The sequence below is a fragment of the Musa acuminata genome, chromosome BXJ2-10, assembly GCF_036884655.1.
Source record: "Musa acuminata AAA Group cultivar baxijiao chromosome BXJ2-10, Cavendish_Baxijiao_AAA, whole genome shotgun sequence".
NCBI classification, from domain to species: Eukaryota; Viridiplantae; Streptophyta; class Magnoliopsida; order Zingiberales; family Musaceae; genus Musa; species Musa acuminata.
In genome coordinates this window covers 3,973,353-4,033,073 of record NC_088347.1, presented here as the reverse complement: position 1 = coordinate 4,033,073, position 59,721 = coordinate 3,973,353, and the positions used below count along the sequence as shown (strand labels likewise).

General features: G+C 37.9%; 2 protein-coding genes across 6 annotated transcripts; one reads left to right on the top strand and one right to left on the bottom strand.

Moving 5' to 3' along the window:
* The first annotated feature begins 14,207 nt into the window (after positions 1 to 14,207).
* LOC135624296 (putative pentatricopeptide repeat-containing protein At5g52630) lies at positions 14,208 to 16,522 on the top strand. The gene has a single exon (XM_065127754.1). It carries the CDS (start codon positions 14,363 to 14,365, stop codon positions 16,481 to 16,483), a length of 2,121 nt encoding a protein of 706 aa, XP_064983826.1. The 5' UTR covers positions 14,208 to 14,362; the 3' UTR covers positions 16,484 to 16,522.
* Positions 16,523 to 16,700: 178 nt separating this feature from the next.
* LOC135624297 (chromatin structure-remodeling complex protein BSH-like) lies at positions 16,701 to 44,084 on the bottom strand. 5 transcript variants are annotated; one of them, XM_065127758.1, is made up of 11 exons: positions 43,933 to 44,084; positions 43,578 to 43,666; positions 36,546 to 36,640; positions 20,204 to 20,275; positions 20,076 to 20,123; positions 19,899 to 19,982; positions 19,458 to 19,496; positions 18,201 to 18,283; positions 17,941 to 18,015; positions 17,681 to 17,776; positions 16,701 to 17,031 (listed from the first exon to the last, which is right to left on the bottom strand). In XM_065127758.1, the coding sequence occupies exons 1-11, from the start codon at positions 43,980 to 43,982 to the stop codon at positions 16,971 to 16,973; spliced, it is 792 nt and encodes a 263-aa protein (XP_064983830.1). In that variant the 5' UTR covers positions 43,983 to 44,084; the 3' UTR covers positions 16,701 to 16,970. The 5 variants fall into 5 exon arrangements, with proteins under 5 accessions (XP_064983830.1, XP_064983827.1, XP_064983831.1 ...); XM_065127755.1 differs by having other exon boundaries at positions 16,701 to 17,024; XM_065127759.1 differs by having other exon boundaries at positions 17,941 to 18,000.
* Between the last annotated feature and the right edge of the window lie 15,637 nt (positions 44,085 to 59,721).

The window sequence follows — 59,721 nt, the reverse complement described above, 5'->3', positions numbered from 1 at the left end:
GACATCCGTGAAACGGGTAAACATGTCGCCAATGGTTTCACTCGGTTTCATTCGAAAAAGTTCAAAAGAATGTAGCAACAAATTGATTTTTGACTCTTTCACTCTACTTGTGCCCTCGTGGGTCACTTCAAGTGTGTGCCAAATATCAAAAGCAGTTTCGCAAGTTGAAACACGATTAAATTCGTTTTTATCTAGTGCGCAAAATAAGGCATTCATAGCCTTTGCATTAAGAGCGAAAGCCTTCTTCTCCAAATCGTTCCAATCGATCATTGGAAGAGAAGATTTTGAAAATCCATTTTCAACAAGGTTCCATAGTTCAAAATCCATAGAAATAAGAAAGATCCTCATTCGGGTCTTCCAGTAAGTGTAGTCCGTTCCACTGAACATGGGTGGACGTGTAATCGAATGCCCCTCTTGGTTTCCGGCGTATGCCATCTCTCTTGGGTTTTAATCCTTTAGAGAGTTAACCTTGCTCTGATACCAATTGTTAGGATCGAGAGCACTAAGAGGGGGGGGTGAATTAGTGCAGCGGAAATCTTATAATAATTTAAAAACCAAAAGCTGCGTTCGTTCAAAAACTATTGTGATGCAAAAGCAAATTCTCAGTTTGTATCTAAGTGCAGTTTGCGTCTAAGTGCAGATTGCGTTTAAGCGCAGTTTTGCGTCTAAGCGCAGTTTTGCGTTTAAACTCAGATTTACGTCTAAATGCAGATTTACGTCTAAACGCAGATTTACGTTTAAACGCAGTTTTACGTCTAAATGCAGTTTTACGTCTAAACGCAGTTTTACGTCTAAACGAAGTTTTACGTCTAAACGTAGATTTACGTCCAAACGCAGTTTTACGTCTAAACGCAGATTTACGTCTAAACGCAGTTTTACGTCTAGACGCAGATTTACGTCTAAACTTTGAAACTCGTTTGTATACTCACAGAAGGCAGTATGCAGTTGAAATCAAGACGTAAACGTGAACTGAAATCTGATGATTGAGCGAGGAAAGCCGATTTACGTCTGAATGCAGTTTTACGTCTAAATGTTGAAACTCGTTCTTAAAATCGTAGAGGACAGATTGCAGTTATTAATAGGATTAAAATGTAAGCGTAAACTGCAAGGAAGCTCGTTCGTAAAAGCGCGGAAAACAGTTCTGCAGAATCAAACGTAAACGTAAGCTGTAATGTATGAAAATATGAAGTTACGTCTGAATGCAGATTTGGAAGAACAGCTCTTAGAACTTGTTCGTGAAAGCGCAGAGAGCAGTAGTGATGAGGGAGGTTTGCAGTAATGATAAAGTACTCGAAATTAAACGCAAACCAGAGATTTAGAGTGGTTCGGTCAGCCTTGACCTACTCCACTTTTGGCTTCCTCCACCGATGAGGTTGCCGACGTCAACTAGGTGCCTTCCTTCAATGGGCGAAGGCCAAACTTCCCTCTTACAATTTCTCTCCTTTTGACAGGCTTAGGAGACAACCTTTACAGACCTTTCTCTCCTCACTTTACAATTGAAAACTTGAAGAACAGAAGGAGGAGACTTAAAGGCTTTACAACACTTTTGAGCTCTTTAGAATCACAGAAAAGATCACGATTTTGGTATGGGTCTGTTATCTTTTCAGTGCTGAATGGGTGGGGTATTTATAGGCCCCAACCCAATTCAAAATTCGAGCTCAAAACGATCAAATCGATCAAATCCCAGAATTCTGGGATCAGGCGGTTGCACCTCTCGACTGGAGAGGTGGCACCGCCTGGCAGAGCTCGAAGACTGAGCTCTGCCGATTGCTTCTCTCTGCCAGAGCTCGAAGACTGAGCTCGATGGTTGCATCACCTGGCAGAGCTCGAAGACTGAGCTTGGTGGTTGCATCACCTGGCAGAGCTCGAAATCTGAGCTTGGTGGTTGCATCACTTGGCAGAGCTCCAAACTGAGCTCAAGCTGATGCACCATTCTGCCAGAGCTCGAAGACTGAGCTTGGTGAATGCATCACCTGGCAAAGCTCGAGACTGAGCTCAGGCTGATGCACCACTCTGCCAGAGCTCGAAGACTGAGCTCGGTGGTTGCATCGCCTGGCAGAGCTCGGAACTTGAGCTCTGGCGGTGCAACCTCTTGGCTGGAGCGGTTGCACCTCCCAGCCTTGCAACCCTGGCGGTTGCACCTCCTGGCTGGGGCGGTTGCACCTCCCAGCCTTGCAACCCTGGCGGTTGCACCTCCTGGCTGGGGCGGTTGCACCTCTCAACCCCACAGCCCAGGCGGTTGCACCTCCTGGCTGGGGCGGTTGCACCTCCTGGTGCAATCAGGGTCCGAATGGTTCACTCCATTCGACCCACTTTGAATCTTTTCAGGGGCCCAATTGCCCCAAGATTAAGCTAATGGGATCACCTCCCATTTTCATGCTTAATCATCGTGCTAACTACGAATATCTCTAAGACAACTTCTGCAGCTTTGCTCCGATGCGTCAATCGCTTCTTCCGGCGAGTTTCCGGCCAACTTCCGTCGATCAACCGATAACCTTCGGTGATCCTTCTGCGGACATCCGGCATACTCCTGGACTTTGCGACGATCCACTTGGCGAGTTCCGACGAGCTTCGCTTGGCAAGCTTCTGGACTTCTCGGATCTGTTCTCTCTGAACCTCCGACGACCGTCCGAACTTCCGTCGAACTCTCGAACTCCCAACGTGATCATGATCTTGACTCCTGCGCAACTCCTGCTGCTTGTCTTACTCTCATCGTAGTTAATCCTGCACACTTATCTCAACACATAGATTAGATAGCAAATGACAATTGACTTCATCATCAAAATCCGAGATTCAACACCGTCGACATCTCGACGCATCTCCATGCATCGCGATCGTTTGTCTCGTGGGTCCCGCTATCGCTTCCACGCTCCTGCTATGCCTCCTTGTATGATTACAACTTAATCATAGGCATACAAGCCCAACAATAAATGAGAAATATAATGGAGGTCCGCATGTCCCAATAATAATAATCACAAGTACACATATCACACGGTCTATGATCATCCATCCACACATCATACATCACATGTATAAATCATCATCATGTAGGACTACTAGGTAATAATAAAAATAATAATCAATTAATCTTTTAATTAATTAATTTTTTTGAAATCAGGGACATGTTAGGAAGTTTTTAAATTTTGAGGGGTATTTTCATAATTTGGATAAAAGGACAAATCTAAAATTTTTAAAATTCATAGGGGTAAAATTATCTTTTGCCCAAAAACCTTAATACCCTTCTCTTTCTCCCCTGTTGCTGTTGCCGTTGCTGCCACCCTATCGACGACAACCTATGCGGTGTGGGGCGAGGACGCTACCCCTACCTACGGGGGACTCACCCATGGGCTACACTGCCCCTATAGGTGGGCACCACCACCTTGGCGGGCGGTTCACTCGACTCATCGATTACGGACATACTAGGCCACTATGCTGCAGTCCCCAGACGATACAGGGCTTAGAGGGTCACACACATATGGTAGGTGTTGCGATGAGTAGAGGTTCGGATGTGAGATATCCATCGGAGCCCCTATCTTATTGGATATCCAATAAGCCCCTTAATTATTGGATCCTATGAGTGAGATCTAATAAAAGCCCATGACAGATTCTTGGATAGAGATCCATTAATCTAAGAGGTTTAGGTAGTTGGATGTAGATCTAATACCCAATAGGGAAGGATCCATTAGGGTTTGATAGGGGACCTCTATAAATAGGAGGGATTCAGTGGTTCATAGGCTAGAGTCTTTGCTTTCCTCTCCTATTCTCCTTCCCCTCTCCACCTCAGAGCAGGCCTAGAGTTTTGAGGAGCGTCGTCGTAGCCCTGCTGTGTGGATCACTGCTAGAGAGGAGGGCGCTTGACCTCCTTCACCCTCTCCTAGAGATCTGCAGGGAAACAGAGATATACGATCTCCCTAGGTAACACAATCTATTCTATATGCAGTTTTAAGTTTCGTGGATTTTTTTGCACCAATCTTCGCACGACGACGAACATCTCTTTAGGAATAGGATATTTTGTTTTCTGTTCTTCCGTTGCACATGTGATGTCACCCCCCAAAGATTTCCCAACAGCTTAGTGTAGGACTTTGTGCTAAGTTTCAATCTAATCCTAAGATATCTTATCTTAAAGCAGTTAAAAGAATTCTTAGATGTCTTAAAGGAACCACTAATCTAGGATTATGATATTCAAAATTCGAAAATTTTAAATTAATTGCTTATGTTGATGTGAATTTTGCTGGATGTAGATTAGATAGAAAAAACACATCCAGAATGTGTCAATTTTTAGGACACGCACTAGTCCCTTGGTCTTCTAAGAAACAGAACTCGATTGCATTATCCATAACCAAAGCCGAATACATTGTAGCTAGTGCATGTTGTGCACAAGTCGTATGGATGAAAAATATATTAGATGATTATAAAATTTATTTTAAGAATATTTCTATAAAATGTAACAATATAAGTATAATATATTTAACAAAAAATCCTATTCAACACTCTAGAACTAAACACATTGATATTAGGCATCACTTTATATGAGACCTTGTTAATAATCATGATGTAATCCTAGAGTTTATTGATATGAAACATCAATTGGCCGATATCTTTATAAAACCCTTAAATGAAGAACAATTTGATTTCATTAGAAGGGAATTAGGGATGTTAAATTGTTCGAATACATAAGTTTGTTATATTTCTTTTTCGGACTTGGTGCCTTCTCTTAATGTATTTCATGAATGGGGCTTTCATGAATCTATTTTGTTTTTATCTTCCTTGGTATCATTGCTCCATCACTTAATGATTTTTGATACACTTAATTACTTCATGAATTTCATTGACAAATACATCTCTCACGGGTTTATCTCTAGTGAATTTTTAATGAGAAATGGATTTGACTTATGAATTTCTCTTTTATATGATGCTTCTTTCATAGAAATTCTTACTCTTCTTATGAAGGAAGAATTTTTTATGAATTTTTAAGTATGAGATGATCACTTGCAAGTATAAAGTTTTGATTTCACATGAATATTTTGATCCTCTTTGATGAATCCCTTCTTTTTATCAAAATTGAAGCATGATTTAATGAAACTTATTTACTGTTTTTGACTTAGTTCAAATCATTTTACAAATTTGGTTCTTAATGGATTCCCTCCTTACCTTCCTTCCTCTTCTTCATGCAAAGTTTTTTTTTTTATGACAAAGGGGGAGAAGTTGATAAAATCTATCACTTTAATGTTGATAAATTTTGATTTTGAGAATTTGTGAATGTTACCATGCAATGATGCAATATCGATTGGATAAATTAGTATGAAACTTGCATGAATTTTTACCACACTTGCATTGTTGAATTGTTCTCCTTTTTTGTTGATGACAAAGGGGGAGAAATAATACCAAAAAGTGATAAATTGATAACAAATTGGCAATGTAAATGTATGCAATATATCTTATCGTAAATGCTTATAATAAACACTGGTATACTTTGTGAATGCTTGATAAATGTCTTTCATTATGATAAGATATCTTAAGCTTAGCTTGCTATTTTACAATTAATATCTTGTCGTGAAATGATGAATTGCTATCTTTGTCATCTTGCTATATTTCATATTTAAAATTCGTATCATACTTACAAATGATGAATGTCTATGATTGAACTTGAAAATGGATGTCATACCTTGACATCATTTTCATTGATAAATATGTGGCATCGTATTGTGAGAATGTTAAATCATGATAGGAATCATGATGTTTATGTTGATAAGTTTAAATGAACTTAACTTATCGGTTTGATACTTGAATTCAAAGACCTTGGATTCAAGAATGTCTTTTCTCATGTATGACATAGAGATAGGGGGAGTTAAGGTTAACTCTGTTATCAATTGATTGTCATTATCAAAAAAGGGGGAGATTGTTGAATTTTAGATTTTGATGATGCAATCAATTGTAGATTGTTTAATCTAATCTATATATTGATAAAAGCATATAGGATTAACTACGATAGCAGTAAGACATAAGGCAGGTGTTGTGTCGAAGTCAAGATCGAGAACTCGTTGGGAGTTCAAGAGTTCGTCCGAAGTCCGGACGTTCGTCGGAAGTTCTATCGGAACCAACCGAGAGGTCCAAGAACTTGCCAAAGAAGCTCGTTTAAACTCACTAAGAAGATCATCATAAAGTCTAGGAGCTTACAGGGAGTCCGTCAGAACTTTGCCGGGAGTTCGTCGGAAGTTTGTCGAAAGCTCGCTGGAAGAGCAATTGACATATCGGAACAAGAATGCTTTGTTAATTATCTTAATTATTATAGTTAGTCCATAAATTGAGTTAGGATTAGGAGGTAATCTCACTAACTTAACTAGGGGCCAATTGGGCCCTTAATAGGGCTGAATTGGGCCAGATTAAACAGCCCATTCAACCCCTAAAACATGGCCGGCGATGGCACCGCTTGGGAGACCTAGTCTCCCAGGTGGTCTGGGTGGTGGTACCACCTAGATTGGGTAGTGGTATCACTAGCAATCAATGCTGCTAGCGGTGGTACCACCTCTGTTAGGCGGTGGTACCACCAAAGCTCGATCTCCGAGCTCTATCAGGGGGTGGCACCGCTAGCATCCTGAAATCCAAGGATTTGAATTTTTTGGCTCCAACTTATAAAGTCATTAGGGCCTATAAATACCCCACCCTTTTCTGCATGAAAGGGTAACAAAGTGCTATTATATATGTGAAAAATTCTAAGTGTTTAGGGTGTGAAAAGCTTTGCAAAAGTGAGAAGAGTTCTCCTCCCTCTCTTAGCCTTGTAACCATCCAAGAAAAAAGAGTGAGACCTGTAAGGGTTGTCTCCTAAACCCAACAAAAGGAGAAAGAGCTGTATAAGATAGTTGGTTTTTGCCTATCAAAGGAAGGCCTTTAGTGCACGCCGGTGACCTCGACGGAGGAGGAATCTGAAGTGGACGTAGGTCTCATTGACTGAACCACTCTAAATTCTGGTTTGCTTTTCCTTTTGTACAATTTACTTAACTGCAAACCTCCTTAAGCGAAACGATTTGAATCGAGACAAACGTTATACAAAATCGGAGAATTTTCCGCTGCACTAATTCATCCCCCCCCCTCTCTTACTATCGCTCTTGATCCTAACAATTGTTGAATCTCATATTTTGATGATGAACTCAATTGATAAGTTTGTGATCTAATATGTGTTTTGAGTAATGCAGGACTAGCTTCGATCATGAAGAGACAATTTGATTAAAATAGGAAGAATCAATATTGGGTCGAAGTGGAACATGTCAGAAGATTATATGTCGAGCCAAATGATCAGTCGATATGTCGGTAGAAGGCTTTGTGCCATGAGTTCGGGCATCAAACCAAGAAGATTGGATATTGCACTAAGGAGATCGAATATTGAAGGAAGACAATATGTTGATTGGGCAATATGCCAAAGGAGATGACGATGCACCGAAAGGGTCGGACGAAGCGCCGAATGAACTAGTGACATATCAAAAAATATATGATTAATGCTTTATAATAATTGTCTAGATCGAAGTAGTTTTAGTTCTAATTTAGTTGGTTTAGAATATATATAATTAGGCCAACTCAATTAGGGGCCAACTAAGCCTGAATTGGAGTTGTTTTGGGCCAAGTGGAAGGCTCATTCAATGACCCAAAAGTTGGGTCAAGCGATGGCACAATCGGTCCAAGTGGTGAAATCTCTAGTAGCTCAATCTCTAAGATACAATCTCTGATACTATGTCAGGCAGTGGTACCGCCAGACTAGGCAATGGTACCGCTAGACTAGACAGTGGTACCACCTAGTGTCAAAGAGCACTGGTAGTGGCACCACCAGTACCTTGAAATCCCAGGGATTTAAATTTTTAGCTCTAAATTTAAATCCATTTGGGGTCTATAAAAACCCCACTCATCTCTGCTCGGTTTATACAAGAACTAAGCACAAAAAACAAAGAAAGAAATATTATAAGAACTTCTCTCAAACTCTAAGTGTTGGGTGAAGTTTAAGAAAGAAGTGAGTGGTTGTAAAGGTTATCTCCTAAACCTATGAAAAGGAGAAAAAGGGTGTAAAAGGGTAGTTGATTTTTACCCATTAAAAGAAGATCGGTAGTGGAAGCCGGTGGCCTCAAGTGAAGAGGAATCGAGAGTGGATGTAGGTTACGACGATCGAACCACTATAAAACTCGGTTTGTGTTTTTATTTTTTATCTTTATTACAAACTTCTTTACTTACTACTTTCACTACGCTTACGAACATGCATTCTAGATCAAGCTCATTTCCTATATCGACTTTTATTAAACGAAAATTTCAAATCGATGTAAAGTTTTACGATAGCACTAATTCATCACCCCAACCCCACTTCTCCCCCCCCCCCCCTCCTCTCAGTGTTGACTTGGTCCTAACAACAGCAAGAAAAAGAGTAGAAAGGGGAAAAGAATTCTTAAGAAAAAAGTTGTAATCTCTTTTAAAGTTTAAAGTCTCTTCCTCCTAGAGATAGATGCCTTTTTAACGGAGGAGTGAGGTCTAGTCTAAAAGAGAAGTTATAAAGGTTGTTTCCTAAGCCTGTCAAATGGAGAAAGAGTTGTAAGGGTAGTTGATCTACGCCCTTTAGAAAGAAGATCAGTAGTGAAAGCCAGTGCCTAGAGTGAAGAGAAATCGAGAGTGGACATAGGTCACGACGACCGAACCACTATAAATCCAGTATGCTCTTTTTCTTTGTTATTTATCTTTTTTTAAATTACTTTACTTGCTCGTTACATTCTTACGAATGTTTTCAAGTTAAACATTTTTTTAATATGGGCTTTATCGAACTAAAATTTTGAATCGACATAATTTTTTGAAAGCACTAATTCACCCCCCCATATACCACCCCCCCCCCCCTCTCTTAGTGTTGATTTTGGTCCTAACAGTTGTTATCAGATCCAAGTTTTTTATTGGCAATATAGAGTGTCATTCTTTCATTCGTCCTTATATGTTCAATGGGACGGACTACACATATTAAAAAACTCAAATGAGAGTTTTCTTGCTTTTTATGGATTTTGATTTATGGAATCTTGTTGAAAGTAGTTTTCAAAAGTCTTCCAAACCAATGAATGAATGGAATGATTTGGAGAAGAAAACTTTTTTTTTAAATGCTAGAGTTATGAACACTCTATTTTGTACTTTAGACAAAAATAAATTTAATCATATTTTGATTTATGAAACTGCATACGACATTTGGCATACTCTTGAAATTACACATGAAGGCACAAGTAGAGTTAAAGAATCTAAGATAAATCTTTTGATGCATAATTTTGAATTATTTCAAATAAAACCAAGTAAAACTATTATTGAAATGTATACTCATTTTACGGATGCCATCAATAGTTTAAAAGCACTTGGCAAATATTTTTCTAAAATTGAACTTATAAACAAGATTTTAGGATCTCTTCGAAAGAGTTAGATCGAAAAGTAACGGCAATACAAGAAGCAAAGGACCTGAACAACTTTCCATTTGAAGAATTTATCGAGTCTTTAATGACCTATGAAATGACATATTTAAATATGACGAACATAAGAATAACCTTTCAAAGAACAAGAAGGATTTGACACTTAGAACAAAAGAAGACTACTCGAACGAAAGCTCAAGTGATAATGACCTTGAACTTCTCACAAAAAAATTCAAAAATTCATAAAATAAAAAACTAAGAATAAAAATGAACTTAAAAAAAAGTGGTTGCCAAAGAAAATGAAAGTATTCAAGGCGATATGGGATGAATCAACTGCACCCGAAGACGAGGAGCAAACCGGTGAAGACAAAGTGACAAACTATGCCTTGATGGCTCTCAATGATGAGGTAAATGACTTAACCAAAGCTCCTTTACCTTCTAATGAATTGCTTGATGCTTTCCATGATTTATTTGATGAATTTAAATTATTTAATAAAAAATATAAATTGTTAAAAAAAATCATACTTCTCTTTCTAGTGAATTTAAAAAAAATAAAAAATGAGCATGATAATTATATGTTAACATTTTTTACTTAATGTGAAAAATTAGATTCATATAAAAAGGAAATTTTATTACTAAATAAACATTAAAAAATTTTAAAATTGGTAGTAAATCTTTAAACATAATTCTTGCTAATAAGAGTCATATTTGTAGAAAAGAAAAAATCGGTTTTGTGAGTAGTAATACTCAATAAAAGCCAACCACATTTGTTAAAAGACCCACGTTAGATGTTTTTGTTGAAAATAAATATAACTTTTGTGATAGGTGTGGATATTTTACATATAAATATCCATTCAAAAAGTATGACTTGCATAAATTAGTTTATGTTTCTAAAGAAACCATACATGACCATGCCAAAAGACAAGATAAGTAGATTTAAACATAAGAAACTCAAAGTCAAATTGGTACCTATAGTAAACCCGTCTTTCTTGTAGAAATATTTACAATCAAATGCTAAGAACAAAAATAATATTTTGATAGTGGATGCTCAAAGCATATGACCAAAGATCCAACACACTTCACAAAGTTTATTAGCCAAAACAAAATGATTTTGATTGAATATGATTTATGTTTAATAAAACCATGCTTGATGATTTAATGATGTAATAATGTAATGATGATTTGAAGTAATGATGATTTGAAAACATACTTAATGAGTTTATATTTTAAAATTATACATGATAATTTTTGTGATTTATGGCTTATTGATCTTAATGTTTTTTTTATGATGATTTTTTGTTTTTTAGTTTTAATCAACGATGCATGGATTTTACATAGAAAACAAAGATATGCTTGTATGAAATCAATCACTTAAATTAAAATTAAAAAAATGAGAATGTATTATTCTTAAAAATATTTCTATCGCTAAAAGTTTATCGAATCTTTCATAAAGAGATTAATGAATCTATTTATATTATTTTTTATAAATCTATGAAAGTGATTTTGATGATTTAAATTTAAATGAGTGTTATCCAAACCTCTCATTTGATACTTGAGATTTTTTTTAATCAAGATCTCTTATTTGATCTCCTATGTTTCTTTACTAAAGAAAAGTTTTATCTATATCTTGATCTTGAATTCTCATAATTATAACTTAATTTTTTTTTAATCATGATCTTGACAACTTCAGATTTTTTATACATGAATTGAGATATTTTATTATTTGTTCTCCTATGATTCTTTTTGCTTTTTACAAAAGATGAGTCTTATCCAAATCATAATCTTGATTCCTTGATAATTATAACTTGATATTTTTATGAATCGAGATTGTTTACTATGATTCTTTTTTTCGCTATTTGATTTATCCAAATGAATCATAATTTTTTTTCCTCTTGATTTTTTAATATTTGATTCACAACTTGAAAGTTGTCTTATTACTCCCTTATATTCATAAAGTATATATCTTATCACCAAATTAATTTTTCTTGTTATATTTTATGTGATGATTTAAAAATTAATATAAAGGAAAATGAATTGTACCATTGTATTATTCCCCTCTTTTTGACAATGACAAAGGGAGAGAAAGAATTGCTAGCTAAAAAAAAGCAAAAATTGCTAGTTTGCTCATCTTAAAAGTGAAGCAAAGATTGCTAGTTTGCATATTGCAAAAGGAAGAAAAAATTGCTAGCTTCCAATCTCAAGCAAAAGTACTATCTTGCCCATCTCAAGAAGCAAAACTTGTAAACTTGCACATCGCAAAGAAAAACAAAAATGCTAGCTTACACTTTTCAATGAGAGAAAACTTGCCAACTTGCATATCTCGAAAAAGAGGCAAAGTTTGCTAGCTTGCACATCTTAAGAGAAGCAAAATTACTAAACTTGCATATCTCTAAAAATTGCTAGCTTGTATGTTCTATGTAGTGATGTAAAACTTGCATGTTTTGAAAAACTTGTTAGTTACACTTTTATCCTTTTTGTTGATGACAAAGGGGGAGAAGTTATAATGATTTAAAATTTGAATCATGCATGGATTATGATAATGATCATGCATAGTGTACTTTGATATTTTGAAATTATGATTATGCATGAAATACTCATGATTTTAAGATGCATGAAATGATGTGATTAATTAGTTCTTTCAATATTCATGATATAGTCACGATTTTTTTGATTCAAAGTTTTTATCAATATGGCATATTGATAGGGAGAGTTAAGTTTAAACTCTGTCATCAATTGATTATCATCATAAAAAAGGGGGAGATTGTTGAATCTCAAATTTTGATGATGAAATCAATTGATGAGTTAAAGATCTAATATGTGTTTTGAGTGACGTAGGACTAGCTTCAATCAGGGAAAGACAAATCAATTAAAGAAATGAAATCATATATTGGGTCACAGTAGAATATGTCAAGAGATTGGATGCCGAGTCGAAGGATCGGTCGACATACAAGCAAGACTTTGTGCCATAAGTTTGGGCATTGGGCCAGAAAGATTAGACATTGCACCAAGGAGATTGGATATTGTGGATGTCAACATGTTGATTATGCAATACGCTGCAAGAGAGGACAAAACGTCGAAAGGATTGGATGAAGTGTCGAATGAACCAATGACATGCCGAACAATATAGTATTCTGTTTATAATCGATTGTGTCTAGGTTGAAGTAGTCATGATTGTAATTGAGTTAGTTTTGGGAAAAACTTTGCTAACTCAATTAGGGGCATATTGGGCTTGAGTTTGGCTATTTTGGGTCAAGTGAAATGCTAATTCGATCACCTATAAAAGAGCCAAGTAGTGACACCGTCAGACTAGGCAATGGTACCGCCTAGACATAGTCTCTTAAACTGTTTCAAGCGGTGATACCATCAGATTAGGCGATGACACCGTCCAGTGTCAAACTGGCAAGCAGTGCTACAACCCAACACTAGCGATGGTACAACTAGTACCCTTGAAACTAGGGATGTGATACTTTTTTGTTCTATTTTTTAAGCCATTTAGAACATATAAATACCTTACTCTTTTTTGCTAGAGATAGCAAGAAAAAGAGTAGAAAAGGGAAAAGAATTCTTGAGAAAAAAATTGTAATCTCTTTTAAAGTTTAGAGTTTCTTCCTCCTAAAGTTAAAGGTCTTTCTAAGGGAGGAGTGAGGTCTAGTCTAAAAGAGAAGTTGTAAATGTTCTCTCGTAAACTTGTCAAAATGAGAAAAAGCTATAAGGGTATTTTACCTATTGGAATGAAAATCTATAGTAGAAGCCGGTGGCCTCGAGTGAAGAAGAATCGGAAGTGGACGTAGGTCACGATAACCAAACCATTATAATCTGGTGTGCTCTTTTCTTTTATAGTTTACCTTTATTACAAATTACTTTACTTGCTAATTACATCCTTACAAATGTTTTTAAGTTAAACATTTTTTGAGCTTTGTCGAATGAATTTTTTAATCACTATAATTTTTTAAAAGTACTAATTTTTTAATCGCTATAATTTCGATCCTAACAGCATGCTACTACTATAGTATTTTTTTTTTATTATTAGGTTAGCACCCTTTTTAGTTCTTAATCGATGGTGGAATATCCTTAGATTGTTGAAGTAATATTATTAAAATATCATTAGATTAAATAAAAAATAGGTTCAAGATGCGTTGAGAATGAAATAGGGAGTAAAAAAAAAGGAACTCATCCAAGATACAACCGAGATACCATAAAAAAAAAAAGAAGATTTTTGATATTAGCAACGAAAGAGAAATAGGAAAAAAACTAAAAGGAATCAATTAAAAGTCTGAAAAACTTTTTTTTTCTCTCACTTTTTTTTTTTCAGAATTTCTGCTAATTTTTCTGGGTTTTCCCGAAGTAAATATTGGACAGGAAAGAGATCTATTTATAGACAAACTCGAAAAATGAAATAGTACCATGTGGCATTGTATGTAAAAAAAGAAGAAGATAATTTTAATTAAAATATATTATAAAAACTAAAAAGGCAAATATTGTGCACAGTGAAGGGGAAGAATTTTTCCCTTCACTTGCAGCCAAACTCGAGGAAGACCCCAAGAGAGGGGGAAAAAAAGGATTACGGTCATTACTATGTGTATCTATATGTAAAAGCTAGATTGAAAGAAGATGTTCTCTTCTTCTATTTCAGAGTCGAGATGAAAGCTTAGCCATCAGTCAGTCAGTCAGTAACGAGCGCTGCTGATAGAGAAGAAAGAACGACACGTGCGGTAGATGATGATGCTGATGGGCAACAACAATATACCCTTTGATATCATTGTTGGCATTTTCTTTCTTTTTTGGGGGCCGGGATCCTCTCCCGCACTTCAAGTGTTCGACTCCGGGGCTATACTTCGTGCTAGCATTTCATCATCAACGGATACAATTGGCATACGCCACTCACTACTGTGTACGCACAACCCTTTGCCCTCATCCCCTGCATCATCAATATACTCGTCCAAGGCTCGATGAGAACCCCGAAAACCCCTTCACTGTATTCCATCTACTCATTCCATCGTCTTCATTGCACAACCTACTTCCCTCTCTCTTTCACCCTTCTCACCACCCTCCTCACCGATTCCACCGTAACACAAACATCCAACCCGAGGCATGCCACGCAGATCCACTCCCACCTCATCACCACCAACTCCCTCCCCATCCCCTTCCTCCATACCCAGCTCATCAACCTCTATGCCAAGTGTGGCCAACTCGAACAAGCCGTGCTCACCTTCCGAACCACCCAGCACTGCAGCAACGTCGTCACCTGGACCTCCCTCATCACCCACCTCTCCCACTCCCACCACCCCCTCGAGGCCCTATCCTTGTTCGCGCAGATGAAGAGGTCAGGCCCCGGCCCCAACCCCCACACCTTCTCCGCCGTCCTGCCGGCCTGTGCCGCGGCTGGCTCCCATGCCACTGGCCGACAGGTGCACGCTCTCGCTCACAAGCACGGCGTCGTGTCCGACGTCTACGTGGCGAGCGCACTGGCCGATATGTACGCCAAATGCGGCGACATGGGGGATTCTCAAAGAATGTTCGACGAAATGACCCTGAGAAATCTCGTTTCTTGGAACGCGCTGATCGTGGGGTTCGTGCGCAACAAGATGTACCACAGGGCGACGGAGGCTTTCCGGGAGCTGCTTGCGGATCAGTCCTTGAGCCCGGACCAAGTCAGCTTTTCTAGCGTTCTGAGTGCGTGCGCCAACGGTGGCGGCATAGACTTCGGTAGAGGGGTGCACGGCCACACTGTCAAGCTTGGGATGGCGTCCACGTTGGAGTACGTCAGGAACTCGCTCATCGACATGTACAGCAAATGCGGGTGCTTGGAAGACGCCATGAAGTTGTTCGACAGCTGCAGCGAAAGAGATGTCGTGACCTGGAACGTTATGATGATGGGTTGGATCCAAAGTGATCGGATGGAGAATGCTTGCAACTGTTTCCGAGCTATGATAAGGGAGGGGATTTCCCCGGACGAGGCCTCGTTTTCCACCGTCCTCCATGCCTTGGCCAGACTAGCTTCATGGGGCCAGGGCGCAGCAATTCATACCTTGATAGTGAAAACCGGGTTCGCTAGCAACAGATGCGTCGGGAGCTCGCTGATCTCCATGTACGCCAAATGCGGTGGCTTGGAAGACGCATACCGATCCTTCGAGGAGGCAGAGGACCGCACGAACGTGGTCGCTTGGACAGCCATGATCACAGCATTCCAGCAACACGGGCATGGAGACGACGTCATCCAACTATTCGAGCAAATGCTTGGTGAGGGTGTCGAACCGGATTACATCACATTTGTTAGCGTCCTTTCGGCGTGCAGTCACAACGGGCTTGTCGATCAGGGATTCAAGTACTTCGATTCCATGTCTCACAAAGTGACACCGGGGAGCGAGCACTACGCTTGCATGGTCGACATGCTGGGCCGAGCCGGCCGCTTGGATGAGGCGAAACGGTTCATCGAGACGATGCCCATCAGGCCTGATTCATCGGTGTGGGGCGCTCTGCTTGGAGCCTGTAGGAACTGCAGGAACCTGGAACTCGGCGACGAAGTTGCTCGAAGGCTGTTCGAGATCGAACCGGACAACGCCGGTAACTACGTGTTGCTTTCGAACATGTATGCGTACCATGGACGGTTGGAAGAAGCCAAGGAGGTGAGGAGAAGGATGGAGTCGGCTGGGCTGAGGAAGGAGACGGGATGCAGCTGGATCGATGTGTGGAACCAGACGTACGTGTTCACGGTGCATGACCGATCGCACGACGAGACGGAGCAGATTTATGAGATGTTGGGGAGGCTGAAGGAGCTGGCGAAGGCGAAGGGTTACGTGCCTGATACACAATTCGCCATTAATGACGCAGAAGAGAACAAGGAGGAGAGCATGTGGTATCACAGCGAGAGGCTTGCGCTCTCGTTCGGGCTGATAAGCTTGCCTGTGAATGCACCCATTCGGATCAAGAAGAACCTGAGGACCTGTGGGGACTGTCACACGGTTATGAAGCTTGTTTCGGAGATCTTCCAACGAAAGATCATCCTAAGGGATGCAAATCGATTTCATCAGTTTGCTGATGGTTTGTGCTCTTGCAAGGATTATTGGTGAAGCTTCTAAAATCAGAACCATGACAGAGTCACTTGAGCAGCGACAAAGAACTACACGATGCGATGCTTGTAGATACTCGAGCAAAAAGTTACGCTGGGGTCAATAGGGATCATCAAAATGTAGCTGGTGGTTGGTTCCCTTCTTGCAGTCCAGACATTCGATGATAATTATCGCCGCTACTGAAGACCATCTTCCTACGCATTTCAAGCAGAATGCATTGCATCAATTATCAGCCGAGAGTATTATTAATATGAACGGGCATCAACATGATACTTGAAAGGTAAGTGTCATGTAATATTTACATCCAAGTATGCAATTGACACAGCAAGCACACTCTTGATTACATCAAAGAAAATGATCGAGACAGCAGAAACTTGTTTATGATTCAATGGCTAATGAACTATGTTTCTAGCAGATACAAGGATGCTACACAAGCCTCCGTCAAGCAGTCAGCAGTCCCCTTCGGTCGACCATGGGTAGACACAATTCAGCCATGAGAATAGCGTGTCTGGAAGCTCTCTTCTTTTTCATCCAGCTTTCTCTTTAAACTTGCATGCAAAAGGTCAAAAAAACTAGTAATCAATATTTGGTTATTAATTATCAACCTTTGTGGTCGGTATTCCCACATTTCTAATTAAAACAGGCAAGAGAAGCTCTGGAAGGAAAAAAAACAGGAGAAACAAGTTTCGAAAGATGGATGTCAATCATTAACGAATAGAACAGGAACCTAGAATTCATGAAAATCATAGAGGACTAGGGTCCTTCTCAGATAGACAAATGAATTTGCAAGTGGTAGTGCCACACGCTGGTGTGCCTTTGCATTGTGCAAGATATAGACATGTAAAGAATAAAATAATAACTGTGAGCGAAACAAAAGACTAATAACATGAGATCATATTTTCTGTCCATGATGTGCCCTGCTTGATAAAAGCTTGGAGCTTCTTCAAGTGGCATCCTAAACAACGATGTTGCCTTCGATGCAAATGAAAAACCTTAGTTCGAGGCCCATGTCTTCGAGAAAACAACAATTAAAACTACGTGGAACTCCTTGGGTTTCTCAACAAAGCTTCTCTTATGATGGGTAGCTTTTGAAGAAATAAAATGTAATTATTGTGTGTATACACAAATGATGCTCCTATACTGTAAGCCCATACTATGCTTCTTTGGATCACTGCTACATAGGAACAAGATACATACCGAGCATTTAGTTCTTCCCTTGCATCAAGAGCCCCAACTTCCTCATTTGACAAAATATCAACAATGGGCTCATACAGATACCATTCTTTCCTTTTCCTTCACAAGATAGATATCATTATAGAATCAAAAGACAATCTTGGTAATTTCTTACAAGGAAAGAGAAATGCAATACTGACAAAATCCGGACATGTAGAAAGTCCAAACGACTTTCTCTTTGTCTAAAAATAGAGCAATTTGATAGCATTGAAGAATCATCTTACCGGATGACACTTCCTTTACTGCCAAATAACTTTCCTAAGTCCACTGTATTGCCTGCTTTACTGCAAAAAACAAAACTATAAAAGAATCATTTCATAGTGCTAACAACAACAAAAAGAAAAACAAAGAATTGATACTTCCCACGTCTTTTTTTATCCCAACAATACATCTCAAGTAATACATGACAGGTAACAGGTAGACCTACTTCGCACAAACCATAGAATCCTAGAGGAAACTATGACAAAAGAACATCGGAGAAAACCTGTTTGCAACAATATCTGCTCCTCGTCGACCCTTCTTCCCAACCCTGGTTTCTCTGGCTGAAGAAATAGATTGAGTTGCAATCTGAACGACAATATATTTAGGAGTATAATCAGTTTGTCAAACAATAATTCACTAAAAATGTTATAATAATATATGCAAAATATTTTTCTAGTAACAGATTATCGCAGGAAAAGAAATCTTGATTGATTATATGCAAATTGATGCCTAAGTGAACGTGCTTACACTAATACAAACTTGGAGTGGTAGACTAAAATGCATGTTTGTAACAAATATATCATTACAGAAAGCAATTACATTTTGGCATAAGAATCATATATGCATTTCATGCTAAGAACCTGTGTTTGTACAGCACTTGGAGCAACATAGAGAAAACTCCATGTGCTAGTTATATTTAAATGTACAAACTTCTCATGATAAAAGACATCTTCAAGGTAATTTAATGCAGGCATGGCACAGGATCTGCTAAACTCAACGTCCACCTTCAAGACAGAAGGCGAGTATTAGTGAGAATGCAGTATAAATGAAGTAGAATTTCCAATAAGACAAGGCTCCAACCTAACGTGATCACGTGAACCCTTCAGCTATGTATAAGGAGATAAACCACTTGCATATTTTTTTAGCCATGCAAACCAGTGTCAACTAGACTTTCCAAGACCAAGAGCAATGCAAAAAACAGACTCTACAAAGAACATCATTCCAAGCTTCCCTTGACTCCAGAATATATATATATATATATATATAATTTCAAGGAGTAATAAAATGTTGTTCATGCTGCTGCATACGAGGTGGCAAAGCGACCACATCATGTCATAAGAAACCCCACCATGATTTTTAAAAAGCCTAGGCTAGACCTTTCAATGGTTGTAGATGCCAAAGAAATAGCCCAAGAAATGACTTCAAGAAAAGTCACTTTGGCTAGTTCCACATAGATCTAGGCTAGATCAGCATGAATCTCCTAAATCCGCTGATCTAGGCTAGCTTTTATGAGTAATATTTCAAAGAGAAATTTGCATCTACAAAAATTTAATGTCTAGAAATAAGGGAAATGTCGACATATACAAATTAAGTAAAAATGCACAGCAAAGCTACACTAGCAACAGGTAACATAGAACTAATAGGTAGATTATCTTGGCAAATAAGAAATCCAGATAGCATAAAACAACACAACTCATAAAAATAACAGTAATTATACATTAATTGGTATAAAAAAAGACAGCAAAGACATATATCTAACCTCATAAAGCTGCTCTCTTATGGAAACTGCAATTGCTGGCTGTAAACATTGATCCACAAACTAGTCAACATTTACTAGGTTGTACCAGTCAAAAATCCTTAAATTACACAGCAGAAATGTGAACTGCATTTTAAGAAACAGAAATATATAAACATATAGAAGCATACAGTCTGTTCCTTGATGAACTGCACTTATATATATACATGTGTTCCAACATTTACAAATTCAAGAATCTAATTTAAATTATGCAAACATTTCTAATTTACCTAGTCCATGGCATCAATTCACAGCTTTAAAATGGAAACTCTTTAGCAATAGGACACAAAAAGCTCCAAATTTACTGGTCTTTTAGAAGCTTGTATGACATTGTGTCTTGAATAATTAGGATAGATCCCAAATACATATTACATTAATTAGATGTCAAAGAGATAGTATACTTACTCCAACTTCAGGATCTCCAATATCCAAGTCCTTGCAAAAAGTTCGTGCAAATTCTTCAGGATCACTTTCCAAATTGCTTATGTCCTAAAACCAGAAGAAATGCATCAAGAACAATATTGAAAAAATACCAACATATCAACCTTCTAAAAGCACAAAAATTTCATAAGTCAAACTTACCCACAAGAATTGATCTCTTATTACAGTGTTATTAACACGAAGGTCAATCTGTGAAATCATTGCGGTTGAGATACCCAAATAGCCTATCTTCAGAGTTAAAATCTATGAACATTTATCAGTAAGCATACCTTCAGCGGCACAATTTTCTCCTTGATATGCATTTCTTGCCCTTCATATGAATGAAACTCTGCTAATTGTGTCTGTTGCCAACAAGTTCAAAAAAAATATTAGCACATCTGATAAATGGTGAGGATTATGAGATGCTGCATCATTAACATTATCCTTGGCAATAAAATCAGGACATGATCTAGGAAATTAGCTAGTTGTAAGATCTAATATTCTCAAAATTTGCTACCATAAAAATACGATCATTATGCAGAAAAAAAAACAAGCTCTTCCCAAAATCAAGTAGATTATGCAACCTAGGAAGATATTAGGCATGGAAAAAGAAGGATTAACTTAAATCCCTTTGGATCGGTAATGAAATCAGTTTCAGGTTCAATTAAAATGTTTTAATTTCAAACTAGCTTTTTTTATTTTTAGTATTTAGAGGGGTCTTTTGTAAAACTTATAAGTTGCCACATGGCAACATCTCTTATGTTTCCCCAATTGTTTTCTAGATTGATCAAGGAAAAGAAAAAGAAAATAAATAAAGAGAAAGATGAAATGAATCAAAATCTGTTTTAATAAAATATTTCATCTCTACAAGAAAGTTTCACCTAGCCGCAAAGATGGAAGACTATCAATCAAGGGTTTAAATAGGTGCTCAGGTGCTCATGTAGTTGCTCCAGTGAGGCGAGGTAAGGCCCAAGCACCTTAGGCCTCGACCAAGCGACGCGTTTCAGTGAAGCGCCGCCTGGGCGCTCTCCTGAACCTAGGCGCCAAGCGCCTCAAGCGAGCGCCCGGTTCAAACGAAGCAACCGAACTAGACTATTAAGTCTGGTTCAATTGAACAATAGCTAGTTTGGTTCAATTAAACCAACTAAGCTACATACTATTGCTATACCTACAACAGTGATTTAAAAAGCGCTAGGCGCTAAAAGGCACCAAGGTCCAAAACCGTCCGAGGCGCTAGGCGCTCGCCCGAGCGAAACGAGATGCTGAAATATAAAAATATATAATATAATTAATAAATATAATTATTTAAAATTTTAAATTAAAATATGCTATTAAATTAAGAAAATCTATTAACAGTATTGAAAATTAATAATTTCAAATAAACCTAACAATATTAACAGTATATAGTATACTGTTAATAATATACTGTATATTGTTAACAGAAGGAGAAGAAGGAAGTGTAAGGGGGTGTTGAGCCTGCTGACTGAGAAAAGAGGAAGCGACAGCGGCAGCGGAGTGTAAGGAGGCAGCGGTGACAGCAGCGAGCAACGGGAGCGGGAGAAGGAGCGGCGAGCAGCGGGAGGCGCGAGCGGCGACAGAGGCAGCGTTTGTGAGCAGCGACAGCGACGAGCAGCGGGAGCGGGAGCAGGAGCGGCGAGCAGCGGGAGGCGCGAGCGGCGATAGAGGCAGCGTTTGTGAGCAGCGATAGCGGCGAGCAACGGCAGCAGGAGTAGGAGCGGCGAGAAACGGGAGGCGCGAGCGGCGACAGAGGCAGCGTTTGCGAGCAACAACAGCGGCGAGCAGCGAGATCGGGATCGGGAGCGGCAGCGGCGAGGGTTAGGGTTGGGTTCTCACTTATATCGATTTTAGTTGGTTCTATTGAACCAACTAACCATCAGAGACCGAACCAGGACCGACCTGTCACGACCCGAGTATGATGAGCCAACTGGCCAATAACTCCATTTTGGTCCTTCAACCACGGAACAAAATGCTTAAGCGGGAGTTAACGTAGTACACTCATCAGGCCCATATAAGCCAATCATACACATTGCCCACTTCCGATGTGGGACTAATGGGATGTTACAATATCCCCAACTCAATTAGCTTGACATCCTCGTCAAGGCCCGACATAACCCAGATCGAACCCTAGCATAGTGCATGTGAGGTTTAACTCAGTGGTGGCTCCACGCCATGATGAGTTCTCGACTCCATCCACGAGTAGCCCTTTCTTACTCGAGCCCTCTCACCCTGCCCAAATGCTAGGTCGGCTCTGATACCAAATGTCACGACCCGAGTCTGATGAGCCAACTGGCCAATAACTCCATTTTGGTCCTTCAACCACGGAACAAAATGCTTAAGCGGGAGTTAACGTAGTATACTCATCAGGCCCATATAAGACAATCATACACATTGCCCACTTCCGTTGTGGGACTAATGGGATGTTACAGAACCAGACCTAAAATCCTGGTTCGGTCGCCTTGGTTAACCCAGGCGCTCGCCCGAAGTGCCCAGCACTTGGGCTCGGGCGAGCGCCCAAGCGCCTTTTTAAATCACTAACCTACAAAAGCAGCTATTGCCTCCACCGTCGACGCTTCCTTTGCCATTGCTTCCACCGTCGATGCACAAGACTGATGTTTCCTCTATCGTCGATGAACGAGTCCGACGGCCTAGCTTTTGTGCGCAATTCCGTCCGCCACCGTTGCTTCCATGTGCAACTCCTTCCATCATTGAGGGAGAGGACCATAGCTTCCTCCGCCACAAACGAACACCTTTGAAGCTTCCTCCGCCCACAACATCACCGTCCGCAGCTTTCGCCGTCGTCGCTACTATCGTCCGTAGCCTCCTCCACTGCTACTGTTGTTGTCCGCAACTTCCTCCGCCACCACCATCATCGTCCAAAAGTTCCTCCGTCACCCTTGCCCTCTCCTTTCTCACTTTCCACTATCAGCGATTCTTTTCTCCCACTCTAACTATTGTTAACTATAGATAACCTACTGTTAACAGTAGATTGTTAACTACTGTTATCATATAATAGTCCCTATTTAGATTTTAACACTACTAATCTCTATTTGTTTAGAACTGTTATTAGGGTTTCAGGATTAATGGCAACTGTACAAAAAATTTCAAAAGACTCATCAAAAAATTCAAGAAACGATCCTGCTTGGAAATATAATTATCTAAAGGATCCTAAAGATCACAAAGCAATTACTTGCATTTTTTGTGATAAGATTACTAGAGGTGGTATTTTTCCGTATAAAATAGCATCAAGTAGAGAACTTCAAGAATGCATCAACATGCAAGAAGTGTCCACCTAATGTAAAAAAAAGTTGCTATCATAAATATATGAAAAAAAGATGCAAAGGAATGAATCTTACGGGATTTTACTCAAGGATAATGAACAAATTAAAGATGATGATAGAGAAGATTATTCAAAAAGTGTCTACTCAAGTGGGAAAAGAGTATATAACAGAAAAGAAAAAGAAACCATGGTTGTTAAAAATGGTAAAACGAGACCGATGGACTAATATATATATCAAGGATCACAGAAGCAACAAGGGCAAGCAGGAGCAAAATTAAGAAACAAATATAAGTGATGCTTATGATAAGAAAATAAGGGGAAGAACGATTTAGCACATTGCTCGCTTCTTCTATCAGGCTAGCCTTCCCCTTAGTGCTTGCTGTTTAGATTATACAAATGAGTTTCATTATAAAAAAAAGACTTATTAAAGGATCACAAAGAATCATGGGCAGAGCTTGGTTACTCTATTTTGTCAAATACTTAGATCGATAGGAGAAATAGGAGTATAAGTCATTATGATTGCAAGTTTCATTAAAAAAAAAAGAGTTGGATTATATAAATGACTTATTAAAGGATTACAAAGAATCATCGGTAGAGCATGGTTACTCTATTTTGTCAAATACTTGGATCGATAGGAGACATAGGAGTATAATTCATTTTCTTTAGGAATCATATTTGTGAAGTCAATAAATGCATCATCTTTTATACAATTTAGAGAAAAGATATATGAGTTTCTTGATAAGTTTATGAAAGAATTTGATGAATAAAATGTCATCAAAGTTATAATCGACAATAAAAGCAAATATATGTTAGTCGGTAAGATTTATCTTTTGAATTTTTTAATCTTTTAATTACTTTATGTCTCCAATTTGAATAGAAGACTATATGACTCCTAATGATACCGAGATAATGAGGAATGAAATTTGAAAGGCTGATAGATGTATTTGTTGGAAACACTTTTGGAGAGGAGAGAAATTGATTCACTAAATTTAAAATCATAAAGGGATACAGAAACTCACCACCCTAAAGATACTTAAACAAGGATACAAAACTTAAAAAAAGACTCACCACTCAAGGAAATATCCAAGAGATATAGAGATGAAACCCACCACTCTATGGTAAACCAAAGAGATATAGAGTTAAAAGAGAGAACTCAAAGAGTTTTTGCAAATACAATCAGATTCTGAAATGTTTATAACTCTAAAAAACCAAAATAAATACTAGTGCATAAAACAACTCTCCATGCATAAGGAACTACAAAATTTATTACTTTGCAGTTGATAACTAAGCATTTTTAATGCATTCCTTAGTCATGAAGAAAAGTTGAATCAACTCTCCCTTTGAATCTACCCACCAGTTGGAAAGTTAAGAGTATGAGCTTTTTCAACTTATAAAGGCATGCCCCTTAACTCTTTAGTAATCAATTTGGGCTATTCAATCAAGTTGGGCCATCAACAGTTTTGGAAAATAGGCTTGCAACTTATTTGGCTTATGGGCTATCACACTTATGAGGTCTGAATTAAAGGTTATGGGACAAGCATTGTAGGTTGTAGAGAATACCATAGGATCAGCAAGATTTACACGAGCTGATTGTAGCAAATTAGGTGCTCCCGTGTTAATCTCCCCTAATTGAAAAAGACTTGTCCTCAAGTCTTCATTTGTTCCATCAACATGATAAGGACTTAAATCAATAACATTGAATGTTGGGGACACTCCATAATCTCCAAGTAGCTCGATCTCATAAGCATTCTTGTCATGTCTCTTAAGCACTTTGAATGGACATCAGCCTTTGGTTTTAATTTCCCAAATTTGCCTGGTGGAAATCTCTCCTTCCTCAGATGAATCCAGACCAAATCACACTCATTAAACTTCACATGCTTCATGTGTTTGTTGGCAGCTCACATGTACCTCTCATTTTGCTTCTCAATAGTTGCTTAATACTCTCATACAGCTTCTTTATCTGTTTAGCTCTCTCATCAGCATCTTCACTAAATTGTTTAGTTGTTGAATGAGGAACTAAGTCCAAAGGACCAATAGGATTAGCACCATAAACAACCTCAAAAGGAATCTTATCAATGCTATGATGCATTGACGATTATAGGCAAACTCAATTTATAAAAGAATGAATCTCATTGATCGAGGTTCTTGCCAACGTAGCTTCTAAGTTTCTCAAGCTTTTGTTTGTTACCTACATTTGCCCATCGATTTGTGGATGATGAAAGCTACTAAAATTCAAAGATGTACCCAGCTTCCTCCATAGAGTTCTCCAAAAATGGCTAAGAAATTTTGAATCTCGATCATACACCATAGTTCTTGGAATGCCATGCAATCTCACAATCTCCTTGAAGTACAAATCAACAATATAAGATACATCATTTGATTTGAGAAGAGAACAAAGTGAGAAATCTTTGAGAATCTGTCAACAACCATGATAGATTCTTTGTTCTTTTGAGTTCTTGGCGGTCCTAAAACGAAGTCAAGACTCATATCCTCCCATGAAGCACTAGGCACTGACAATCAAGTGTACAAACCAGAATTTTGACTTCTTGTTTTTGCCAAATTACATACTCGGCATTGCTTCACAAGTCTCTTCACATCTCTGAACATCTTAGGCCAATAGAAATTTAATTGAACAAGAGTTACAGTCTTATCCCTACTAAAATATCCTCCCAAAACACCACCATGAACTTCAGTTAGAATTACTTGTCTCAAAGAACAAGATGGAATACAAAAAGCATTAGCTCGAAAAAAAAAATTATCAAAGATTGAAAATTGTTGAAAAGAACCCGATTTACAATTCTGCCAAATTTAGTTTAAATCCATATCAGTCTTGTAGAGATCTTTGAATGTTTCAAATCCAACCACTTTGACTTCCATAGCTAATAATAAAGAATGTTGTCTACTCAATACATCAGCAACTACATTTTGAACACCAGATTTATGCTTGATAGTAAAGTTATAAGATTGCAAGAACTCTACCCAAACTGCATGCCTCTTGTTTAGCTTGTGCTAGAGATTAATGAACCTCAATGCCTTATGATCAGAATATAGGACAAATGGCTTGGCAAAAAGATATTGACTCTAATGAGATAAGGCTTTATAAATAGTATAAAACTCCTTATCATAGGTAGAATATCTCCTTCTTGTATCATTCAGCTTCTCACTAAAAAAGGCAATGAGCTTTCTTTCTTGACTCAAAACAACACTAATACCCACATCAAAGGCATCACATTCAACCTCAAACATTTTATCAAAATTAGGTAGAACTAAGATAGGAGCTTCGATCACCTTTCTTTTTAATAGCTCAAAAATATCATCGGCCTCACTAGTCCACTTGAATTTATCACATTTCAGGCATTCGGTGATTAGAACAACAATAGAGCTGAAACCCTTAATGAATCTTATGTAAAAGAAAGTTAAGCCATGGAATCTCCTCACATCATGCAATGAAGCTGGTGTTGGCCAATTAAGAATAACCTCTACCTTACTTTGATCCATCATGATTTCATCTTTTGAAATTTCATACCATAAAAACACAATACTAGGAAAAATCACACTTCATATTAGCATTAGTGATTTAAAAAGCACTAGGCGCTAAAAGGCGCCAAGGTCCCAAAACGTCCGAGGACTAGGCGCTCGCCGGAGTGAAGCGATGTGTTAAAATATAAAAATATATAATATAATTAATAAATATAATTATTTAAATAAAAATATGCTATTAAATTAAGATAATCTAAAGTACAAAATCACAATATCACATTAACAAAAAGTCTCAAAATTCAAAAAAATAAAGTTTTACATCAAAATCATTCATCATAATCAATATTATCGTCATTTTCAAACAAAACATCTTCATTGAATTCATCCTCTTCCTCTTCATCAAAATATGTTTCATTCTCTTTGTCTTCAATAATAACAGAAGCCGAGCTTGATGCTTTTGCACTCATTTTTCTTTTATCATCTATCTTGTATATGTTTGTAATTTTTCAACACTTGAAACTCTTGCCACATCTCCCCATGTCAATCTATCATCTTCAAACACAAGCTCGTCTTCAGTATCTTGCAAGTTGGCACATATTTCTCCTACCAACCACTCATTTAAATCATCAATATCTTGTAATGAAATTAGATCAATTCTATTTTGCAAATCATGATGAGCCTTCAAAGCTTGATTATACTTTATGTAAACAAGATCGTGTAATCGTTGATGTCCCAACCGATTTCTTCTCTTCGAGTGAATCTGTCATATCATATAATTTAAAAATATATTAATATATATATCTAAATAAATAAATTAATTGAAACAAAAATATTTAGTGATCCTTACATACTCAAAGACACTCCAGTTTCGCACACAACCCGAAGCACTACATGTCAAACTAAGTACTTTGATAGCAAATTGCTGTAAGTTCAGGGTGGAATTTTCAAATAGACTCCACCATTCAACTGTAAAATTTATGTTATTATTAGCAATAACATAGTAACATACTATAGATGAAATTAATTATATCAAATTATTAATACCTGGAGACGTAGTTGTCTTGGATCGAACTGTTATTGGAATTCCAAAAAGACCTTCGATATTTTTATATAAAGATAATTAATAAATAACCTTATCTTGCACCTTAAGGCTTGGAACTAATCTTGCAACACACTAATGTAACATATCCAAATTTCTGCATCAAACCCAACAGATTTAATCTTGTAAAAAAATTCATGATTCAAATAATATCCTGCTACATGTAAAGGACAATGAAGTTGATAATTCCATCTTTCGTCAATAATTGTAAAATTTTTCTCATATTTTTTTATTCATTTTTATTAAAAGACATTTTAATTGTCTCCTTTACTCTATCGAAAGGCTCATAAATATATCTCATTGCAGGTTTATTTTTATTATCCAACAACTGAAATACTCGAACAAGAGGGTTCATTACCTTTAATATATAAACTACATGATTCCAAAAGGATGACATTAAGATGATATCAGTAGCCCTCTTGTCTTTTGCTTATTTTGCTCATTTGCTTATCACACATTTCTCAAAAGTAAACATGTTTCTCAGATTATGTTTTTGTTGATACACGCTCTATAAAATCAAGAATGGAGTAGCAAATCGGGTGACACCATATCTCATTAATTCTTTATTGTTTGTGAATTCTCTTATTATATTCAAAGCCCAAATATGATTATAAAAAAATCCAATAACAAAAATTACTTTTTCTAAGGTTATTTTGATGTTTGAGATCTTTTCAATATCCTCTAACATTAAATCAATATAATGTGTTGCACATTGAGTCCAATATAAGTGTTGTCTTTTTGTTTTAAGTAATTTACCTGAGACAAAGGATAACAAAAATGAAGACTTAAGAGTTTAACACATTTAATTAAAGATAAAATAATTAAAAATTTTAAAAAATTCAAAAGATGAATATTACCAGCTAATACATAGTTGCTTCCATTGTCGGTTATGATTTGAACGACATTTTGTTCTCCAATTTCTTCCACGAACTTGTCAAGTAAATCATATATATCTTGTCTCTAGATTTTACAAAAGATTAAGCATCTATTGACTTCACAAACATATTCCCTAAAGAACAGTTAATCATAAAATTAATTATACTCTTGCGTCTCCTATTAGTCTAAGCATCTGACATAATAGAGCAACCATGTGTTGCCAATGATTCCTTATGATCCTTTAGTAAGTCATTTGTATAATTCAACTCTTTTTGCAACAATGGAACTCGCATCTCATAACAACTTGGAGGTTTTAATCTCGCACCATATCTTTCAATAGCTTCAATCATTTCCTTAAAACTATCTAAACAAGTTGTATTAAGGGGAAGACCAGCCTGATAGAAGAAGCGAGCAATGTGTTGAATTGTTCTTCCTCTTATTTCTTTATCACAAGCATCACTTATATTTGTTTGTATAAATTTTAAGCCTCCTGCTTGCCCTTGTTGCTTCTATGGTCCTTGAAATATATATAGATCCATCAGTCCTTTTTTACCCTTCTTAGTACTCATAACTTCTTTTCCTTTTTTGTCATATACTTTTTTCCCACTTGGGTTAATACTCATAGAATAATCTTCTTCTTCATCCCTGAGATGTTCAACATTATCTTCTGGTAAATTCCCATAAGATTCATTCTTTTGCGATCATTCATATAACTCAACAACTCTTCTTTTACCTCAGGTTGACACTTTTTGTAAGCTACTGTATTCTTAAAATATTCTACTAGATGTTATTTTGCATGAAAAATACCACCTCTAGTAGTCTTATCGCGGAACATGCAAGTCACTGCATTAGGATCTTTCAAATCCTTTAAATAATTATACTTCCATGCAGGATCATTTTTTTATGCCATTGGAGAATCTATTGAGTTGCTCTGTACATTTGCTATTTATCCTGAAACCTAACAATTCAAATAAATAAAAATTAACAGTATTAAAATCAAAATAATATATTATTAATCTAATAAATAAAAATTTTGTTACTAGTATACAGTTAGCAGTATACTGTTAATAGTATACTATCGAAAGAGAAGAGTGTGAGTAGGGGAAGACCGAGGTTTATGATTGAGAAAAGCGGTAGCAGTAGCGGTAGCGATAGCAACGAGCAATGGCAACGGGAGAGGTGAGCGGCGATAGTGGCAGCAACAGCGGGAGAGGCGAGCGGCGATAGTGGTAGCGGCGAACGGCGATAGTGGCATCGACAACAACGAGCAGCGATAGCGGGAGCGGCGAGCGGAGACAGTGGCAGCGGTAGTAACGAGCAGCGACAACGACAGCAGGAACGGTGAGCGACAACAGTGGCAGTAGCAACGACAGTGGGAGTGGCGAGCGGCGAGCAGCGATAGTGGCAGCGGCAACGATAGCAGCGAGTAACGACAGCGGGAGCAAGAGCGGGAGCGACGAGCAGGGTTAGGGTTGGGGAAGTCGCAAGAGGAAGGCTGATATCGGTGCTTTAGTTGATTCGATTGAACCAACTAAAGCACTGGAGACCGAACTAGGCCTAAAACGTTGGTTTGATCGCCTTGTTTAACTTAGGCGCTTGCCTGAAGCACCCAGCGCTTGGGCTCGAGCAAGCGCCCGGCACCTGGGCTCGAGCGAGCGCCCAGGCGGCACTCTTTGAAGTGCGCCGCTTGGAAATAAAGCAAGGCGCTCGGGCATCGCCTCGCTTCGCCCGAGTGCCTATTGAAATCACTAATTAGCATACAGATTTTGCTGCCTCAAAATAAAAAAGATCTCTTTGAGATGATTTATATGCTCCTCCTCACTCTTATTGTACACCAATATGTCATCAAAGTAAACCACAACAAAAGAACCAATGCATGACTTAAGTATGTGATTCATAAATCTCATGAAAGTGCTAAGAGCATTAGATAGCCCAAATGGCATAACCAACCTTTCATATAAGTCATCCCTAGTTTTAAATATTGTTTTCTACTCATCTCTAAGCCTCATTCTAATTTCATAATAGTCACTCAAATCAATTTTAGAGAAAATAGAAATACCACACAATTAATCAAGTAAATCATCTAACCTTAAAATGGAAAAACGATAATCAATTATGATTTTGTGCGATTGTCCACACACATTCTCTAAGAACCATCCTTCTTAGGCACAAGGCTGGAATCGCACAATGACTCATGCTCTCCTGAATCAGCCCCTTTTCCACTAACTCATTCGCTTGCCTTTGAAGTTCTTCATGCTCTTTGGGGCTCATTCTATAGGCTACTTTATTAGGTAGCACAACCCTTAGAATAAGATGCATGTGATGTTGGATATCTCTCAAAGGTGGATAACCATGTCGAATCTCCTCCGGTATAATATCTTGAAACTCCTCCAGAATTGGTTTCATGATTGCTGGTGACTCCTTATGTTGTTCATTCTCCTCTACTACTACTAGAGCCAAAACATCACCACCCCTTTCTAGTACACCCTTGCATTCACCATAGGTCAGAGCACTAACTTCCTTCTTTGGTGGACTGGTTTCAAAAGGTTGTAATGGAGCTAAAACAATCTTTATTTCATTCACCTTAAAAGGATAAGTATGTTTATAGCCATCATACAACACCCTCTTATCTTAATACTAAGATCTACCCAACAATAAATGACAAGCATCCATAGAAGCAACATCACACCATACTTCATCTTTATAATGCTTGCTAATAGAAAACTAAACTAAACTAAACATCTTTTAGTTACCTTAATGTTATTCCCCTTTTGCAGCCAGCATAATTGGTGAGGATGTGGATGAGAGATTGTCTAACTTTAGCTTCCGCACTATCTCTAAAGACACCACATTCTCAAAGCTGCCACTATCAATGATCACCAAGCACACCTTGCCATGAGAAGTGCATTTGGTGTAAAACACGTTCTTTCTCACCCAACTTTTATCCTCAGCCACATAAGACATTTAAGCTATGTTGTACCACAATAGACAAACCATGACCAGTATAAGTAACCTCTTCCTCATCATCATCAAATTCTGGTTCATCGTTGGCTTCTTCTTCTTCACCGCTATGATTTTCAACCAAAGTAATAATCCTTCAATTTAGACAATCTAAAGTAATATACCTAAAACCATGACATTTGAAATATTTTTAGCTACTTGGTGTAGAAGAAGTAGGTGTTTGTTTGCTGCCAGCAAATCCTTCACCCTTGTCTTGCACCTTTGACACCATCTTGCTTTGGAGAATAGGCTTGGAATTTCCTCCTCTCATATAACATTCTTTTGACCCATACCGAGAACTCTTTTCAAACTTCTATTGCTTCTCAACTTTTAAAGATAACTTGCTCACATCATTTAAAAACCAATATGACTAGAGTCGAACCACTTTAACAATCTCATACTTCAGACCTCCTAAGTATCTTACAATGGTTTGCTCCTCTAGTTCCACAAGCTCTCCTTTTAACATGAGATTATCGAACTCTGCTGTGTACTCCTCTACTCTAAGATCTTTTTGCTTGAAATCATAAATTTTGAGAAAGATCTCTTGCTTATAGTTGTCAGGCAAGTATTTCCTCTTCAACTCCCTTTTCATTTTTTCCCATGTCACGATCTTACTCTTCCCCTCATATTCCCTTTACTTTTTTAGATTTTCCCATCAAAAAGATGCATTCCTTCTGAGTTTGAGTGCCACAAGCTTTACATTCTTTTATTCTAGTGGTTCATGAAACTCAAACATTCTTTCCACCGTATTAAGCCAATCAATAAAGTCGTCAATATTGATTTTACCTTCAAACTTCGAAATATCCAAATTTAGGTTGTATTTGTTCTACTACTCGTCTTGGTCTCTATACCTTGCTCGATATCTTCCCAACTCCCTTGGGTGAGGAGGTGTATCATCATCAGAGCCAAACTCTTGGGCATCATTTTCATGTTGGTTGCTTCTTCTCCAAAGTTCTTTAATAATTTCATTCTTTTCTTGTATACTACATAGTAATCTCTGTAACTGCAACCTTAAGGACTTAACGTCATCTTTATGGCCACTACCTTCACCAATTACATATTTTCCATTCCGTCTTGCCATGATCTCTAGCCTTTAGCTCTGATACCAAACTAATACCGTGATAAGGAGGAATGGAATTTGAAAGACTAATAGATGTATTTGCTAAAAACACTTTTGGAGAGGAGAGAAATTGATTCACCAAGTTTAAAATCTTAAGGGATATAAAAACTCACCACCCTAAGGATAATTCAACAAGGATACAAAACTTAAAAAGAAGACTCACCACTCAAGAAAATATCCAAGAGATATAGAGACAAAACCCACCACTCTATGGTAAACCAAAGAGATGCAGAGTAATAAGAGAGAACTCAAAAACTTTCTACAAATACAATCAGATTCTGAACTGTTTCTAGCTTGAAAGCACCAAAATAAATACTAGTGTATGAAACAACTCTCCATGCATAGGGAACTACTAAATTTATTGCTTTGCAGTTGATAACTAAGCCCTTTAATGCATTCCTTAGTCATGAAGAAAAGTTATATTAACTCTACCTTCGAATCTACCCACCAATTGGAAAGTTAAGACTCTGAGCTTTTTCAACTTATAAAGGCATGCCCCTTAACTCTTTAGTAATCAATTTGGGTTATTCAATCATGTTTGGCCATTTGTAGGTTTAGAAAATGGACTTGCAACTCATTTAGTTTATGAGCTATCACATTTGAGAGGTCTGGTTTAAAGACTATGGGACGAGCATTGTGGGTTATAGATAATACCATAGGATCAGCAAAATTTACACGAGCTGATTGTAGTAAATTAGGCATTCCCGTGTCACCTAAGTCTTATCAATTTCGTTTTCCTTTGTCTTAAATAAATTACTTTGAAGCAAAAAAAGACAACACTTATATTGGACTCCATGTGCTGCATATTGTATTGATTTAATGTTGGAAGATATTGAAAAGATTCCTGGCATCAAGAAGACTTTCAAAAGAGCAATTTTTATTGTTGGATTTCTCTATAATCATATTAGAACTTTAAATATGATGAGAGAATTTATAGACAATAAGGAATTAGTGAGATATGGTATCACTCAATTTGCAACTTCCTTCTTTCTTGATATTATAAAGCATGGATCATAAAAAATATAACTTGAGAAACATGTTTACCTTAGAGAAATATGTGATAAGCAAATGAGCAAAAGAAGCGAAACACAAGAGGGCCAGTGATATCATCTTAATGTCGTCATTTTGGAATCTTGTAGTTTATACATTAAAGGTAATAGGCCCTCTTGTTCAAGTCCTTCTATTGACAAACAATGAAACGAAGATTGCAATGAGATATATTTATAAAACTATGAATAGAGCAAAGGAGATGATATTTGCAATCATTAACGAAAGATGAAATTGTCAACTTCATCGTCCATTACATTTAATAGCAAGGTTCGCAATACCGTACCGTACCGGTATTTCGACTTGGGCTCGGTACCGGTACGGTACGGTATACCGAGCGATACACCCAGGTGTACCGAGCGGTACACCTGGGTGTACCGAGTACTGTAGCACTACTACAGTGCTACAGTAAACTGCTACAGTGCCTCGGAACGGTACCAGTCGGTCCGCGTACCGAAAACCTGTCGGACCGGTACATACCGCCCGTACCGGGCGGTACAGCTCGGTACGGCAGACCCTGTTTAATAGGATATTATTTGAACCCATAATTCTTTTATAAAAATACCTCCATTGAGTTTAATACAGAAGTTATAAATGGATTATATAAGTGCATTGCAAGATTAGTTCCAAGCCTTGAGATGCAAGATAAGATCATATGTGACTTATCTTTATATAAGAAAGCTAATGGTCGTTTTAGAATTTCAATGGCAGTTTGATCTATGACAACTACATCCTTAAATATTTAAAAATTTATATAATTAATTTCATGTATAGTATGTTATTGTTAATAATAAAGTAAATTTTACAGCTAAATAGTGGAGTCTATTTGGAAATTTCATCTTGAACTTATAGCAATTGCCTATCAAAATTCTTAGTTTGACTAAAAGTGCTACGGGTTGTGAGCGAAACTAAAGTATCTTTGAGCATGTAAGGATCATAGAATTTTTTTGTTTCAATATACCTATTCTTTTTTAGGTAGATGTATTAATCTATTTTTAAATTATATGGCATAACAAATTCACATAAAGAGAAGAAATTGGTTAGAACATCAACGATTACATGATCTAGTTTGTATAAAATATAATCAAGCATTGAAGACTCATCATTATTTGCGAAAAAATATTGATCCAATCTCACTACAAGACATTAATGATTCAAATGAGTGGTTGGTGGGGGAAATGGGTGCGAACTTACAAGATGCCAGAAGATGAGCTTGTATTTGAAGATGACAACTTCACATAGAGGGATGTGACAAGAGCCTTAGGTGTTGGATAATCACAAACACATACAAGACAAATGACAAAGGTAAAAATAAGTGCAAAAGCCTCAAATTCATCCCTTGCCATTGTCGAAGAGGAGGAAACCTATTTTGATGAGGATGGATGAGAGGAAGAGAAAGATAATATGTTTGAATATGACGATGTTGATTATGATGATAATTGAATTTGATATAAAACTTTATTGTTTTGAGCCTCTTGACATTTTTGTTATTAGAATATGGATAATGTGACTTGGTACTTTAGATCTTTTTGATTTAATATCATATTTTTATTTATATAATCATATTTATCAATTATTTTTTTTTTTTTAATTTTAATATTTCAAAGCATCTCGCTTCGCTTGGGTTAGCGCCAAGTGTCTCTAGCATTTTGGGACCTTGGTATCTTTTAGCTCTTAGCGTCTTTTAAATCACTGTTATCAATTATATATTTTAATTAAAAGAAAAAGTTACTTATCAAGATGAATCTAAAAATTTATCTTTTCGAAAGAAGGAAAAGATAAATGCTTGATTAGCTTTGTGTGATCGAATTTTATTATTTTTTTCTTGTACTTGAAACCTATAAAAAAGTGCAAAGAGATTGTAATGGGATCTTAAGTTGTTGAATGAATGTAAGAGTTTCTTTTCACACGTGTGAGTAGCGCAAACGTATAGTCTTCACATCGATGTCAATTGGAAGGGCTTGGAGCAAGTCCAAAAGTATTCTATTTTTATCTTTGTCTCCTCTCTTCTAAATAGACTACCGTCTAACTTCCACCATTCCTAAAATTTCTAAAATCCTAAATAGCAGAAAGTGTAACATTGTTAGAGTTACCCTAAAATGTAAACTTGTGATCAACTTCACAATCAAGTCAAACAAATCAAGAGGGTGAAACAATGTTTCTCTCCTAATGTGCTTTGTTGTTCCCCCCTTGCTTTGTCACTTTTTTTCTTTTCCTCTTATTACCAGCTCTTTTGCAACAAGACCCCTAAGCTTATCACCTTTTAAATTGTCCTATATCAATATGAAGTGTTGCAAATAAATTGAAGGAAACTAAATGATAAGCTCTGGAGAGATTAAAGTGAAGAAGTTCAATAAAAATAATCAAGATACTAGTCAAACAATAAGAACAATAGAGAGAAAAAGAAACCAAGAAAAATTTCTTATTTCTAAGGGATAAATGATATTTTCTATCTCGTGTGCCAAGCTTGATAAGCTCTGGGGTGATTACGTGAAGAAGTTGAATAAAAATAGTCAGGATACTAGTCAAACAGTAGAGAAAACAGAGAGATAAACTAAGAAATACATTCTGAGGGGTAAATGATCTTTTCTATCCTGTGAGTGCAGTTTATGTTGCAACCTATTTCCTGAGAAAAGAAATTCACCACCTATTTCTTATGCAATTGAAGACAAGGTCAAAACCAAGTAAATAATTTACAATAAAGTTACTTACTTGAATGGATTGAGCAATCTGGGTAACAAATGTTGGAGGTAGTTTGAGATCCTTCACTGTCCTTTTAGCAAAATTGTTCACTTCCGAGTCAGGATCTTGAAGTGTAAAACCGAAAAGGAATGAGTAAATACAACTACATATAACTCATGCACAATTTCAAAGTTGGTAAGCAGATAAGTAGATGATACTTGGTAAAGAACGAATCCATCACTGCAATGTTAATTATGACTTCATGTCTACTTATTAGTAGAAACTGAAAGTGGTCTATTTTCAACACACACAACCATGTACAACACAATGCTTTAACTGATCATAAGCCATCATCAGCTAAAGCAGTTGACCTAGTTCAAAGAAAAATTCCTTAGCGAATACAGAAGTAATTCATAGGACTTTCTTATAATTGAGTGGATGAACAATTCAGACAGCAGAAATAGCAATGTAATAAGTCCTATACTCTTACGTGGTTTAAATCAAGGTTCGCCGTACCATACCGTACCAGCGTTTCCACCCGGGCTCGGTATGGTACGGTATGGTGTACCGAGTGGTACACCTGATTTCACCGATTTAACCCTTCGAAAATACCTAAAAATTAAAAAAAAAGTTAGGATAGGGTTTTCAAGTTACGAATAAATATAGTAATAGTACAAGTTTAGCAAAATTAATGTAAATTAGGTAAGAATAATATCACATATCTTTTTCGGACTTTGAGGTAGTCTTGTTCGAGGTTCGTATTTCAGCCCGTTATAGATTGAAATATCTATAGAAAAATCAGTTGAATTGTTAGACTATTTTGTTACAATATAAACTCTAAAATTCAAATGAATTAAATAATCACATATCTAGATATACCTGATTGTTGATTTTACCACCAAAACGAATGACGGGCCTCCACGGATGGTGGATCGAGGTCCTCGATCCGATACATATCAATATGATACGTTTGTTGGACCCAATCATGAAATTGATCTCATGACATAGTCTATTGATACACTGTATGCCATTGATGCATCAATGTGGTGCTAATCGTAGATTGATCGTCATGAATCATATTTGTCCGAGACAGCTCTTGATGCATATATTGGTGCTGTTCTATATCATGCTGTTGCTTAGAGAAGGATGACCAACTATCACCATACTGTTGTTGCCCGTATGATTCTCCATAATACGATGATTGTGAATACGATGAGCCTCTTTCTATGTTTATATCATGTATGCTCTATCGCATTTGTTCATATTCATCCACTGCCTTCCCCTTCCCCTTCCCCTTCCGCGCATAAACTTAACCAGTACCTTGTCGAGTTCTATGATCTGAATCTTGAGTGGCATGTGTAAAATATTGCTCCTCAGTCCATTCACCACCCTCAAGTTGTGTAGACGAGACTAACGACTGCCTGGCATCACCGCCATCATCTGTCGAGGCACTGTTGTCCGTGTTGCTGTCATGTCTCTGGACCGAGGGAGAAAGAGAATGTGATTGTGAAGGTGTCTCGTCGCCCGACTCGATTCTTTCCAACGATGCAACTGATGCTACTGCCTTCCCCTTCCTCTTAATCTTTCCAAATTAGCCTCGATTGAATTCACAAATCGTTGTTTTATAGAGTTTAGGAGAGAGAAAAAAAGTTTGAGAGAGAGTTTAAGAGAGTATAATGAAATAGGGGAGAGAAGAATGGTTTAGATTTAGATTTAACACTACTAATCTTTAGATTTTAACACTACTAATCTTTAGATAATTATATTGTCATTTGAAATTGGAGGAGAAAGGGCTCCAACGGTCAAATTGACCATTGGAGCACTGTAGCACTGCTATAGTGCGGTAACGGTCGAAATCGACCGTTACAAAGTGGTACCAACGGTAACAGTCGAAATTTCGACCGTTACCGCTCGATATTACCCCGTATCGTCCGATACAGGGTTTTTTGGGCGTACTGCTCGTTAGCGGGCGGTCCGCATACCGATAGCCTATCGGACCGGTACGTACCGCCCGTACCGGGTGGTACGATTCGATATGGCAGGCCTTGGTTTAAATATATGTTAAAGGTTCCCTAGACTACCTTATATAGGAGTAAAAAGTAAAGGTCTCCAAAACCCATGGATTTACTCAACTGACATTCAACTGAAACTGAAATGCTTTGACCAAAGTAAAAAACAGATTGTAAGTTGTGTGTTTTGATTATACAATTGTAAGTGAATGATAAACAAATATCAATATGATAATACTATGTATTACATATAAAAAGAGAAAGCAAGATATGAGGCAGTCTATATTGCACATTCCAATATATTCTAGGTCATCCTAATTTCTCATCCTAATAGCTAAGTTTAACCAGAATAAAATAGAACCGTTCAAACTCAACAGAAGCTGGCCAATTTTGGCCAGTTCAAGCCAATTTCACAGCCTTAAAAGAAGAAAATAAGAGAGCAGAAGGAGCAAAAGCAACAGAAGAGGACAAGAGTGAATACAAGATAGAGGAAAAGCAAAAGGAAGAAACAAAGCCTAGGACCATAACCTTGAAAAAGAAGAGGCAGTGTAATTGCTATTGACTATAACCACCAAATTTGGCCAAATTGGCACTGTTCTTGCAACGTTCGTCATCTACCACAGCATTAGACATAGACAACGAAATAAAGAAAAAAATAGGGGAATGATTAAAACAGTCCTTAACCCCTTAATCTTAAAGAACTAGGGATGTCATCAATAAAAAAGATGTCATATAATTGATCATATCCTATGAGAGATCTCTTCAAATATTCTTTTTCTACGGTTGTTTTTGCATTAACACTTTACCTGCATAGCGATAAAGAAGCATCAGGTCTATAGCAGTGATTTAAAAAGCGCTAGGCACCAAGGTCTCAAAACGCCATAGGTGCTCGCCCGAGCGAAGCGAGGCGATCTAAAAATATTAAAATATAAAAATATATATATAATATAATTAATAAATATGATTATTTAAATAAAAATATAACATTAAATTAAAAAGATCTAAAGTACCAAATCACATTATCCATCTCCTAATAGTAAAAATGTCAAAAGACTCAAAATTCAAAACAATAAAGTTTAACATCAAAGTCATTTATCATCATAATTAACATCGTCGTCATTTTCAAACAATTCATCCTCATTGAATTCATTCTCTTCCTTTGGTCCTTCTTCATCAAAATATGTTTCATTCTCTTCAACAATAATAAGAGCCGAGCTTAATGCTGTTACACTCATTTTTCTCTTCATCATTTGTCTTGTATATGTTTGTAATTCTCCAACACCTGAAGCTCTTGCCACATCTCCCTATGCCAAGTTATCATCTTCAAATACAAACTCGTCTTCGGCATCTTGCAAGTTCACACCCATTTCTCCCACCAACCACTCATTTGAATCATCAATGTCTTGTAATAAGATTGGATCAATTCTATTTCGCAAATCATGATGAGCCTTCAAAGCTTGATTATACTTTATATAAGCAAGATCATGTAATCGTTGATGATTATACTTTATATAAACAAAATCATGATTATACTTTATACTTGATTATACTTGACTATACATTATAATTTGAAAATATATTAATATATCTATTAAAAATAAATTAAAATATTTTGTGATCCTTACTTGCTCAAAGACACTTTAGTTTCGCTCATAACCCGTAGCACTACATGTCAAACTAAGTATTATGATAGCAAATTGCTGTAAGTTCAAGGTGGAATTTTCAAATAGACTTCACCATTCAGCTGCAAAATTTATTTTATTATTAGCAATAACATAATAGTATACTATAGATAAAATTAATTATATCAAATTATTAATACCTGAGGATATAGTTGTCCTAGATCGAACTGTCATTGAAATTTCAAAAAAGCCATCAACATTCTTATAAAAAGATAATTCATAAATAATCTTATCTTGCACCTCAAGACTTGGAACCAATCTTACAATGCACTGATATAACTCATTCAGAAATTCTCCATCAAACCCAATGGATGTGATCTTATAAAAAAATTTTGGGTTCAAATAATATCCTAATATATGTAAGGGACGATGAAGCTGACAATTTCATCTTTCGTCAATGATTGCAAATATTTTCTTATGTTTTTTTTCATTAAAATACTTTTGAATCGTCTCCTTTGCTCTATTCATAGCCTCATAAATATATCTCATTGCAAGCTTATTTTCATTATCCGTCAACCGAAGAACTCGAACAAGAGGACTCATTACCTTTAATATATAAACTACAAGATTCCAAAAAGACAACATTAAAATGATATCACTAGCCCTCCTACCTTTCGCTTCTTTTACCCATTTGCTTGTCACTCATTTCTTTGAGGTAAACACGTTTCTTAAGTTATATTTTTGACGATGCACGCTCCGTAATGTTAAGAAGGAAGTAGCAAAAGGACAGCATTAAAATGATATCACTAGCCCTCCTACCTTTCGCTTCTTTTACCCATTTGCTTGTCACCTATTTCTTTGAGGTAAACACGTTTCTTAAGTTATATTTTTGACGATGCACGCTCCGTAATGTTAAGAAGGAAGTAGCAAATCGGGTGATATTATATCTCACCAATTCCTTGCTGCTTGTGAATCCTCTCATCATATTCAAAGCCCCAGAATGATTATAAAGAAATCCAACAACAAATATTACCCTTTCTAAAGTTTTTTTTATTTCAGAGATCTTTCCAATATCCTCCAACATTAAATCAATATAATGTGCTACACATGGAGTCCAAATATAAAATTTTTTTTTCAATTAATTGACCTGCTACAAAGGATAACAAAAATGATAAGACTTAGGAGTTTAATACATTTTTCATTTAATTAAAGATAAAATAATAAAAAAATTCAAAAGATGAATCTTACCAACTAATACATAGTTGCTTCAGTTGTCAGTTATAACTTGGACGACATTTTGTTTACCAATTTCTTCCATGAACTTGTCAAGCAAATCATATATTTTTTCTTTAAATTTCACCAAAGATGATACATCTATTGACTTCACAAACATGGTTCCTAAAGAATAATCAACCATAAAATTAATTATACTCTTGTATTTCCTATCGATCCAAGCATCTGACATAATAGAGCGACCACGTTTTACCCATGATTCTTTATGGTCATTTGTATAATCCAACTCTTTTTTTAACAATGGAACTCACATCTCATAATAATTTGGAGGTTTTAATCCCATACAATATCTTCCAATAACTTCAATCATCTCCTTAAAACTATCTAAATGAGTTGTACAAATGGGAAGGCCAACCTGATAGAAGAAACAAGCAATGTGCTAAATTGTTCTTCTCCTTATTTCTTTATCGCAAGCATCACTTATATTTGTTTGTCTTAATTTTAAGCCTCTTATTTGCCCTTGTTACTTCTATGATCCTTGATACGCATATAGGTCCGCACCCTTTTTACCCTTCTTAGTAACCATAACTTCTTTTCCTTTTATGTCGTGTACATTTTTCCCACTTGGGTTGACACTCTCAAAATAATCTTCTTCATCATCCCTAATATGTTCAACATTATCCTCTAGTAAAATTTCATAAGATTCATTCTTTTGCATCTTTTTTTTATTCATATAAGCTAGCAGCTCTTCTTTTACCTCAGGTGGACACTTCTTGCAAGCTACTGCATTCTTGAAATTTTCTACTAGATGCTGCTTTGCACGAAAAATACCACCTCTAGTAGTCTTATCATAAAAGATGCAAGTAATTGCATTAGGAACTTTAGGATCCTTTAGATAATTATATTTTCGTGTAGGATCCTTTTTTGAATTCATTAAAGAATCTATTGAATTGCTTTATACACTTGCCATTGACCGTTGCTTTGAATTCATTAAAGAATCTATTGAATTCATTAAAGAACCAAGGCCTTAATTTCAAATAAATAAAGATTAGTAGTGTTAAAATCTAAATAGAATATTAGTAATCTAATAAATAAAAATTATTTTGATAGTAATTAATAATCTACTGTTAACATACTATTAACAATAGTAGGGAAGAGTAGAAACCGATAGTGAGAAGTCACAGTGAGAAGCTGAGTTGCAGACAGTAGGAGGCAGTAGAGTCGCAAAAAACAGAAGGCAGCAGGCAACAGCGGAAGCTGCAGAGTCACGGGCAGTAGGAGGCAACGGACAACAGCAGCGGAGTCATGTCGTGAACAGCAACAAGCAGTGGACAACAATAGTGGCTGCAGACAGCAACGGAAGCTAAGGAGACTCAGTCGGCGACAAAGGAAGACTCTGAGGCAACGGGAGAAACTATCGACGGTGGAGGCAGAGGGAGAAATCGTTGGCGGCGAACGCAGAGGGAAAAACCTTCGACGGTGGAAATAGTGAGAGAAGCGTACGTAGGGTTTAGAGTCGGGGTCGTGCGCTGATATAACCGCGTGCGTTAGTTGGTTCAATCGAACCAACGAACGCAAACTTAACCGAACCAGACTTAAAAGTCTGGTTCGGTCACCTTATATGACCGGGCGCTCACCCAAAGTGCCCAAGCGACGCCTCTTTGAAGCACACTACCTGGCCCTTAAACGAGGCGCTCAGGCCTCGCCTCACCTGAGCGCCTAAATAAACGCCCAAGCACCTTTTTAAATCATTGGTCTATAGTGGAGCCCATTGACAACTTCAAAACTACAATGTAGTAGACTACCAAAGAAATTACAAAATAATTGTGCCCTATAAAGCACACATCAAATAGAAACTTTTTGTAACAAAAAAAGTTGAGAAATTTTAAGACGTGTCATAGAAATATTTTTGTTTGAATAAAAACAGAATTAACAGGTTATTATGAGGTATACTCTTAAGAATTGCACAATATTGAGGAAGTTACTTCGAAGTTGGTCACTGAGTCAATAAGGTCTCAGCAGTTCTAGATAACAAATACTTAAATATTTCACTGCACCCAAACTGAAATAATAACACATGAATTAGAGTTGGATTATCCAATTAATAATAGATACAGATGATTTATATCAAGCACACATCAAGCAAATTATAGATGAATATTCAGGGCAGATCGTAATGAGAAAAGAAGCAAAAATACCATTAGGATTCCAAGTGAAGGCATCTTTGAAGCGCTGACCATCGATATCCAAATCCAAGCGAATGGGCACGAAATTCTCCGCCGTTGGCCTGCCAACAGCAATCAGAAACAAACACATCTCACGAGTGAGTGAATACAAGCGACGAAACAACAAGGGAAAAAAGAAGCCCACAAGCACAACACAATCTAAAAATTAACACAAATAGAAGGAATTCCTCTTAAAAATCGAGAATAGATAACAAACCGACCTCAACCAACTAGAAATCAAAGGAATGAAAGGAAAATAAAAATAAAAAGTGAAAAAAACGACAATCAAAGAAAAGAAATAAAATGAGGAAATCGAGAGGGAACTCGCATTCTAAATTTCATGGGGGCTTTGGAGGCGCCTGGATGGAAGGATCTCATCCCCTTCGTTCTTAAATCCGATCGAGCGGAAGAGGGACAGGAGTCCCGAACGGAGCAGCAGAACGCCGAGGGCTCCTTGTGGTACGATTCCCACGGACGGTGGTGATCGAGGGGGGCGTCAATATAGGCTGTTGATGGGTTGGGCCGGTTTGATCCAAATATGCCCATATTTTGTAGCCCGACACCAAAAAGACTGATATTAGATTTATGACGGCTGCTTTGTGGGAACGCATGGCCTAGGGATGATTGTTAAGCTAAAATCGAGCCATTCAATCAAAGTTCGTTATCCATGCTTGATTTGGACCCGTGGATCAAACGGTCAAACTATAGGTTTTATATGGAATTATTTAAAAATATATATTATAAATTTATATTATATATAATAATAATAATAATAAATAAATAAAATAATATATATAAGATTATTTTTGTAAAAAATACTTATATTTTGGGTTTTTTTTCAAATTATACCCTTTGGTTTTTTTCAAATATTGTTAATACAAAAGATATCCAAACTATCCCTCCTCTATCGTCACATCACTTATGTTGTCCGTCATCAACCCACAACCATCACCCTTTGTTCCCATGACGAGACCTCATTATCAATGGATAAGATAGGAGGTGGAAAGAAAAGGGAATGAAACATGGAAGGGAGAGAAGATGATGAGGAAGGGGAAAAGGTGAGTGTTGAGGAAGGAGAGAAGAGGATACGTGACGGGGAAGGAAAGGAGAGGAGGAGGAGAGGGCGAGTAGCCAGAAGATGAGGAGAGTGCGAGCAATAGGAAAGGAGGGGAGAGGAGGAAAAGAGGACAGGGGATGGGAAAAAAGAGGGGAGGAGGAGGAGATGGAAGGGAGAGGGGCGGATTGACCGTCGGCAATGATGATGGAGGGCTAATTTAGGTAGTTTTTGAATTAGGGATACTATTTAAGAAAAATCAAAAGAGAGCATATTGTTTGGAAAATACTCAAAATATGAGTATTTTCTAAGAAAATCACCTGGATACATATAATTAATGATGACGTATTATACATATGGATAGATCAACTTAATATTTATGTTAATATATATGATTACAACAATAAGGATAAGATGATGTGTATATGACTAAAGTTAACAAGAGATGCGATCACAAAGTGAAAAGCCTATTATTAAACCAACGACAATGATGATGTGTCATGGATATGATTTAAAAGGCTCGTATGAGAAAAATTTTATCCTATGAAATATCTAAAAAAAAGGAAGAAGTAGCACTACTTACGTCAAAGAAATAACCAATTTGTATAAGAGTACATCACCGAATCTTCCTCCATGATTACTTTGGTGATGAAACCTGCCTTCAAGCTCTATGCACAAATTCATATAGAGTTGAGCCTATTTAAAGTATATGATATTTTAATCGCTAATAATATGGCAATGACAATTTAGAAAAAGATTCACACTTGTAATGGGAAGCCCACAAAAACGACCAAAGAGACACTTAAAGGCCAAAGGAATTTCAAATATGATAAAACTTAGTGATATTTTTTGTGAATAATATAAATTTATAGATTACTCCAAAGAAAGTATTAGAAAGTTTAACTCAAACTCTTCCTAAAAAAGTGGTTGATGAATGACCAAGTCAGTGAACCATCGCCACTGCCATAGACGATGACTACATTGAACTTTTATTAGTTTCTTACATAGATTTGAGGCTATCGCTAATGGGTAGATCAAATGTTATAAACCCGAGTCTGACCCCCGATCTAAAGGTTAGAGAAGTACTCTTCACTATAAACACCAAGTGTAAAAAGAACCTTATATTGACGAGCTTAGTCAAGAAGCTCAACCTAGATATGACACTACATCTGTGCCCATATCCTCTTGGTTAGCTTCATAGTGATATGGAGACAAAGATACATTTCACATTTACGAAGGAATTCATTAATGAGATGACATGCGAAATGGTCCACTTAAAATATACTAGGTCGTCCTGAGAGCCCCTACTTTTAGGATTGAGATATCATTTGCTTTCATTGAGTTTAGAAATAATAACTTCAAAAGAATGAATGAAAGTTCCTCATCACTTGAGACATCCATGTTAAATTTTATATTTTGATAATGAAACTAATTGATAATGTTATGATCTAATCTATGTTTTGAGTGACGCAGGACTAGCTTCGATCAAGAGAGACAAATTGATTGAAGTAGAAGGAATTAGATGTTGGGCCGGAGTTGAATATGCCAGGAGATTAGATGTCGAGTCAGAGGATCAATCCACGTGTCGTTAGAAGGCTTCGTGCCATGAATTCGAGAATCGAGCCAAAAAGATTGGGTATTGCGCCAAGGAGATCCAATGTTGCGAGAAAGCAACATGCCGATTAGGCAATACGCCGAAGGAGAGGATGATGCGCTGAAGGGTCAGACGAAGTGTCAGATGAACCAATTATTGAATCTTGGATTTTGATGATGAAATCAATTGATGTGTTTGTGATCTAACGAGCATTTTGAGTAACGTAGGGTGATAAAAAAAGGTAAATTGATTAAAGTAGGAGGAATCGGACGTTAGGCCGGAGCAAACATGTCAGAAGATTGGACGTCAGGCCAGAGGAACGGTCGACGGCTTCGGGCCATGAATTCGGGCATCAGCCCAAGAAGATCGAACATTGCGCCAAGAAGATCGGATGTTGCGAGAAGACAACATGCCGATTGGGCAATACATGGAAGGAGAGGATGATGCGTCGAAGGATCGGATGAAGCGACGGATGAACCAATGACATGCTGGGTAACAAGGATTCGCTTATAATCGATTATGTCTAGATCGAGTTAGTTTATAGTCTAATTAAGTTGGTTTAAAATGTAATTAGGCCAACTTAATTAGGGGCCAATTGGGCCCAAGTTTGGACTGTTTTTGGCCAAGTGAAAGGTCCAAACAGTGACCAAATAGGTGAAACCATCATGGCACAATCTCCGAGACTATGTCAGGCGGTGGTATCGCCCAAACACAGTCTCCGAGAGACTGTTAAGTAGTGGCACCACCAAATTGGGTGGTACCGCCCAGTGTTAGGGTGTCAGGTGGTGGTACCGCTAGACTAGGCTATGGTACCGCCCAATGTCAATGTCAGACTAGCACTAGCGGTGGTACCACCCAATATTGGTGGTGGTACTACTAGTACCCCGAAGACCCGGGATGAGATATTTTTAAGCTCCAAGTTTGAATCAACTTGAGGCCTATAAATACCCTTCTTATCCCTAGTTAAAAAACATAAGAATTGAGAGTGAAAAAGAGAGAAAACGCTGTTATAATCTTATGTGAACTCCTCTCAAACTCTAAGTGTTTAGAATTCTGTTTAGGGAGGAGTAAGTGGGGGTATAAAGGTTCTCTTTTGAGCCCACAAAAGGAGAATAGAATTGTAAAGATGTGGTTGGTATTCTCCTATTAAAGGAAGACCGTTAGTGGATGCCGGTGGCCTCAACGGAAAGGGAATTAGTGGAGTGGATATAGGTCATGACAATCGAACTACTATAATTTGGTTTGCATTTATGCTTTGCTATTTACCTTAACTACAAACTGCCTTACTTGCTTTACATCCACTACACTCTTTCGTATGCTTTCAACTTAACATCTTCCGAAATGGGTTTAATCGCAATGAGATTTTGAACCTATGTAATTTTATCCGCTGCACTAATTCACTCCCCCCTCTTAGTACCGACTCATTCCTAACAGTTAGTATCAGAGCCATGTTATTTCTTATTTGGTTTAACACCCAAGAGAAATGACTCTTTTCGTCTTTCAAGAGGGCTTTTCAATCATTTGTCCTCCCATGTTCAATAGGACAGACTACACTTATTAGAAAACTCGTATGAGAGTTTTCTTGCTTTCTATGGATTTAAATTTATGGAATATTATGGAAAGCAATTTCCAAAAGTCTTCTACTCCAATGAACAAATGGAATGATTCGGAAAAAAAAAACTTTTTCTTTAAATACTAGAGCTATGAATGCTCTATTTTGCACCTTAGACAAAAATGAATTCAATCAGGTTTCTACTTGCGAAATGACTTTTGATATTTGGCACACTCTTGAAATCACATACGAAGGCACTAGTAGAGTTAAAGATTCGAAGATTAATATTTTGATGCATAATTTTGAGTTGTTTCAAATGGAACCAAGTGAGACTATTGGAGACATATACACCATTTTTATGAATGTCATCAATTGTCTAAAAGCTCTTGGTAAAAGTTTTTCGAATCTTGAACTTATGAATAAAGTTTTACGATCACTTTCTAAAAATTAGGATTCGAAAGTAACTACAATACAAGAGGCAAAAGATCTCAATAATTTTTCACTTGAAGAACTTTTTGGTTCATTAATGACTTATGAAATGGCGTGCAATGCACATGAATAACTCGAGAACAACATTCCAAAGAATAAAAAAGATTTTACACTTAGAACAAAAAGGGACCACTCAAGCGAAAGCTCAAGTGATGATGAAATTGAGCCTCTCATAATAAAGTTTAATGAGTTTTTAAAACAAGAATCAAAGAAAAAAAATAAACTTAAAAAGAATGTAATTACTTGCTATGAACGCAAGAAGAATGAAACACTTTGGAATAAATCGAGCTCATCCGATGACGAGGAGCAAATCGATGAAGACGAAATGACGAACTACACATTAACGGCTCTCGACGATGAGGTAAATGACTCACCCGAAACCCCCTTAATTTATTTTAAAATTACTTGATGTATTTCATATGTTGCTTTTAAATTAGTTAATAAAAAATATTAAATAAACAAATAAAAGAGGATCATGCTTTTCTTTTTCTAGCTAATTTTGAAAATGATAATGACAATTACATGTTTTATGAAAATATAATAAAATATTATATTTAAATCTAATGATTAATCCTATGTATATTTTTAAGAAATAAATAATGTGTATCTAAATTGATGATTTTCAATTTTCATTGAAAATGTTTTATGAAATTATGATACTATGCTTAATAAGTTTATATTTCAAAATTATACATAATGATTTTTGTGATTCATGGCTTATTGATCTTAGTCGCAATGAAAATTGCTTTTTTGGTTTTAAACAAGATGGATGGTTTTTATATGAAAAATTTGAGCATATTTATATAAAATCAATCACATAAAATAAAACATATAAAAAGGAAAATGTATTGTCATTGGAATTAAAATAATAAATCAAATCTTTTGTTTAAAGAAGTCGTATGTTTAATGTATTTTTTGGTCTTGATGGTTTTTACGATAATTTATTTTTCGATCGTAAACGTTGATGCATGTTTTTATTTGGCATAAAAAGATAAAGGCATGCTTGTATGAAATAAATAACTTAAAATAAAACACATAAAAAGGAAATACAATTTCTATCTCTATCTTATTGATTTTTTTATAAAAGATTAATGAATCTATATATATTATGCTTTTGTGAATCTCTTGGACTATGAAAATGATTTTGATGACTTGATAATTTGAATTTGAATGAGTTTTATTCAAATTATGATCTTGATTTCTTAGAATTACTTGAGATTTTTTTCTTAATCAAGATCTCTTCTTTTTACACCTATAATTTTTCTTGGTATTTTATTTAAAGAGGAGATTTACTATATGAATCATGTGTTTTGGTATTTATATGATCTTATCTTTCATGATATGATTTATTTTTGTATAACTTATTCTATTCATTTAGTGTGTATCTCATCACCCAATTAATTTTTTTTTTATATTCTTCATGAGATGAAATGAATGTGATGAAATGAAATTATGCATGAAATACTCATGAGAAGTTATGCATGATAGGATGTAATGTAATTTGACATTTAGATATCATCATGATTTGAAATACTATGATTTGTTGCTAAAATGATGTAGTATGAATGCTTGAGTATCATGTATGATATGATGATTTATTTATTTTTAGTATCATGCATAAAGTAAGGATGATATGTAAGGTTTTAAAATTGTGTATATTTTAATTTAAAACTATAATGATGCACAAATATATTGAAATAAGATTGATACTTTACCTTTTTCATAATTTGAAAATTATTATAAAGGGAAAAAATTATAAAATTGTATTCTTCCCTTCTTTTTGACAATAACAAAGGGAGAGAAAAATTGATAGCTTGCACTTCTCAAAAGAGAAGAAAGAACTTGCTATCATAAACATCTCAAAAAATTGTTAGCTTGCATATTCTAAAATAATATAAACCTTGCCAAAGTTGCTAGCTTGCATATTGTAAAATGAAGTAAAATTTTATTAGCTTGTGCTTTGCAAAGGAAGCAAAAATTATACTTCTCAAAAGAGAAGAAAGAATTTGCTATCTTGAACATCATAAAAAATTGCTAACTTTCCTATCTTAAGGAGCAAAAGTGTAAACTTTAGAATCTTGCACATCTTTAAAATTAATGATGATTTGGTGATTAGGCATGTTGTAAAGGTGATAAAAATTTACTATCTTGTATATTACAAAACTTGCATATCTCTAAAACTTGCTAGTGGCACTTCTCCTTTTTGTTGATGACAACAGGGGAGAAGTTATGTTGATGATCATGTATGGAATGATGTATTAAAAATTTGATTATGCATGATTTTACGATGAAGTGCTATAAATATTCTTGATTAAATTTGCTTTGACTTGAACTCAATTTGAATTCAAGTGTTCTATCAATATGGCATATTAATAGGGGGAGTTTATTTAAACTCCGTCATCAATTAGTTGTCATCATCAAAAAGGGGGAGATAGTTGAATCTCAGATTTTGATGATGACATCAATTGATATGCTTGTGATCTAATGAGCATTTTGAGTAACGTAGGGCAATCAGAAAAGGCAAATTGATTAAAGCAGGAGGAATCGGACGTTGGGCCGGAGCAAACATGTCAGAAGATTAGACGTCGAGCTGGAGGAACGGTCGACGTATCGGTAGAAGATTTTGGGCCATGAATTCGGGCATCGGGTCAAAAAGATCGGATGTTGCGAGAAGATAACATGCTGATTGGGTAATACACCGAAGGAGAGGACAATGCGTCGAAGGATTGGATGAAGCGCCGGATGAACTAATGACATGTCGGAGAACAAAGATTCGCTTGCAATCAATTATGTCTAGATTGAGTTAATTTAGAGTATAATTGGGTCAGTTTAGAATGTAATTAAGCCAACTCAATTAGGGGCTAATTGGGCCCATGTTTGGACTATGTTGGGCCAAGTGAAAGACCAAACAGTGACCAAACAGGTGAAATCGTCGTAGCACAATCTCCAAGACTATGTCAGGCGTGGTATCGTCAGTCTGGGTTGTGGTACCGCCCAATGTCAGGGTGTCAGGCCATGGTACCATCCAGTGTCAGACTGGCACTAGCGATGGTATCACCTAATACTGGTGGTGGTACCACCAATACCCCAAAGGCCCAAGATGAGACATTTTTAGGCTCCAAGTTTGAATTAACTTGAGGCCTATAAATACTCCTCTCATCCCTGGTTAAAAAAACACAAGAATTGAGAGTGAAAAAGAAAGAAAATGCTATTGTAATCTTGTGTGAACTCATCTCAAACTCTAAGTGTTTAGAATTCTATTTAGGGAGGAGTAAGTGGGGGTGTAAAAGTTCTCTCCTGAGCCTACAAAAGGAGAATAGAGTTGTAAAGAGGTGGTTGATCTTCATCTATTGAAGGAAGACCATTAATGGATGCCGATCGCCTCGACGGAAGGGGAATCAGTGCAATGGATATAGGTCACGACGACCGAACCACTATAATTCAGTTTACATTTCTGTTTGGCTATTTACCTTAACTACAAACTACCTTACTTGCTTTACATCTACTACACTCTTTCGTATGCTTTCAAGTAAATATCTTCTGAAACGAGTTTAATCGCAATGAGATTTTGAACTGACGTAATTTTATTCGCTACACTAATTCACCCCCTCTTAGTGCCGACTCGTTCCTAATACCAATGACATGCCGGACAACTTAGTATTATTACTTGTAATAATTTGTCTAGATCGAATTAGATTTAGTTATAATTGGATTGGTTTAGAACGTAATTAGGCCAACTTAATTATGGGCCTGAATTGGGGCTGTTTTGGGCCAAGAGAAAGGCTTATTCAGCAACCCAAAAGTTGGGTCAAGCGGTGGCACCGTCGGTGGCTCAGTCTCCGAGACATAGTCTCTAAGACTGTGTCAGGCGATAATACCACCAAACTGCTAGTCATAAGTGCCCAGCAAGCCAATCACGTGAGTGATGGCACGTGTGACTTGATATAGAATCTTTTTGCTTATTATATTTTGGCGTATATCACTTTATAACTATTGCATAAATGCATATATATTGTGATGTCCTTGGATTTGTGCAATGGGAATCGGATCGTGATGAGATCACGATAATGAGATCGATTCACCTTTAAACACATATCCTAAATAATCCCGGTCATAGGTTACTCGAGAGGGACATCGTGATAACCGGATAGACTGGTGTGCTGTATACCCGTCCATGTGATGGATGCAGCTGGTCTCATAGCTGCTCGTGTAGGGACACTAGGGATACAGTACAGGTGCTCATTGGAGAATGAGTTCACTGATTGATCCGCTTACGGAATGCTGGATGGTTGATGATGCCTTATTGTCAGACAACGATTCCGTAGTCCTAGTGGTGTATCTGGTTCTTAGACTTGAGACACCAAGGATGTCCTGTATGAGTGCTCCACTCTTTGATACCAGACTTATAGGTTTGGCTGTTCCCAGATCTAGTACAGCTGGTCATTGGGAGTGGTAGTCGACCTTACGAGGGCTATTGAGTGTCGATAGAGGATCATCCACTCTCGGTATCATGAGAGGAATATCCCATGTGTTCTTGCTCAGACAAATCCCTGGCCAGGGTCATTCGGGTTGAGAGAGAAAGAGTTCTCCGGGAGAATCCGATTAGAGTGAGACTCGAGTAGAAACCGTATGGGTCTGACAGCACCATGCTCGATATACGGTCTCTGGGATATTAGATGGATGAGGGACTATAGGTACATGGTAACTGAGGACAGACAGGTCCAATGGATTGGATTCCCCTGTATCGTCTGGGGACTACGGCGTAGTGGCCTAGTACTTCCGTAGTCGATGAGTCGAGTGAATTATTACAGAGATAATAATTCACTGAGTTAGAAGGAGTTCTGACAGGTATGACTCACGGCCAGCTCGATATTGGGCCTAGAGGGTCACACACATATGGTAGGCATTGCGATGAGTAGAGGTTCGGATATGAGATATCCGACGGAGCCCTTGTCTTATTGGATACAGATCCAATACCCACTAGGGAAAGGACCCATTAGGGTTTTGACACGGGATCTCTATAAATAGGAGGGATTCACAGCCTCATAGGCAAGAGTCTTTGCTTGCCCTTCCTATTCTCCTCTCCCTCTCCACCTCAGAGTAGGCCTGGAGTTTTGAGGAGCGTCGTCGCAACCCTGCTGTGTGGATCACCGCTAGAGAGGAGGACGCTTGACCTCCTTCACCCTCTCCTAAGGATCTGCAAGGAAACAGGGATATACGATCTCCCTAGGTAACACAATCTCTATACGCAGTTTTGTGTTTTTGCGGATTTTGCGCACCAATCTTCGCACGACGATGAACATCTTTTTGGGAATCGGGGATTTTTGTTTTCTTGTTCTTCCGCTGCGCATATGATGTCGCCCCCCCTATGATTTCCCAACAGTGGTATCAGAGCCAGGTTGTTCGTGCGAATGATTGGTTTTGAACTGCGTGTGTTGTGTTTAGGAAGAATTTTGACGTCAAAATCGTTGACGCAAAAGCGAGGAAGGGCAGCAACAGTTGCTGCCCTCGATCTGCATGCCTGCAGCCACCTGCAGCGGCAGCCGCAGTCGCAGCCAGGCAGCACAGCGCCGGCGCATGCGCAAGCGCTGTGTTTGCAGCAGCCGGCCGGCGGCCTGCTTGCAGCAGGCTTGCTGCCGGCGGGGCTGGCAGCCCGCGGGTAGAGGCGCCTGCAGCCGCTGAGCCCGCGGGGCAGCAGCGAGGGCTGAGGCACCGCAGGGCAGCGGCGCCTGTGGCCGCTGCTCCCACTGGCAAAAACCCCGCAGGGGCGGCCGCCAGCAAGGCAGCACCGCATGCGGGCGCTCGCGGGCAGAACCGCCCGCGGAGGCGGCGGCGCCCGCGGGGGCGCCCACCTGCAGCGGCAGCGCCCCCAGCGGGCGTGCCGCCTGCAGGCGAGGGCAGTGCCCTCGCCCCGCCGCACAGGCCACCGCCGGCAGGGTGGCGGCGGCGGCAGCAGCGAAAGGAGAAAGGGCATTAGGGTTTTCTGATCAAAAGACAGTTTTGCCCCTCGGAATTTGAGAAATTCCAGTTTCTGTCTTTTGTCCAAATTACGAAAATACCCTTAGGAATTGAGAAATTCTCTATATATCCCTGATTTCAGAAAATATTAATTAATTAAAAGGTTTAGTTGATTATTATTTTTATTATTATCTAGTAGTCCTACATGATGATGATTATTTATACATGTGATGTATGATGTGTGGACGGATGATCATGGACCGTGTGATGTGTGTACTTGTGATTATTATTATTGAGGTCTGCGAACCTCCATTATATTTCTCGTTTATTGTCGGGCCTGCGTGCCTATGATTAAGTTGTAATCACATGAGGAGGCGCAGCGGGAGCGTGGATGCCATAGCGGGACCCACGAGACGGACGATCGTGATGCATGGAGATGCATCAAGATGTCGACGGAACCGATGAGGACGAGATGGACGATCACAAGGCATGGAGATGCACCGTTGCACACATAGATCTTGATGTGAGTGATTAGGCCTACTGGCTCGGGCCTAATCATATTAGGTTGTGGTCCATGATCATCTAGTGTGATTGCTTATACACATACTAGATATGTATATATATTTGCATGCGATGTAGATATATATTAAATATGCATATGTGTGACATGTCATATTAGGAGACCAAATCATAGAAACATCTCTCGATAATATTAAGTCGGTAAACGTGAGGCAATTAGATTGCCCCACGTGGCCTTCCATCGTTATGAGTAGGAACCGAATCCCGGTGTAGGTTGAGTTGGTCGAGTCCCTCGAGACTCACCTATATCGCGATTCGCTATCTTGCTTACGACATAGAGATGTCACCGGTGACCTGAGGGCATGATATGCTTGGTCGAGTCCCTCGAGGGTATATCATCAAATCAGACTCATCTTGTAACGAAGGTGTTGACTTAACCGAGCATCATGGTTGGTCGAGTCCCTCGAGGCCATGGTGATTCGGAGGCCGAACAGGACGGGAATCACAAGGAGTTGTGATCGGCAAGAGTTGTTTACCTTTTAGGCTTAGTGTGATTGGTCGAGTCCCTCGAGGTTACACTAAGACGCTGATTGGATCCTGATCCCCACTAGAAGTCTGCCGGAGACTTCCGTTTCACGTGCTGAGGGTGTCGCGTGACTCATTAGTAAAATAGTGGGAGCATATTAAGATAGAAGTCCATATCTTGATAGTTTATTTCTTGCAAAATCTGCATGTTATTCATTTTTGCTACATATTTATTTTCAGAAAATGTCGCTTTCAAATCCCTTACGTGGCATACTTGATGTCAACCGCCTCACTGGTCTAAATTATACGGATTGGCTCCGTAACTTGAGAATTGTTCTCACAGCGGAGAAAATCGTGTACGTCCTTGATACAGTGATGCCTACGCCCGAAGAAGGGGCAAGCGAGGATGAGATCGCTCGCTACGTGAAGTACATTGATGACTCCACTCTTGCTCAGTGCTATATGTTGGGCTCTATGACTCCAGAGTTACAGAGACAACATGAAAAGATGGATGCCAGATCCATTCTCCTACATGTCCGTAAATTGTTTGAGGAACAGGGAAGGACTCAACAATATGAGATATCCAAGAGCCTTTTCCGCGCTAGGATGACTGAGGGGACACCGGTTCAGAACCATGTCCTAAAGATGATTGAGTGGATAGAGAAACTCACAGGTCTAGGAATGGTCCTAGAGGATAACTTGTGTGTGGACATTGTGCTTCAGTCCCTACCAGATTCCTTTTCACAGTTCATAATGAATTTTAATATGAACAAGCTTGAGGTGACTCTCCCAGAGCTCCTCAATATGTTGAGGGAGGCAGAGAGTACTATTAAGAAAGAGAAGCCAGTTCTCTACACTGGTGAGACCAGAAAGAAAAGGAAAGCAGAAAGGTCCCTTAAGAAGGGAAAGGGCAAGGGCAAACAAGGTAAAGCAAAGGTTGCTAAGAAAGACCCAACAAAGGACAAAGGCCAGTGCTTCCACTGTGGTAAAGATGGGCACTGGAAGAGAAACTGCAAAGAGTACCTTGCAGAAAGGGCGAAACAAAAGCTTGATGAAGCTTCAGGTACATTCATGATCAGTCTCCATTTGTCAGACTCTTATTATAACACATGGGTATTAGATACCGGTAGTGCTTATCATATATGCAATTCGTTGCAGGTTCTGGCAATGCCTAGGAGACTAGAGAGAGGCGAGATGGACCTCAAGATGGGTAATGGAGCAAAAGTTGCTGTATTAGCTGTTGGCGAGGTCGCCCTACATCTGCCTAGTGGAGCTTTTATTGCATTAGATGCATGTTATTTTGTTCCTTCTATTATCAAAAATATTATCTTCATTTCATGTTTAACAGTTAGTGGATATAAATTTGTTTTTGAGAACAATGGTTGTTCGATATTATTAGATGATAAGATCATCACGAAAGGAACATTGCATAATGGTTTATTTATGTTAGACACCACTCCACATATCATGAATATAAATGTGTCCAAAAGGAAACGAGATGAGTTGAACAGTGCATACCTGTGGCATTGTAGGCTAGGTCATATCCATGAAAGAAGGATTCAAAAGTTGCTAAATGATGGATATCTAGATCCATTCGACTATGTGTCATATGCAACTTGTGAACCTTGCATTCGTGGAAAACTGACCAACTCTCCATTTAGTGGAACTGGAGAGAGAGCCACTGAGTTGTTGGAACTGATACATAGTGATGTATGTGGACCCATGTCAACTCATGCCATTGGAGGTTACTCCTACTTCATTACATTTACTGATGATTTCTCAAGGTATGGATATGTGTACTTAATGAAGTACAAGTCCGAGGCCTTTGAGAAATTCAGAGAGTATAAGAATGAGGTGGAGAACCAGACTGGAAAGAGTATCAAAACTCTTCGATCAGATCGAGGAGGTGAGTACTTAAGTACAGAGTTTACTCACTTCCTCAAGGACCATGGGATATTATCCCAATGGACACCTCCTTATACACCTCAGCTCAATGGTGTCTCTGAAAGGAGAAATCGTACATTATTAGATATGGTACGGTCCATGATTAGTTTCGCTGACCTACCCATCTTATTCTAGGCATATGCTCTAGAGACCGCAGCTTACCTTCTGAACAGAGTTCTAACTAAGTCGGTAGTGTCTACACCATATGAGATATGGAAAGGGAAGAAGTATGATCTTAAGGTTGTTAAGATTTGGGGCTGCTCTGCCCATGTTAAAAGACACAACCCCGATAAGTTAGAATCAAGGACAGGGCGATGTAAATTTGTGGGATACCCCAAGGAAACTTGTGGGTATTACTTCTATCATCTCGAGGACCAAAAGGTCTTTGTAGCTAAGAGAGCAGTGTTCCTTGAGAAGGAACACATTCTTGACGGAGACAGTGGGAGAATGATAGAATTGAGCGAGGTTGGAGAACCAAGCTCAAGCACCACTCTACAGCCCGAGTCTGTTCAGGTATCTAATACACAAGTTTCAACTTTACGCTGGTCTGATAGAGTATCCCATCCTCCTGGGAGATATGTGGGACATATTAGAGCAGAGGATGTAGAGGATATTGATCCTCAGACCTACGAGGAGGCTATTATGAGTATAGACTCCGGGAAGTGGAAAGAAGCCATGAATTCTGAGATGGATTCTATGTACTCCAATAAGGTTTGGAACCTAGTTGATGCACCCGAAGGTATTGTACCCATCGGTTGCAAGTGGATCTTTAAGAAAAAGATCGGAGTAGATGGAAAGGTAGAGACCTATAAAGCAAGGCTAGTGGCTAAGGGGTATCGTCAAAGGCAAGGTGTTGACTACGACGAAACTTTCTCACCCGTAGCAATGCTAAAATCCATCAGAATTCTATTGGCTATTGCAGCACACTATGATTATGAGATCTGGCAGATGGATATGAAAACCGCATTCCTCAACGGGAACCTGGAGGAGGAGGTGTATATGATGCAACCTGAGGGATTCGTGTCCAAGAACTGCCCAGATAAGGTGTGTAGGTTGCTTAGATCCATTTATGGACTAAAGCAAGCTTCCCGAAGTTGGAACATAAGATTTGATGAGGCAATCAGATCTTATGACTTCGTTAAGAACGAAGATGAGCCTTGTGTATACAGAAAGGTAAGTGGGAGCGCTATTAGCTTTTTGGAGTTATATGTGGATGACATCCTCATCATTGGGAATGACATAGGAATGCTATCCACAGTAAAGGCTTGGTTATCTAGACACTTCTCCATGAAGGACTTAGGAGAAGCATCTTATATCTTGGGGATTAGAATCTATAGAGATAGATCCAAAAGGATGCTTGGCTTGTCCCAGTCCAGGTACATAGAAACTATTGTCAAAAGGTTTGGCATGGAAAATTCCAAGAGAGGTCTCATACTGATGAGACATGGGATATCGCTTTCTACGAGTATGTCCCCAAAGACTCCAGAAGAAAGGGCGAACATGGATATGATACCTTATGCCTCAGCAATAGGGTCTATCATGTATGCAATGCTATGTACTAGGCCTGATATAGCGCATGCTCTGAGTGTCACGAGCAGGTATCAGGCGGATCCAGGCTTGGAGCACTGGAAAGCAGTAAAGTGTATCCTTAAGTACTTGAGAAGGACTAAGGATCTTTTACTAGTATATGGAGGTAATAGCCTTAAGGTTGAAGGCTACACTGACTCAAGTTTTCAGTCTGATGTCGATGATAGCAAGTCGAATTCAGGGTATGTGTACACCTTGAATGGAGGAGCAGTGTGCTGGAAGAGTTCCAGCAAGATACCACTGCTGACTCGACCACAAAGGCGGAGTACATTGCTGCATTAGATGCAACAAAGGAGGGAGTCTGGGTGAAGAAGTTCATCACAGATTTGGGAGTCGATACAGATAGCGACAAGTCGACTTCCTTATATTGCGACAACTATGGGGTGATTACTCAAATAAGGGAACCCGGGTCTCATCAGAAGTGTTCTGAGGAGGTTCCAGCTTATAAGAGAGATTGTAACCCGAGGAGATGTAGTAGTGGAAAGAGTTCCATCCGAAGATAACATTGCAGATCCACTGACAAAGTCGTTGTCTCATTTTGTCTTTGAGCGTCACAGGGGTCTGATGGGGATCAGACACATAGGTGATTGGCTTTAGGTCAAGTGGGAGATTGCTAGTCATAAGTGCCCAGCAAGCCAATCACGTGAGTGATGGCACGTGTGACTTGATATAGAATCTTTTTGCTTATTATATTTTGGCGTATATCACTTTATAACTATTGCATAAATGCATATATATTGTGATGTCCTTGGATTTGTGCAATGGGAATCGGATCGTGATGAGATCACGATAATGAGATCGATTCACCTTTAAACACATATCCTAAATAATCTCGGTCATAGGTTACTCGAGAGGGACATCGTGATAACCGGATAGACTGGTGTGCTGTATACCC

Bases quoted from the DNA above. Each gene is read 5' to 3' on its own strand.
- LOC135624296 (XM_065127754.1), top strand. From the start codon at position 14,363: ATGAGAACCCCGAAAACCCCTTCACTGTATTCCATCTACTCATTCCAT.
- LOC135624297 (XM_065127755.1), bottom strand. From the start codon at position 43,982: ATGAGATCCTTCCATCCAGGCGCCTCCAAAGCCCCCATGAAATTTAGA. The intron at 36,641-43,577 runs GTATTTTTGCTT...TTACACTTCAAG, and splicing joins CTTCACTTGGAATCCTAATG to ATCCTGACTCGGAAGTGAAC. The intron at 18,016-18,200 runs GTTTTCTCCGAT...ATTCTTTTATAG, and splicing joins GCAGATATTGTTGCAAACAG to TTTTGTTTTTTGCAGTAAAG.